The 72,089-nt window shown below is 40.4% G+C and overlaps 3 non-coding genes across 3 annotated transcripts; 1 reads left to right on the top strand and 2 right to left on the bottom strand.

Annotated features, from left to right (window-relative positions):
• The first annotated feature begins 35,239 nt into the window (after nucleotides 1-35,239).
• On the top strand, nucleotides 35,240-35,347 carry LOC148581039 (small nucleolar RNA R71). Its single transcript, XR_015898713.1, has one exon. It is a non-coding gene; the product is annotated as a small nucleolar RNA R71 (small nucleolar RNA).
• Nucleotides 35,348-47,831: 12,484 nt separating this feature from the next.
• On the bottom strand, nucleotides 47,832-47,935 carry LOC148581038 (small nucleolar RNA R71). The gene has a single exon (XR_015899070.1). It is a non-coding gene; the product is annotated as a small nucleolar RNA R71 (small nucleolar RNA).
• Nucleotides 47,936-54,478: 6,543 nt separating this feature from the next.
• LOC148581037 (small nucleolar RNA R71) lies at nucleotides 54,479-54,586 on the bottom strand. Its single transcript, XR_015895977.1, has one exon. It is a non-coding gene; the product is annotated as a small nucleolar RNA R71 (small nucleolar RNA).
• Between the last annotated feature and the right edge of the window lie 17,503 nt (nucleotides 54,587-72,089).

Below are 72,089 nucleotides of genomic sequence, written 5' to 3'. Positions count from 1 at the left end.
CTTATGTCCATGATGGATATATGGATATAACTTGGACTGATTTATCTTTTTATTTATTTTATTTTATAAGAAGTAAATACTTAAATAAAATAAAATAACTAAAAAGAATTTGAATTTTGAAATAATAAATTTTTTTTTCGTAAAAAACAATTAAAAATAATTAGTAAAAAAAACTGAAATTTTTGAAAAAGAGGGGAGATATTTTCGAAAATTTGAGAGAGAGAGTTAGTTAGGTAGTTTTGAAAAAGTTAAGAAACAAACAAAAAGTTGGTTAGTTAGTTGAAACAAATTTTGAAAAGATAGGAAGTTAGAAAAGATATTTTGAAAAGATATTTTTGAATTTAGTGAGGAGAGAGAAAAACAATAAGATAGTACAAGATTTAAAATTTTTTTAGATCTAATGCTCCTAGTTTTTGAAAATTTTGGAGGGAAAACACCAAGGAACACCAAACTTAAAAATTTTAAGATCAAGACACAAGGAAACTCAAGAACACTTTGAAGACTCACAAGAACACAAGAACATGAAGGAAGAACACCAAACTTAAAATTTTTAGAAAACCAAACCAAAATTTTCGAAAATCAAAGGGGAATCAACAAGAAAACACCAAACATAAAGTTTGGCACAAGATTTAAAAAAAAAAAATATTTTTGAAAAAGAAGGTTTTGAAAAGAGTATAAACGAGTCTAACCCAATCAAATTAATGTTCTAGCCAAATGAGTTATGGGACCTTCAAAAATTTTAAGAAAGATTATTTTTGAAAACACCAAACTTAAAGTTTGGCACAGGATTTAATAGAAAAATTATTTTTGAAAAAGGTTTTTTTTTTTTTTAAAAATATGATAGCCAATTATCATGAACATAAACACCACGTTCTAAATAACTGAGCTATAAGTTTAAAGTATTTTAACAAGGGATAAATAATAAAAGACTCTAAACCAAAAAAAGAAAGATTTTTCCTAATCTAAGCAACAAAATAATCCGTCAGTTGTTCAAACACGAACAATCCCCGGCAACGGCGCCAAAAACTTGGTAGCACGAATTGCGAATCACACTTTTCACAACGCGTACCACTAACCAGCAAGTGCACTGGGTCGTCCAAGTAATACCTTACGTGAGTAAGGGTCGAATCCCACGGAGATTGTTGGTTTGAAGCAATCTATGGTTATCTTGTAAATCTTAGTCAGGAAGTCAATTATGTTTATCAATTGAATTGTGAGTAACCAGTAGAGCATAAATTAAAAGTTACTTGTTGTGCAGTAATGGAGAATATGTTGGAGTTTTGGAGATGCTTTGTCTTCTGAATCTCTGCTTTCCTCTGTCTTCTTGTTCACGCACGCACGTCCCCCTATGGCAAGCTGTGTGTTGGTGGATCACCATTGTCAATGGCTACCTTCCATCCTTCCAGTGAAAACTACGCTCACGTGCTCTGTCACAGCACGGCTAATGACCGGTTGGTTCTCGATCCGGTTGGAATAGGATTTACTATCCTTTTGCGTCTGTCACTAACGCCCAGCCTTCAGGAGTTTGAAGCTCGTCACAGTCATTCAATCCTTGAATCCTACTCGGAATACCACAGACAAGGTTTAGACTTTCCAGATTCTCATGAATGCCGCCATCAGTCCTAGCTTATACCACGGAGATTCTGATTAAGGAATCTAAGAGATACTCATTCAATCGGATATAGAACGGAGGTGGTTGTCAGGCACACGTTCATGGTTTGAGGAAGGTGATGAATGTCACGGATCATCACCTTCATCATAGTTAAGCGCGAATGAACATCTTAGATAGGAACAAGCGTGTTTGAATGGAAAACAGAAATACTTGCATTAATTCATCGAGACACAGCAGAGCTCCTCACCCCCAACAATGGGGTTTAGAGACTCATGCCGTCAGAGAATACAAAGTTTAGATCTGAAATGTCATGAGATACAAAATAAGTCTCTAAAAGTTGTTTAAATACTAAACCAGTAGCCTAGGGTTACAAAATATGAGTGGACTATGATGGATGATGCAGAGATCCACTTCTGGGGCCCACTTGGTGTGCTGGGGCCCACTTGGTGTGTGCTGGGGCTGAGACTTTAAGCAATTCACGTGCAGAGGCCATTTGTGGAGTTGAACGCCAGTTTTTGTGCCAGTTTGGGCGTTCAACTCCAGTTTTTGATCCTTTTCTGGCGTTGGACGCCAGAATTGGGCAGAGGACTGGCGTTGAACGCCAGTTTACGTCATTTATTCTTGTGCAAAGTATGGACTATTATATATTGCTGGAAATCCCTGGATGTCTACTTTCCAACGCAATTGGAAGAACGCCATTTCGAGTTCTGTAGCTCCAGAAAATCCACTTTGAGTGCAGGGAGGTCAGAATCCAACAGCATCAGCAGTCCTTTTTCAGCCTGAATCAGATTTTTGCTCAGCTCCTTCAATTTCAGCCAGAAAAATACCTGAAATTACAAAAAAACACACAACTCATAGTAAAGTCCAGAAATATGAATTTTTCCTAAAAACTACTGGAAATAGACTAAAAACTAACTAAAACATACTCAAAACTATATGAAATTATCCCCAAAAAGCGTATAAAATATCCGCTCATCAGCCATCTGGCAAAACTAATTGTTTATTTTTAAGCAACACATCGAAAATTTGATCAGATTTCAAAATATCAAAACTATATCTCTTTCCGCTTTTCAATTTTGAATCATTCGACTTTTCATTGTTAGGGATTTTCTTAAGTAAAGAACAAGCATAAGGAGGGCCTTTCTTAAGTTCAGCCAAATCAACTTCTGCCCCTAAATCGGACTCCTCGTCAGAGGATTCCATGGCTATATAAGCGACTTTCTCTCTTCGAGAAAAGGATTTACTCTTTAACCTCCTTTCATTCTTATATTTCTCCTTTTCTTTTTTCAGAATTTCTACCTGACAAACTCTTTCAGCCAAATGGGCTAAATCAGGAATATGCACATTAAGTAGTTTTTGACGCATATAAAATCCTAACCCCATAACTGCTATCTTTACTGCTTCACTTTCAGGGAGTGAAACATAACAACGACTTCGAGTGTTTTTGAAACGAATCATATAATCACCAATGGTTTCACCATCTTCACGTTTCAAAGCCACTAAGTCAGTAACTGCCACATTCAATTCTTCCCGATAAAATTGAGCATGAAAAGCAGTTTCTAACTGAGCCCATGTTGTTATCGAATTTGGTCTAAGATTCGAAAAGCAAGTAAATGCATTCTTCATTAATGAAGAAGAAAAAACTTCATTTTCAAACTTTCATCATTAGCTAAATTTCCAATCTTGACCAAATATCAAGCAACATGTTCAATAGTTGACTCTCCAACTTCTCCTGCAAACTTCGTAATTATTTTAGGATTTTTCACTCCTCTTGACACTTCAACCATTTGAACATTATGAGGAAAAGCTGACACAAAGTGGGGCCAATTCATGAATCCTATATTGAGTCTAACCCTATTTAGAACATCTTCCACAATTCTAGTAGCCTGATAACATTCACCGACTTGATTAGCACATAATCGAGCCAGGACATCATCTACATTTTGACCACGAGGAATTAACTGAGGGTTTTCTATGTTTCTAAAAACATCATTCTCATTTTGAAATAAATTCTCAAAACCCTCATTATTTCCTCTAGCATTCTGCCTTTCTCCTTTATCATAATCAACGATTCAAGCAATTCGCTCGATTTGCCTTGCAAGATGATCAAATTTCAATTCATGATCAGTCATCATAGGATTCAGAATTGTGGTCATTTGTTGGGTCAGTAGATTGACCAGATCATGATGACTTTCTTCTACATGTTGCCGAAATGCTGCTATTGAATTAGAAGCATTCCATGTAGAACCCACATTATAATCTCGAGAAAACTCGGATTGCTATTGTGGATTTTGAACATTATTTACTCCATTTACGCCCCCAAATCAGATCAGAGGAACAAAACCACTCACTGGCAGAGTATAACCAGGAGGAAGGCCATAAGGAGGCCAACCAGCAGTTACTTGGGGCTGAATTGGTGGTGGATTACCACGTAGATGAGTATTACGTCCGTTATTTCCAGCCTGCACATTTGTAACCGCCACACTTTCACTGATAACCACCCCTACCGAACGTGAAGTAACGTCCGAAGGTTGTACAATTACTGGTGCACTGTCATTAGTGGACGAACCACCGTTCACATTCGATACTTAATCAGCCATTTGAACAATTCTTTCACTTCTTAATTGCATACACTAAGTGATACCAAAATCATTTGACACACTTCAAATTAAAAAACTGTCCCATTGGGCGTGCCAATTTGTTTTGTCAATTTTTAGCAAATCGATGGTGGTTCGATTCTAATGGTCTGGGAGCGAAACCTACTCCTCTTTTGCGAGTACCAGTTTTCTAAAAGTGCATCAAAGATCCTCGAATTAGACGAGATTAGAGGAAAAGACTGAAAAGACAACAAATAAATAAAAGGTTTTGAAAATAAAAATGACTGGAATCGAAATGGTTTGCATTGAATTTAAATAAAGTAATAAAATGCCTTCGATTAGATCAAAGGACTTTGAATGTCAAAAATAACAATACGGAAATGTAAAATTGAACAAGAAAATTAAATGTTGCTTGAAAGATAAATCTGTGAGAAAAGTAAAGTTTGCAGAAAATGTAAATAGAAAGTAAAACGAGTGGAAGAAACCCTACAAAATTTGACTCGAATTAGACTCAGAAAGTCGCTGGGATGTGAGTGTGCGTGAGTAATTTCTGAAACGAAGTTCCAACCCTTGTGACTTCAAGCGTTCTAGTATTTATAGCCATTTTCTTAACTGATTAATTTGAAATGAAACTCCCACGTGTGCGAAAACATGGGTAACCATTCCCGCTCTTTTGCTTGATCATGTGATGGTTTCAGAATGACTTTCGATTTCAAAGTCTTCGATCTTCTTTATCGAATACCTCCTCGATTTGCTAAGTCAATCGGACTCTTACTTAATGTTCCAGAACACATGTCCCCTTCGATGCCGACTTTTTTTCGAAGACTCACCTAGTTACTCAAATAACGTCCTCTTCGAATTCAATTACTTTTCACCAACACTTTCTTATAACTAAGCTTTTCAAATTAAATTAATTACTATAATCTCTTTTTTAATTAAGAGTAAGTGATTATCGTCAAATATAAGTAAAAATCAATTGCCAATTAATTAATTATATATATAATTAAGAGAATAGATATTATTACATTAATTTCTAATTGAAATATTATTTTTTAGGTTTAATTATTCTATTGATTTTTATAGTTTTACTAAATTTTTAATTAAATCCTTATATTTTTTAATTAGATTCTTACACTGCTTTTAATTTTGTAATTAAGAATTTTCATATAAAAAAATAAAATTAAGAGAATATTTCTTTGCAAATTGAAGATTTTCATAATTAAAAACCCAATTAGATCTTTCATAGCATAGATTTTGAAAAAAATATTCTGTTAATTTTAATACATTTGACATAAAAATGACCTAATTATAAAATTAAAAGTAGTATAAGGACCCAATTGAAAAGAAAAAAAGGTATAAGGACCTACACAAGACAAACGCTGAATACCGTCGGATTTAGCATCGCACATTAACGTCAGCTTTACGGACGAATTTATTGATGGTTTTGGTGTGGAATTTGTCAGGTCAAATCATTACCGACGGATTTCTGTTTCCGACAATAAATTCTCTGGTAATAATTGGAGGAAAAATGAAATAAAATAGGTGCAAATTGTAGCGTGGAATTTACCGGAGGATTTTTCCACCGGTAAACCCAATTAGTGGAATGCTGCGTTTTGGTGACCCGCAATGCGTTATGTAACACCCTACCATACAAAATCTTATGCTTAAGTCATAATTCAGAGATGGCAAGGTATTACGACCTCTAAAATAAAAATTTAGTACATATAGTAGTATGAATGATTGATTATAACTAGGAGCCTTTGTAGAAAAAGGGGTAAACAAAAACCGTAACTCGAAAGCGCAACACTCCGATCGATAACGTAACGAACAGGGATAAGCTACCGCGAGATTATATATATACAAAGGAGTGTCAAAAACAGGAATATCAAGACTCAAAATCTGGTTGCGAAGATAATCGGTCCGAGCATAGCAATATATACATATAATAAAATGAGGAAACCCTAAAGGAAACCCAAAAGGACACAAATACAGAAACCTATTCTCCAAAATCTTCTATGAGAGGAGTCATCATAGTTTGTATTATGTAATGGAGATAAAAGTATCTAAGCAAAACATATAAACCAAAACAGAGTCCCGAGAACAAAGGATCTTCGCTAATCCAGAAGTCTCCAGTATGCCTCAGCGAGAAACCTCACGTCCTGCATCTGAAAACCACAAAATCCGCATGGGTGAGAACCAGAGGTCCCCAGCATGGTAACAGCTTCCACATATATAATACATAATAATAGAGGAAAGCCGAAGGCAATCCTGGAACTTCCTCCAGATAATATCAAAGCTTATAAACAAGCTAAACCGTAAGTGGCAACTGACTAAAGATCCTTCAGTCTAACTAATACTCCCCTTTTCAATTCCTTCAGACCTCCCAACCACCAGCAGGAGTATAATATAGCAAACACAGTTATATCAGACAAGAGATATACAAATAGAAACAATTAAGGCATTTAGACAAATAGCAAGTAATATGCAGTCAAATAGGCAATCCCAATCAATTCACATAGTATGCATATGATGAATGCCTGTCCCTAATGGCTGATGATATCATCTGTCGGTTATAGAGCCAACCCGACAAGTCCTGGTAGGTAACCGTTGGACTGTCCCTCTGTCGTGTCTCCCCAACTCGAGTTATACTCATTATAAACTTGATCATAATCATGATCCATATCCATCACCCTCACTGGTGAATATTTATGGGGGTGAGCTCATCCAGGGCTTTCACAGTGCCCGGCCACCCTAACGACATAGGGTTAACAGAGCTTCGAGTCTCAACCTGGAGCACGTGGTGGCTAGCCACTGCTTTCTCCCAGGGAAACTCTCATCTCCGATAGTGGAAGTGCAAACATTCACAATTCATTCAACAGCATATATGCATTTATTCTTAGCCATAATCATGGCTCCGCCGTAACACGGCAATAATCTAGCCATCCAGCTCACGGTTAAATCCATAACCAGCCAATTCATTAACAATCACGGCCCTTCGGCCCATGGCATAACAAGCACTTCCACCGCCATCCTCTGCATCTCACATAATCATCTTTGATCCTCATTTATCATTCATTTTTCCCTTGCTTCACTTGCAAGTTACCACATCCCCTAGCTCCTTTCTCTCATTTCTAGGTATACCATAATGATCTAAGACACAAATGGTGAGATCGGAGGCTTAGAAATGTAAAATTCGGCTTTTAAAACTCAAAAATCAACTTTGGGATGAAAACAGGGCAACGCGTACGCGCACTCCACGCGCACGCGTGGATGGCCACAAAACTCATCGACGCGCAAGCGTCATACGCGCGGACGCGTGGGTTGAAAAATAGCCAAACGACGCGCAAGCGTCAGCCACGGGTACGCGTGGGTGCTCTTGCGCCCCAGGCACAAAACTGGCACAACTCTCTGGAAAATAGTTGGGCATTTGGTGCAGCGCATCGACGCGCTCGCGCACACCACGCGCACACGTGGATGGTGCTTTCTTGAAGAACGGCGCGTACGCGCCAAGTGTGCCTACGCGCGGGGGGTCATTCTGCTAAAAATTTTCTAAGTTAAAAGCTGCAGAATTCACAGATTCAACCCCCAATCTTCCGACGGACATAACTTTCTCATTTTAAGTTGTTTTCCGCCTATTCTTTCAACGGCATGGACATCCCAGATCCAATTTCATTTCTAAATAAGTTTGGAACAAAACGGGGATCCGTAGTCCAAGTTATGTCTCATCGAAATATGCCCAAAAATAATATTTTCATACAAAACCACAAGGTGCCATTTTCAAAACAAGCCATCTTCAACTCTTTTTAAAATCAACCAAAACATGCTAATTTCAACCCTTTTTGAAATCAATCAAAATGTACCAAAATCAACATCAAGCCATCCTCAACTCACACATTGACACTTTACCAAAATTCCCAAAGTCACCATCTAACCATTTTACCACTTCTCAATCAAATGGCTAAAGGACAAACACAATATCATGTCATACATCCTTCCTCATCCCAATTTCCAATAATACCATTTCCAATTAACCATCATTATACATAATCAACATCATACTCACCATCAACATGGTACCACCCATCAATTCAACCTCAATCATCCATCAAGCATATGTCACAACATGCATTTCTCATATATCACACAATCAAGGCATCAATATTCATAATCACATATATGAACACATCATATATCTCAACCATTCAATAACATCAATAATTCAAAGCCTATCTTAGGGCCTCTAGCCTAAGTATTTCCTACCACATTACATATTAGATACGGGAAACCGAGACCATACCTTAGCCGATTTTCCAAGCTCAATCGGAGCACTTCCAAACCACTTGTCCACAAGCCCTCTAGGTCTCAACACCTCCAAGAATAGATTTTTACCACCAAAAATCCCTTCAAGCTTTTCAAAGTCTCAAATATTCATATATACACAACCTAAGCTACAATCATCATACCCATACACAACATCTCAATACCCAAACATCATAAAAAAACAAATTACACTAGGGTTGAGAATCTTACCACACCCAAGGTCCAAGAAGACAAGATTAACCTTCTCCTTCAAGAGAGTTGGGTCCTATAACATCAAAGAGCCCAAAATCTCAATATTTTTGCTCATGAAACTCGAAAACAAGGGCTGGAATTTCGAAGAGCAAAATGTAGCTTACCTCAAGATTGATTGTATGGGTTTTGTAGAGATCTCCGCGGTGAACGCGTGGCCACAAACGGTGCGACGATCGAAGCTCTAGATCAAAAGTTATGGTGGTTTGAAGATCAACCAAGGGAGAGAACTTGAGAGAGTGTTCTTCCCTCCATGGCCTCCATTTCAGCGTGTTTCTTGGGTGTAGTGAGGAGAGAGAGTGCTGAAATGAGTGTATTAGGTTTAGTTTAGTTGGGCCAAGGGCCCACTTTGGGTCCGATTGGCCCGGTTTGACCCGTTCGGTCCAATCTTGGTCCGATTTCTATAAAATTGGTACCGAAATTCTCGTCTCAATCTCCTCTATCATATTAAGCCATAAAAATCACATTTTTGGCTTTCTAGAATAAATTCTCATTTATGGGTTAATTAGCCATTAATTAACCGGGTCTTACATTCTACCCACCTAATTGGGAATTTTGCCCACAAAATTCAAATTCAATTACCTGAGAATAAGTGCGGATAATCCCTTCGCATCTCTGACTCAAGTTCCCAAGTGTGTGTTTCTCAACACCGCCTCGACTCCATGCCACTTTGACTAATGAAACCTCTTTTCCATGCAACCGTTTAATACTAGTATTATCAATTCTGACTGGAGCCACTGGGAGCGTCAAATCTTCTCTTAACTGAACCGATCCAGGTCCTAACACAAGGCTAGCATCAGGAGTGTACTTCCGAAGCTGCGACATGTGAAATACGTCGTGCAGGTTCGAAAGATGAGGTGGTAGAGCCATCCGATATACCACCGGTCCAATCCTTTTCCTGGATCTGAAATGGACTAATGTATCGAGGATTCAACTTCTTCGCTTTAATCGCCTTACCTACTCCTGTGGTCGGAGTAACCTTCAGGAAAACATGATCTCCTTCCTCAAATTCCAAGGGCTTCCGCCTCTGATCGGCGTAACTATTTTGGCGACTCCGCGCCGTAAGCATCCTATCTCAGATTTTCTTGACTTGTTTAGTGGTCTCAGCTATCATCTCCGGCCCCAACAAGCCTTTCTCTCCAGCTTCATACTAACATAGCGAAGATTGATATTTCCTCCCATACAATGCCTCATACGGAGCCATTCCGATGCTCGCATGGTAACTATTATTGTATGCAAACTCCACTAACGGCATATACCGATCCCAACTCGCCGGTTGGTCCAAAACACAAGCTCTCAACATATCCTCTAGTGTTTGGATCGTCCTCTCGGATTGACCATCTGTTTGAGGATGGTAAGCTGTACTCAAGCTTAATCGGGTTCCAAAAGCTTTCTGAAATGCACTCCAAAACCTCGATGTGAAATGAGGATCTCAATAAGAGATTATAGTGGCAGGTACGCCATGAAGTCTCACAATTTCCTTTATGTATAACCATGCTAGCTCCTCAAGGGTGTAAGTCATCCGAATGGGTAAAAAGTGAGCTGACTTCGTCAGTCGGTCCACAATCACCCAGATAGCATCAAAACCAGCCCTAGTCCTTGGCAATCCCGACACAAAGTCCGTTGCAATACTTTCCCACTTCCATTGTGGAACCTCTAAAGGTTGCAACATCCCGGAAGGTCTTTGATGTTCAATCTTTACCTTTTGACAAGTTAAGCACTTTGAAACATATTCCGCCACATCATTCTTCATACCCGGCCACCAAAACATCGCCTTTAAATCATGATACATCTTAGTACTTCCCGAGTGAATGGAGAATCTGCTTTTGTGTGCCTCCTTTAAGATATCTTGCCTCAAAGTGCCAACTTCTGGCACAATGATCCTACCCTTGAATCTCCATAACCCATCTTTTTCTTCTGACACTCTCCACTATTTTCCTTGCTCGATAGCCGGTAACACCTTCCATAACGCTTCATCATTTTCATGAGCCTTTAGGAGTTCGGACTTAAAGTCACTCGAGATTTCTAATTGGCTCAAACACAAGGTTCCAGATACTTCTCGAGCACCAATTTTTAGACTCTCGAATCCCTTGAGCAACTTCTCCTCTTGAAGCATCATCCAAGCCGCATATAACGACTTCCGACTTAACGCATCCGCCACTACATTCACCTTTCCCGGATGGTAATTCAACTCAAAGTCGTAGTCCTTCAATAATTCCATCCACCTTCTCTACCTCATATTAAGCTCTTTCTGATCAAATAGATATTTCAAGCTCTTGTGATCGGAGAAGACTTGGAACTTAACCCCATAGAGATAATGCCTCCATACCTTCAAGGCAAATACAACCGCAGCGAGTTCCAAATCGTGCGTAGGGTAACTAACTTCGTGAGGTCTCAATTGTCGTGAGGCATACGCCACCACATTATGATGCTACATCAGCACGCACCCTAGACCCTTTAATGAGGCATCACAGTACACCTCAAAAGGCTCGTTCGGCTCAGGTATGTAACACTAACACAGGTGCAGTGGTCAACTTTTTCTTCAATGTCTGAAAGCTCTCCTCGCACTCAGGAGTCCAAACAAACAAAGTGTCTTTGCGGGTTAACTTTGTAAACGGCAAGGCTAATTGCGAAAAGCCTTTGATGAACCTTCAGTAATAGCCAGCTGATGCAGGCAGAAATTAGCGAATTAAAAATTATTAAAATATATACGTTGCAAGTATAGTTCTTAATTCGCCAGAAATCCGCCTATCAATTTAGAAAGGTGTCACAGAAAATTGAATTTAAAATACTGGGAGTATGAATCCTAGGTCGTCTCCCAACGAGTTGCAGAAAAGTGTGCTATTCTATTAATCAGAGGTTTTCAAAAAGATTTGAATTGGGCAACAGGAAATTAAATTGATGAATTTGAATAATGTAAATAAAAGCCTTGACTGGGAATTGATTAGTTGGAATCCCTATTATTGTTGGAATGCTCTCAGGATTAATCGACAATTAAAGGCTAACCTGTTTAGTTATCCTTCACTGGGTGAAGGAAAGTCAAACAAGTTGGAATGCTACGTCCGTTCACAAGTCGCAATCCACTTAATTAAAAGGGATTAGTGTTAGTGATTAGGAGGCAATCCAACCATAAACCCAATTACAATTTTTCTTTTAAGCCTTCCAACTCAAAGGTTCCTTTAAATCAATTCCCCATCAAGTTAGGGAACTACTCACTCATTGTAAAGGTAAAATTCATAGCATATGAAAAGAAATTAAAGAAAGACATTGGAAATAAAAATCAAAATAGTCAATTAAAAATAAAGGTGATCCTTGTATTAAATAATCCTAAAAATATTCCAATGGTAAAATTAACAAAGCAAAGAACATGGAAGAGTAAACCAAGTAAAGAAAACGAACTAGAATGACGAAGTCTTGATGAGGTAATAACTCTTCTCAGTATTCCAATACCAAAAAAAAGTAAGAGAAACTAAAATCCTAAGAACTATGAATGTGTAGAGAGAAAACCTAGAGGAGGAGTAAAACTAGATCTCAAAAACTAAAACTGTGTAGAATGTCTCTTGTCTTTGGTTTCTACATGTTCTTTGGCTCTAGTCTGCTGTTCTGGGCCGAAAACTAGGTCAAAATAGGGCCCGAAATTACTCCCAGCAAATCTGCAAATTATGCAGATCGCGCACGTCACGCGATCGCATCGCTCATGCGGACGCGTCATTCGCGTTTCTGCTTTGCCACGCGGACACGTCACCCATGCGGCCGCGTCACTCGTGCTATTCCATGCCGCGTGGTCGCGTCATCCATGCGACCGCGTCGCTTCAAATTGCTCTCTTCCGCGCAGTCGCGTCATCCATGCGGCCGCGTCGCTTTTCGCTAGTCATCTCCTCAATTTCTTCTGTTCCTTCCATTTTTGCAGGCTTCCCTTCCAATCTCCAACTCATTCATGCCCTATAAAGCCTGAAACACTTAGCACACAGATCACGGCATCGAATAGAATATGGGAGAAATAAAATACATAATTAAAAGTCTCTAGGAAGCAAGTTTTCAACCATAAAACATCTTTAGGAAGGAAATATAAATGCATGCTTATTTAATGAATAAGTGGGAAAAGATCATGATAAAACCACACAATTAAACACAATATAAACCATGAAATAGTGGTTTATCAACCTCCCCACACTTAAACATTAGCATGTCCTCATGCTTAATTGAAGGAGATAAAATAAATGAGGAAGAACATGTAAAACCTATGAAATGCAATGCAACCTATATATATGAATGCAACTATATGATTCTTGCCCACTTGATCAAAAGTAAATAAGCTCTTCAAAACAATTACAAATCAAATTCCACTAATTCTATCATTATACAGTAAGACAGATAAAGTGCAAGAAGATATCTCATGAAAGCAGGGAACATGGAAATTCAAGCATTGAACCCTCACTGATGATGTATGTACGCTCTAATCTCTCTAGTGTATAGGGTAATTGGTATGTGAAATTATTACTCAGGTTGTGAATTATTGTTCGAAATTGATTCCCTGGCGATGGCACCAAAAACGGATGCACAGAACCATGGTCTAAACATATCTTCACAACTTCGCATAACTAACCAGCAAGTGCACTGGGTCGTCCAAGTAATAAACCTTACGTGAGTAAGGGTCGATCCCACAGAGATTGTTGGTATGAAGCAAGCTATGGTCACCTTGTAAATCTCAGTCAGGCGGATATAAAATAGTTATGGAGTTTTCGAAATTAATACTAAAATAAGGATAGAAATACTTATGTAAATCATTGGTGAGAATTTCAGATAAGCGTATGGAGATACATTCATTCCTCTGAACCTCTGCTTTCCTGCTGTCTTCATCCAATCCGTCTTACTCCTTTCTATGGCTGGCTTTATGTAAGGATGTCACCAGTGCCAATGGCTACTTTCAATCCTCTCGGGAAAATGGTCCAAATGCTCTGTCACAGCACGGCTAATCGTCTGGAGGCATCACCCTTGTCGTTGGTTGTATCCTATTCCTCTCTGTGAAAATGGTCCGATGCACTGTCACTGCATGGCTAATCATCTTGGAGGTTCTCGATCATACTGGAATAGAATTTACTATCCTTTTGCGTCTGTCACTACGCCCAGCACTCGCGAGTTTGGAGTTCGTCACAGTCATTCAATCCCAGAGTCCTACTCAGAATACCACGGACAAGGTTTAGACTTTCCGAACTCTCATGAATGCCACCATCAATCTAGCTTATACCACGAAGATTCTGATTAAGAGATCTAAGAGACACTCATTCAATCTAATGTAGAACGGAAGTGGTTGTCAGGCACGCGTTCATAGGGAATGATGATGATTGTCACGTTCATCACATTCAGGTTGAAGTGCGAATGAATATCTTAGAAGCGAAATAAGATGAATTGAATAGAAAACAGTAGTACTTTGCATTAATCTTTGAGGAACAGCAGAGCTCCACACCTTAATCTATGGAGTACAGAAACTCTACCGTTGAAAATACATAAGTAATGAAGGTCCAGGCATGGCCGAATGGCCAGCCCCCAAACGTGATCAATAGATCAAAAGATAATCCAAAGATGATTCTAAAGATGTCTAATACAATAGTAAAATGTCCTATTTATAATAAACTAGCTACTAGGGTTTACAAAAGTAAGTAATTGATGCATAAATCCACTTCCGGGGCCCACTTGGTGTGTGCTTGGGCTGAGCTTGAAGTCTACACGTGGAGAGGTCATTCTTGGAGTTGAACGCCAGCTTTTGTGCCAGTTTGGGCGTTGAACTCCACTTTGCAACTTGTTTCTGGCGCTGGACGCCAGAATTGGGCAGAGAGCTGGTGTTGAACGCCAGTTTGCGTCGTCTAAACTTGGGCAAAGTATAGACTATTATATATTTCTGGAAAGCCCTGGATGTCTACTTTCCAACGCAATTGGAAGCGCACCATTTTGAGTTCTGTAGCTCCAGAAAATCCATTTTGAGTGCAGGGAGGTCAAAATCCAACAGCATCAGCAATCCTTCTTCAACCTCTGAATCTGATTTTTGCTCAAATCCCTCAATTTCAGCCAGAAAATACCTGAAATCATAGAAAAACACACAAACTCATAGTAAAGTCCAGAAATATGAATTTAACATAAAAACTAATGAAAACATCCCTAAAAGTAACTAGATTCTACTAAAAACATACTAAAAACAATGCCAAAAAGCGTATAAATTATCCGCTCATCACAACACCAAACTTAAATTGTTGCTTGTCCCCAAGCAACTAAAAATCAAATAGGATAAAAAGAAGATAATATACTATAAATTCCAAACTATCAATGAAACATAGCTCCAATCAGATGAGCGGGACTTGTAGCTTTTTGCCTCTTGAATAGTTTTGGCATCTCACTTTATCCATGGAGGTTCAGAATGATTGGCATCTATAGGAACTCAGAGTTCAGATAGTGTTATTGACTCTCCTAGTTCAGTATGATGATTCTTGAACACAGCTTCTTTATGAGTCTTGGTCGTGGCCCTAAGCACTTTGTTTTCCAGTATTACCACCGGATACATAAATGCCACAGACATATAATTGGGTGAACCTTTTCAGATTGTGACTCAGCTTTGCTAAAGTCCCCAATTAGAGGTGTTCAGGGTTCTTAAGAACACTCTTTTTTTTTTGCTTTGGACCTTGACTTTAACCACTCAGTCTCAAGTTTTCACTTGACACCTACACGCCACAAGCACATGGTTAGGGACAGCTTGGTTTAGCCGCTTAGGCTAGGATTTTATTCCTTTAGGCCCTCCTATCCACTGATGCTCAAAGCCTTGGGATCCTTTTTATTTGCCCTTGCCTTTTGGTTTTAAGGGTTATTGGCTTTTTGCTCTTGCCTCTTGGTTTTAAGAGCTTTTGGCTTTTTCCGCTTGCTTTTTCTCTTTCTTTCTATTTTTTTTCGCCCTTTTTTTTTTCTGCAAGCTTTGTTCTTTGCTGCTTTTTCTTGCTTCAAGAATCATTTTTATGATTTTTCAGATTATCAAATAAGATGTTTCCTAGTCATCATTCTTTCAAGAGCCAACATATTTAACATTCTTAAACAACAACTTCAAAAGACATATGCACTGTTCAAGCATACATTCAGAAAACAAGAAGCATTGTCACCACATCAATATAATTAAACTAAGTTCAAGGATAAATTCAAAACTCATGTACTTCTTGTTCTTTTGAATTAAAACATTTTTCATTTAAGAGAGGTGATGGATTCATAGGACATTTATAACTTTAAGACAAAGTTACTAACTACTAATGATCATGTAATGAAGACACAAACATAGATAAGCACTTAACATAGAGAAAACGAAAAACAGAGAAAGTAAGAACAAGGAATGAGTCCACCTTAGTGATGGTGGCGTTTCCTTCTTGAGGAACCAATGATGTCCTTGAGCTCTTCTATGTCTTTTCCTTGTCTTTGTTGCTCCTCCCTCATTGCTTTTTGATCTTCTCTAATTTCATGAAGGATGATGGAGTGCTCTTGATGTTCCACCCTTAATTGTCCCATGTTGGAACTTAACTCTTCTAGGGAGGTGTTGAATTGCTCCCAATAGTTTTGTGGAGGAAAATGCATTTGAGGCATCTTCGGGATCTCATGGTGATGAGCTTCCTGCGCCTCTTGAGCTCCATGAATGGGCTCTCTTGCTTGCTCCATCTTTTTTTTAGTGATGGGCTTTTCTTCCTCAATGGGAATGTCTCCTTCTATGGAAGCTCCAGCTGAGTAACATTGATGGCAGATAAGATGAGGAAAAGCTAGCCTTGCCCCAGGAGAGGGCTTTTCGGCTATTTTGTAGAGTTCAAGGGAGATGACTTCATGAACCTCTACTTCTTCTCCAATCATGATGCTATGGATCATGATGGCCCGATCCACAGTAACTTCAGATCGGTTGCTAGTGGGGATGATGGAGCGTTGGATGAACTCCAACCATCCTCTAGCCACAGGCTTGAGGTCCAATCTTCTTAGTTGAACCGGCTTGCCTTTGGAGTCAATCTTCCATTGAGCTCCTTCCACAAATATGTCCATGAGGACTTGGTCCAACCTTTGATTAAAGTTGACCCTTCTAGTGTAGGGGCGTTCATCTCCTTGCATCATAGGCAAGTTAAACGCCAACCTCACATTTTCCGGACTAAAATCCAAGTATTTCCCCCGAACCATTGTAACATAGTTCTTTGGATCTGGGTTCTTACTTTGATCACGGTTCTTGGTGACCCATGCATTGGCATAGAACTCTTGAACCATTAGGATACCGACTTGTTGGATGGAATTTGTTAGAACTTCCCAACCTCTTCTTTGAATTTCATGTCGGATCTCCGGATACTCATTTCTTTTGAGTTTGAAAGGGACCTCGGGGATCACCTTCTTCTTGGCCACAACATCATAGAAGTGGTCTTGATGAGCTTTGGAGATGAATCTTTCCATCTCCCATAACTTGGAGGTGGAAGTTTTTGTCTTTCCTTTCCCTTTTCTAGAGGATTCTCCGGTCTTGGGTGCCATCAATGGTAATGGAAAAACAAAAAGCTTATGCTTTTATCACACCAAACTTAGAATATTGCTCGCCCTCGAGCAAGAGAAGAAAGAATAATATGAAGAAGAAGAAGAAAATATGGAGAAGAGGGGGAAGGTGTGTTTCGGCCAAGAAGAGAAGAGAGGGTTGTGTTGTGTGAAAATGAGGAAGAATGGAGGGCTATATATAGGGAAGGTGATTCACGGAAAACTTGTCTCTCAACAAATCTCCCTTCGGCAAGTGTACCGAAGTTGTCGTCAAGTAAAAACTCACAATAGAGTGAGGTCGAATCCCACAGGGATTGATTGATCAAGCAACTTTAATTAGAAGAATGTTCTAGTTGAGCGAATCCAGAATTTGGGTTGAGAGTTGCAGAAAATAAAATGGTGGGAATGTAAATAACAGAAAAGTAAATGCTAGAATTAAAAGACTGGAAGTAAATGACTGAAAATAAATTGCAGAATTGTAAATGGGAATGGGGGATTTGCTCATAAAAGTAAATGGCAGAAATTAAAGAGAATGGGTGAGATTAGAGATGGGGAGTTCATTGGGCTTAAGAGATGTTGCAATTCTCTGGATCAACTTTATTTTCATCTCTTCCTCAATCAATGCACTCATTGATCTCCTTGGCAATCTTAAGTGATTGAATTACAATTCCTTGCAATTCAATCTCTCAAATCTTGATCAATAGCCAATTCCTTGGTCAATTGCTCATGAGAAGAGATGAAGTATGGTCACTGATTATACCACATGCATTTCCCAAACCAAGTATTGAGAGGGTTACAGTCACATACCCATCCAAACCCAATTTGGTCCAGCATGAGAAAGCATTTCTAGCTTGATCTCTTCATTCCTCTTCCAAGGTTCAAAAGAGATCCAAGTTTGAATAGCTTCTCTTCCAAGATAACTACTCAATTGGATGAAGATCGAAAGCTTTCAAGTAAAATCAAGAGGAAAGATAGAAGAAGAACAATGAAAATTAGTATTGATCCATCAAATTACAATAGAGCTCCCTAACCCAATGAAAGGAGTTTAGTTGTTCATAGCTCTTGAAAATGAAAACAAAGATGGAGAATACATCATAAAACTAGAAATTGCAAAGAAAGTAAATACAGAGAGTGGTTCCTCAGCCTCCAGAACTCCTTTACAATTCAAAGTTACTCCTATATATACTACTCTTCTCAGCTTCTAGTTTACTCTTCAAGTCTTGGGCCTTTGGATCTTAAGTTTAAAGCAGTTCTTTTCTTCATTTGGGCTTGGCTTTACTTGCAGAGAGAAAGTGCTAAGTGGGCAGAGACTTCAGCTCAGGACGTTAGGGGTGTTAATATTTAGTGAGAATATAAGTTCGAGAACGTTAGTGACACTTAACATTGTCACTAACGTTCCAATGCACCCCTTTGCCTTACGTTAAAACCCACGTTAACTAGGTTAACGTGGCTTTTAACGTTGCCTTGTTAGTCCTTCGAGAACGTTAGTGACACTCAACATTGTCACTAACGTTCCAGTGTGCCCCTTCTTGTTTCACGTTAAAGCCCACGTTAACTAGGTTAACGTGGCTTCTAACGTGGTCCTTGCCAACCTTCGAGAACGTTAGTGACACTCAACATTGTCACTAACGTTCCAATGTGTCCCTAGGTCTCACGTTAGAGTCCACGTTAACTGGGTTAACGTGGCTTCTAACGTGGCCATCTTTTAGCCATCCCAACGTTAGTGACAATGTTGAGTGTGACTAACGTTGGCTCATCTTTCATTTCTCATCGTTAGCTTCCACGTTAACCAAGTTAACGTGGAGGTTAACGTGACTCTTGGGGGTTGTGTGGTTGCTTCAACGTTAGTGACAATGTTGAGTGTCACTAACGTTGTCGACAACTCTTCATCCTCTACGTTAATTCCCACGTTAACCAAGTTAACGTGGGAGTTAACGTGGTACTTAGCACCATAGGCTAACGTTAGTGACAATGTTGAGTGTCACTAACGTTGGCTTCTCTCCCTCCCCCTTAACGTTAGAGGCCACGTTAACTAGGTTAACGTGGCTTCTAACGTGGCCACTTATGAGTGATTGCCAACATTAGTGACAATGTTGAGTGTCACTAACGTTGGCTCAACTTCTCTTCTCCACGTTAGAGTTCACGTTAACTTGGTTAACGTGACTCTCTAACATGGGCATTGATGGCTTTCTTTGAGAGTGTTATTGGCAATCACTTTTCTCATTAATCCTTGCAAGTTACCTCCCCTTTCTTGCTCCTTTTTGGTCCTGAAATCAAGCAACAAAGTGCATCAAAGCTCCAGTCCAAGTCATGAGTAATGCAACATAATATTTGTCACTAAACTTATGCAAAATCCTCATGAAATCATGTAAACTGCATAATGTGTGCTTGAGTCAAGGCATAAGTGGATATTTACCCAAAACTAGCTTATTTCCTAAAGAAATGCATGAAACTAACCTAAAAACAGTAAAGAAAAGGTCAGTGAAACTAGCCAAGATGCCCTGTTATCAGAAGGGAGGGGGTTTAAGTTTCGGCCATATGGGTGGATTTGGGTGGAAAATTGATTTGAATTTTGAAGGTAGGTGGAGTTTATTGGGTAGGTTTATGGGGAAGAGTGGGTGGATGTGAGTGGTGAAGGATTAATAGGGAAGAGAGATGGAGGTGATAGGTGAAGGGTTTTGGGGAAGAGTGTTTATTGGGAATAGAGGATGATTGAGAAGAGAGAAGAGAGTGAGTGGAGGTAAGTGGGGATCCTGTGGGGTCCACAGATCCTGAGATGATCCTGTGGGGTCCACAGATCCTGAGGTGTTCAAGGATTTACAACCTTGCACCAAATTAGGCATGTAAAATGCCCTTGCACACAACTCTGGGCGTTCAGCGCCAGGTTGGTGCCCATTTTGGGCGTTCAACGCCTATTTGTTGCCCATTTCTGGCGTTGAACGCTAGAACCATGCTTGTTCTGGGCATTCAGCGCCAGCTCTTCTCCAGGGTGCAATTCTGGCGTTCAGCGCCCAGATGCTGCCCATTTTGGGTGTTCAGCGCCCAGATACTGCCCATTTTGGGCGTTCAGCGCCAGAACCATGCTCTGTTCTGGCGTTGAACGCCAGACAGGTGCTTCCTCTAGGGTGTGATTTTTCTTCCGCTGTTTTTGATTCTGTTTCTAAATTTTTCGTTTATTTTGTGACTCCACATGATCATGAACCTAAGAAAACATGAAAAACAAAAATAAAATTAGATAAATAAACATTGGGTTGCCTCCCAACAAGCGCTTCTTTAATGTCAATAGCTTGACAGTGGGTTCTCATGGAGCCTCACAGATGTGCAGAGCTTTGTTGAGACCTCCCAATACCAAACTTAGAGTTTGGATATGGGGGTTTGACACCAAACTTAGAGTTTGGTTGTGGCCTTCCAACACCAAACTTAGAGTTTGACTATGGGGGCTTTGGTTGACTCTGCTTTGAGAGAAGCTTTTTCTGCTTCCTCTCCATGGATGCAGAGAGAGATCCTTGAGTTGTAAACACAAGGTTGTCCTCATTTATTTGAAGGATCAATTCTCCTCTGTCCACATCAATCACAGCTCTTGCTGTGGCTAGGAAAGGTCTTCCTAGGATGATGGATTCATCCTCTTCCTTTCCAGTATCCAAGACTATGAAATCAGTAGGGATGTAAAGGCCTTCAACCTTCACTAACACGTCCTCTACTTGTCTATAAGCCTGTTTTCTTTAATTGTCTGCCATCTCTAATGAGATTTTAGCATATTGCACCCCATAGATTCCCAGTTTCTCTATTACAGAGAGGGGCATGAGGTTTATTCCTGAACCAAGGTCACACAGAGCCTTAAAGATCATGGTGCCTATGGTACAAGGTATTATGAACTTTCCAAGATTCTGTCTCTTCTGAGGCAATGTCAGTTGATCCAGATCACTTAGTTCATTGGTGAACAAGGGAGGTTCATCTTCCCAAGTTTCAATACCAAATAATTTGGCATTTAGCTTCATGATTGCACCAAGGAACTTGGCAGCTTGCTTTTCAGTAACATCCTCATTCTCTTCAGAAGAGGAATATTCATCAGAGCTCATGAATGGCATAAGGAGGTTCAATGGAATCTCTATGGTCTCTAGATGAGTCTCAGATTCCTTAGGTTCCTCAGAGGGAAGCTCCTTATTGATCACTGGACGTCCCAGGAGGTCTTCCTCCTTGGGATTCACGTCCTTCTCCTCTCTTGTGGGTTCGGCCATGGTAATTAATTCAATGGCCTTGCACTCTCCTTTTGGATTCTCTTCTATATTGCTTGGGAGAGTACTAGGAGGGATTTCAGTGATCCTTTTACTCAACTGGCCCACTTGTTCTTCCAAATTTCTAATGGAAGACCTTGTTTCATTCATAAAACTCACAGTGGCCTTAGATAGATCAGAGACTAAATTTGCTAAGCTAGATGGATTCTGCTCAGAACTCTCTGTCTGTTGCTGAGTGGATGATGGAAAAGGCTTGCTATTGCTAAACCTGTTTCTTCCACCATTATTAAAGCCTTGTTGAGGCTTTTGATCCTTCCATGAGAGATTTGGGTGATTTCTCCATGATGGATTGTAGGTGTTTCCATATGGTTCACCCATGTATTTTAACTCTACTATTGCAGGGTTCTCAGGATCATAAGCTTCTTCCTCAGAAGATGCCTCTTGAGTACTGTTGGATGCAGCTTGCATTCCATTCAGACTCTGAGAAATCATATTGAATTGCTGAGTCAATATTTTATTCTGAGCTAATATGGCATTCAGAGTATCAATTTTTCAAGAACTCCCTTCTTCATAGGCGTCCCATTACTCACAGGATTCCTCTCAGAAGTGTACATAAACTGGTTATTAGCAACCATGTCAATGAGTTCTTGAGCTTCTGCAGGCATTTTCTTTAGGTGAATGGATCCACCTGCAGAAGTATCCAATGACGTCTTTGATAGCTCAGCTAAACCATCATAGAATATATCCAGGATGGTCCATTCTGAAAGCATGTCAGAAGGACACTTTTTGGTCAGCTGCTTGTATCTTTCCCACGCTTCATAGAGGGATTCACCTTCTTTCTGCCTGAAGGTTTGAACATAAGCTCTAAGCTTGCTCAGCTTTTGAGGAGGAAAGAACTTGGCTAAGAAAGCTGTGACCAGCTTATCCCAAGAGTTCAGGCTGTCTTTGGGTTGAGAGTCCAACCATATTCTAGCTCTGTCTCTTACAGAAAAAGGGAAAAGCATGAGCCTGTAGACTTCAGGATCTACTCCATTAGTCTTAACAGTATCACAGATCTGCAAGAATTCAGTTAAGAACTGAAAAGGATCTTCAGATGGAAGTCCATGAAACTTGCAGTTCTGCTGCATCAGAGAAACTAGCTGAGGTTTCAGCTCAAAATTGTTTGCTCCAATGGTAGGAATGGAGATGCTTCTTCCATGTAAATTGGAATTAGGTGCAGTAAAGTCACCAAGCATTCTCCTTGCATTATTGTTGTTGGGTTCGGCTGCCATCTCCTTTACTTGTTCGAAATTTTCAATAAGGTTGTCTCTGGATTGTTGTAATTTAGCTTCTCTTAGTTTTCTCTTCAGAGTCCTTTCAGGTTCTGGATCAGCTTCAACAAGAATGCCTTTTTCTTTGTCCCTGCTCATAAGAAAGAGAAGAGAAAAAGAAAAGAAGAGGAATCCTCTATGTCACAGTAAAGAGGTTCCTTATTGTTAGTAGAAGAAGAAAAGGAATAGGGGTGAAGAAGAATGAAGAATCCAAACACAAAGGTGATGATAGGAGCAGAGATGTGAGATGAAGAGAAGTGTTAGTAGATGAATAAATAAATAGAAGGGGATGAGAGGAGAAGAGAATTTTCGAAAATAATTTTTTGAAAAAGAGTTAGTGATTTTCGAAAATAGTTTTTGAAAAAGGTTAGTAGTTTTTCGAAAATTCAAATGAAAAATAAAATAATTAGTCTAATTAAAAAGAAATTTTGAAAAAGAGGGAAGATTTTTTTTTCGAAAATTAGAGAGAGAGAGTTAGTTAGGTAGTTTTGAAAAAGGTAAGAAACAAACAAAAAGTTAGTTAGTTAGTTGAAACAAATTTTGAAAAGAGAAGAAGTTAGGAAGTTAGAAAAGATATTTTGCAATCACTTTTTTTGAAAAAGGTAAGATAAGAAGATATTTTTGAAAAGATATGATAGAAATTAGTTTTTTGAAAAAGATTTGATTTTTAAAATCTCAATTAATGACTTGATTCACAAGAAATCACAAGATATGATTCTAGAACTTAAAGTTTGAATCTTTCTTAACAAGTAAGTAACAAACTTGAAATTTTTGAATCAAAACATTAATTGATGATGTTATTTTCGAAAATATGATGTAAAATTAAGAAAAAGATTTTTGAAAAAGATTTTGAAAAAGATAAGATTTTTTTTTTAAATTGAAAATTTGATTTGACTCATAAAAACAACTAGATTTTAAAATTTTTTGAAAAAGTCAAATCTAATTTTCGAAATTTTAAGAGAGAAAAAGGGAAAGATATTTTTTTGATTTTTGAATTTTTATGATGAGAGAGAAAAACAAGAAAAATGATGCAATGCATGAAAGTTATGGATCAAAACAATGAATGCATGTAAGAATGCTATGAATATCAAGATGAACACCAAGAACACTATGAAGATCATGATGAACATCAAGAACACATTTTTGAAAAATTTTTAATGCAAAGAAAACATGCAAGACACCAAACTTAGAATTCTTTAATGCTTAGACTTAAAGAATTCAGGAATGCATATGAAAAACAAGAAAAGACACAAAACATGCAAATGCAAAGATCAAACAAGAAGACTTACCAAGAACAACTTGAAGATCATGAAGAACACTATGAATGCATGAATTTTTTCGAAAAATGCAAGATGAACATGCAATTGACACCAAACTTATAACATGACTCAGGACTCAAACAAGAAACACAAAAAATATTTTTGATTTTTATGATTTTCTAATTTTTTTGTATTTTTTCGAAAATTATTTGAAAAACAAAAATAAGGATTCCAAAATTTTTAATATGAATTCCAGGAATCTTATGCTCTTTAGTCTAAAGCTCCAATCAAAGGGTCAGGCATGGCTTAATAGCCAGCCAAGCTTTAGTAAAAATATGAGTGTAATTCATTCAATTTTAAGCCAAAACCTCTGTCCAAAAGAATTTAGACATGGTTTTATAGCCAGCATGCTTCAACATGCTTCATGAAACTCTAGAATTCATTCTTAAAAATTCTGAAGAAAAATATATTTTTGAAAACATTTTTATTTTAAAAAGTTTTTTTTTTTGAAAACAAAGGAGAAATTTTTGAAAGATTTTTTTGAAAAATTTTTGAAAATTTTTTGAAAAGAAAACGAAAAGAAAGTTACCCAATCTGAGCAACAAGATGAACCGTCAGTTGTCCAAACTCGAACAATCCCCAGCAACGGCGCCAAAAACTTGGTATGCGAAATTGTTACTCAGGTTGTGAATTATTGTTCGAAATTGATTCCCTGGCGATGGCACCAAAAACGGATGCACAGAACCATGGTCTAAACATATCTTCACAACTTCGCATAACTAACCAGCAAGTGCACTGGGTCGTCCAAGTAATAAACCTTACGTGAGTAAGGGTCGATCCCACGGAGATTGTTGGTATGAAGCAAGCTATGGTCACCTTGTAAATCTCAGTCAGGCGGATATAAAATAGTTATGGAGTTTTCGAAATTAATACTAAAATAAGGATAGAAATACTTATGTAAATCATTGGTGAGAATTTCAGATAAGCGTATGGAGATGCATTCATTCCTCTGAACCTCTGCTTTCCTGCTATCTTCATCCAATCCGTCTTACTCCTTTTTATGGCTGGCTTTATGTAAGGATGTCACAGGTGCCAATGGCTACTTTCAATCCTCTCGGGAAAATGGTCCAAATGCTCTGTCACAGCACGGCTAATCGTCTGGAGGCATCACCCTTGTCGTTGGTTGCATCCTATTCCTCTCTATGAAAATGGTCCGATGCGCTGTCACTGCATGGCTAATCATCTTGGAGGTTCTCGATCATACTGGAATAGAATTTACTATCCTTTTGCGTTTGTCACTACGCCCAGCACTCGCGAGTTTGGAGTTCGTCACAGTCATTCAATCCCAGAGTCCTACTCGGAATACCACGGACAAGGTTTAGACTTTCCGGACTCTCATGAATGCCGCCATCAATCTAGCTTATACCACGAAGATTCTGATTAAGAGATCTAAGAGACACTCATTCAATCTAATGTAGAACGGAAGTGGTTGTCAGGCACGCGTTCATAGGGAATGATGATGATTGTCACGTTCATCACATTCAGGTTGAAGTGCGAATGAATATCTTAGAAGCGAAATAAGATGAATTGAATAGAAAATAGTAGTACTTTGCATTAATCTTTGAGGAACAGCAGAGCTCCACACCTTAATCTATGGAATGCAGAAACTCTACCGTTGAAAATACATAAGTAATGAAGGTCCAGGCATGGCCGAATGGCCAGCCCCCAAACGTGATCAATATATCAAAAGATAATCCAAAGATGATTCCAAAGATGTCTAATACAATAGTAAAAGGTCCTATTTATAATAAACTAGCTACTAGGGTTTACAGAAGTAAGTAATTGATGCATAAATCCACTTCCGGGGCCCACTTGGTGTGTGCTTGGGCTGAGCTTGAAGTCTACACGTGGAGAGGTCATTCTTGGAGTTGAACGCCAGCTTTTGTGCCAGTTTAGGCGTTGAACTCCACTTTGCAACTTGTTTCTAGCGCTGGACGCCAGAATTGGGCAGAGAGCTGGCGTTGAATGCCAGTTTGCGTCATCTAAACTTGGGCAAAATATAGACATTTATGTATTGCTGGAAAGCCCTGGATGTATAATTTCCAATGCAATTGGAAGCGCGCCATTTTGAGTTCTGTAGCTCCAGAAAATCTATTTTGAGTGCAGGGAGGTCAGAATCCAACAGCATCAGCAGTCCTTCTTCAACCTCTGAATCTGATTTTTGCTCAAGTCCCTCAATTTCAGCCAGAAAATACCTGAAATCACAGAAAAACACACAAACTCATAGTAAAGTCCAGAAATGTGAATTTAACATAAAAACTAATGAAAACATCCCTAAAAGTAACTAGATTCTACTAAAAACATACTAAAAACAATGCCAAAAAGCGTATAAATTATCCGCTCATCAGTAATCACTCTATCCTTCTCTAATCATGCTCTCTAACTTTTGTTCGTCTCTTAACCAATCAACAATAGTTAGTATACCAATGCAAACATCATGAGATCTTTTCAAGGTTGTAATGGGGCCAAGGTAGGTAGGGATACATGTATGGTCAAGTGAGCTTATAAATTGAATCTTTAATTAACCCAAGCTTCAACCCAACCTATATAACTTGCATAGCCTTAGAATTCATACCTAGCTACCCAGAACTCCCTTTTACGTTCCATACTCATGTATCAAATTTTTATTTTAATTTTATCATATGTGCATTGATTTTTGAATTCTTAATTTAGCATTGGGGTAATTTTGTCCCCTTATTTATTGATTGATTTTTTTTCAATTAAAAGTAAACATAGCTTATCAATGCACATAGATTTTTAATTCTTATAGTTTCACATGAGTAGGTATCCAAATTCCCATTGTATTATCATGACACATTCCCTTAATAACTTTTGTTCCCACAATTTCCCATACTTAACTAGCACACACAATTCTATCTTAAGCTAACCAAAGATTCAATTTGGGATATACAATTGTTTTTCCACTTAAGGCTAGTAATGTGGTGAAATATAGAACAAATGTGATTTAAAGGCTCAAAGTGGTTAACAAAGGTAAATTAAAAGGGTAGGCTTAATTTGGATAAGTAAGCTAAACAAATAATGGCCTCAATCATATGCAAGCATATAAATATAATAAATATTGGACATATAGGATGAAACAAAATACATATTACAATCATAGAGAAGTAAACACACAGGAATAAAATAACTATGGTTAAATAATGTAACCATGCATAAAGGCTCAAATCTTCACAGGTTGTGTGTTCTTTAGCTCAAACATCATGTTCCAAATATAACTTCAAGTAAATTTACCATAAAAATTTTTAAAAATTAGTGAAATTTTATTCCAAAGATAGAGTCTTAGAAGAAACTTATTATCTTTTTAATCAAGTAGAACATGCATGCGACTAACCTATTACTATGCAATTTATCCTATTCTATAAAAGAAAGAAAATCTAACTAAATATCCTAATTTATTGGTGCTAGGGAAGAGAAATTACCTCCGGAAGTTAGGTACTGACCGTCCTCCCCACACTTAGGGCTTTGCACCGTCCTCGGTGCCATCTGTCAGGAACAGGGGTGGGCTGGTAGTAGTATCTCCATAGTTGGGGCCATCATGGCTCCCTGTGCTGGTAAAAGAAGTGGAGTCCGGGGTGTCTGAGTCCTTGAAGTGTCCCTTGAGTAGCTCCTTGAGGTGTTTGAATCGGCGCTCGTTACGGCGCTCTCTTAACTTCGCTTTCTGTTCTTGCCGATCCAATCTTTTGATTATCTGCTGGAGCAGTTCATTTGCTGTAGGTGCTTGTGGTGTTGAAAAAGGAATATCTTCAAACAGAGCAGTGGGAAAGCTCGTAGTGGCTGCTGGAAGTTTGAGGTACTTCCCATTGGGGACATACTGATCATCTCGTGGAAGCATGGCTTTGGTGTCTCCAGCTCTGTAAGAAACTCTGGGTGCTAAGACAAGATCTGAGACCAAGGCGGGAAAAGGTAGGTTACCCGCAATTTGTACGTGTCCCATGGCATTCCGGATATGTCTTGGTATATTCAGAGGCTGGTCTGTCAGGATGCACTATAGTAGAACGGCCATGTCCGCTGTGAAGGAGGACTCGTGAGTGCTTGGAAAGACGTAATGGGACATGATCTATGCCCATACGCGAGCCTCCAAGGTAAGTGCTGAAGCCAATATACCCTTAGGGCGGGTACGATGGTATCCGTAGATCCAACGGCTGCCAGGTAGTGCGATAACTCTGAGAACAGCTTCCCAGTCAAATTGGTACATCTGGCGCTTGAGTGCAGCTTCTTGGAAGGCATCCATTCCTTCTGGAATAGGGGGAAGACTCAAAGCTTGTTGAATAGCCTCTTCTGTAATGGGGACTTGCTTCTGACGGACAAAGACAGACTGCAGGGTAGGCAGGTAGAAGTTAGAGTAGAACTCGACTACCCAAGAAAGATTGACCTGCTTCTGTTGTCTCTGTAGGAAACCCTATTGTCTTCGTTCAATTTGCGGCTCAACAAAAGTAGCAATATTGGGCGGGAGGATAAGAAGGTGTTCGTTGTTATAACTCCTTTCAGCCAGAATAGGGAACATCTGCTCACAGTAGCGATTTGGAAATCGCGCAGTGTCCTTTGTTGGAAAGGCTTTCTCCTTTTCATCAACATTGATAATCCTCTTAACTCTTTTTGTTGAGGGCTTGACTGCAGTTGAGGAAGGCTCTGCCACTAGTGCTCTTTTAGTTCCTCTTCTTGCTGGTGGTTTGGGAGTAGCTTTCTCTTTTTCTTTCTTGGTGGCCATCCTGAAAAGGGAAGAGAAAGTAAATCAAATTTAAAGAGATATATAGCAACGAAGAGAACAAAAAAGGATGGTTGTAAATGCACATTAAAAGGTAAATGATGTCAACACACGCTCATGAGTACATGTGAAAGATCATTAACGAAAAATAGTTAGTGCATATAATGACAAGTGAATGCAAGGTGTTTATTGGCATGCCGGCAAAGGGCATGAGTAGCATAGATCAAGCATTACTTTGTAACAACCCATCATGTTTGTATTGACAATTAAATTCAATTCATATAATAGTAAATGGAATTTGTGAAAAGCAAGCATTGAATATTAGAATAACATAGAGAAGTGCATAATGCCATATGGGCTTTTTCACAAACACATAGCATGCAAGGTAAATACAGTATAGAAAGTATTAAAGTGAACATGCAAGCAACCCTTTAAAGAAAAGAATATATAATTGTCAAACAATTTGCAACAATCCACAAGCATATAAGGAAGAATAATGACTCAAATAAAATTCTAACACCATGTAAAAAAGGAAAGAAGAAGAAAGAAAATATGAATAATGAAAAGAAAAAGAAAAGAAAAGAAAATAACATATAAAATAAGAAGAATGATAGAAAAGAAAAGGGTGAAGAAGAAAATAAAACCTTGTTAATGGAGGTGAGGGAGAGAGAGTGAAAGGTGAGATAGAAGGAAGAGGGGAGGAGGAAGAAATAAGGAGGGAAAAGAAAAATTAGGATTTGGAGAAGAAAAAGATATGATAATTGGCAAAATTAGGTTGAGCTGTGCGGCGCAAGCGACGCGATCGCATGGGGCACGCAGTCGCGCGACTTGCGCTTAAGGTGAGGGACGCGGTCGCGTCGGTCACGCGGTCACGTGACCCAGTTTGTGCCAGTGGCGCGAGGGTTGCCTCGCACTCGCATAACTCTCTGTTCAAAATCATTAAATGCCAAATTTTAGGTGACGCGATCGCATGGGGCATGCGATCGCGTGAGTGGGCAGTTTATGGGGCATGACGCGGCCGCGTGGGGCACGCGGTCGCGTGAGAGGAATTGCGCGTCCAGCGCCAGTCTAGCACCACTCTAGCACAACTTTCAGCTGTGCACTCGTTTTACGTCGAAAATCAGGACACGCGGCTGCGTGGGGCACGCGGTCGCATGGGAGGCCATTATGCCCATACGACGTGGACGCGTCGGCGACGCGGTCACGTGGGCTGATTTGTGCCACTGGCACTCCTCCAGCCACGCTCCAGCATGACTCTATGTTCATTTTTTTATTTTTCTCCCTTCTCCTTGCGACGCGAACGCGTCGCTGATGCGGTCGCGTCGTGTGGCATTTTTTTTTATATATATACAGATGCAGATGCACGAAAGTACTGATAAAGAGAAGAGTTATTGAATATGGAAAACTAAAAATAAAGAAAAGAACGATCATACCATGGTGGGTTGTCTCCCACCTAGCACTTTGCTTTAACGTCCGTAAGTTGGACGCTCCACTAGCTCAATCTTCTGCTATGTGGGGATCCTCCAAGAGGAAGATCTCAAGCTCCTTGTTTTTCTACATCTTCTCACCATGGTATAGCTTTAGGCGTTGTCCATTAACTTTGAAAAGTTCAGAACTTGAAGGATGACTTAGGTGATAAACTCCGTACGGTTCGGCCTTCTCTACTCTATATGGACCTTCCCATCTGGAACTCAACTTGCCTGGCATGAGCCTCAGACGAGATTTGTAAAGGAGGACTAAATCCCCAGGTTAGAACTCTTTCCTCTTGATGTGCTGATCATGTGCAGCCTTCATCTTTTTCTTGTATAGTCTTGAGTTCTCATAAGCTTCTAGGCGAAGGCTTTCCAGTTCTTGCAGTTGCAACTTCCTTTTAGCTCCGGCGTTCTCCATCCCCATGTTGCACTCCTTGACTGCCCAAAAGGCTTTGTGCTCTATCTCAACAGGGAGATGACAAGATTTTCCATAAACTAAGCGGAACGGACTCATCCCAATGGGTGTTTTGTATGCTGTTCTGTATGCCCAGAGTGCATCTTGTAGCCTGGTGCTCCAGTCTTTTCTATGAGGTTTGACTATCTTCTGCAAGATACGCTTTATCTCTCTGTTCGACACCTCGGCTTGCCCATTGGTCTGAGGATGGTATGCTGTTGCAACCTTATGAACTATCCCATGCTTCTTCATTAATTCTGTTAATCTCCTGTTACAAAAATGGGTGCCTTGATCGCTCACGATTGCTCGTGGTGATCCAAAGCGACAAATAATATGGTTTCTCACAAAGGAAACAACAGTGTTAGCATCATCAGTGCGGGTAGGAATTGCTTCCACCCATTTTGAAACATAATCTACAGCTAACAATATATAAAAATGTCCATTAGAATTTGGAAATGGACCCATGAAGTCAATGCCCCAAACATTAAAAATTTCACAGAAAAGCATAATTTGTTGGGGCATCTCATCCCTCATGGATATATTACCAAATTTTGGCATGGGGGGGGGGCAAGATTTACAAAATTTAGTAGCGTCTCTAAAAAGAGTAGGCCACCAGAATCCACAGTCCAAGATTTTTCTAGCAGTTCTTTGAGGGCCAAAATGTCCTCCACTCTCAGATGAGTGACAGGCCTCTAAGATGGACTGGAATTCTGATTGAGGCACACACCGTCTAATTACTTGATCAACGCCACATCTCCATAAATATGGGTCATCCCATATATAATATTTAGACTTGCTTTTCAGCTTGTCTCTTTGATGCTTAGAAAAGTTAGGAGGAAATGTGCGGCTAACTAGATAATTAGCTACAAGTGCATACCAGGGAGATACCTCAGATACTGCTTGCAGGTTATCAAATGGAAAATTATCATCTATAGGAGTAGAATCATCCTTAATGTGCTCAAGGCGACTCAAGTTGTCTGCCACTAAATTCTGGTTACCACTCCTATCATTTATTTCTAAATCAAATTCTTGTAATAGTAGTATCCAACGTATAAGCCTTGGTTTGGACTCCTTTTTAGATAATAAATACTTTAAAGCTTCATGGTCCAAATACACTACTACTCTAGTACCAAGTAAATAAGCTCGGAATTTATCCAGAGCGAAAACAATAGCAAGAAGCTCTTTCTCAGTAGTAGTATAATTGGACTGGGCAGCGTCTAAAGTCTTAGACGCGTAAGTAATAATAAAAGGATCCTTACCTTCGCGCTGAGCCAGCGCTGCTCCTACTGCATGGTTGGAAGCATCGCACATGATTTCAAATGGCTGGCTCTAGTCTGGTCCTCTCACAATTGGAGCTTGAGTCAGGGCGGCCTTCAGCTTATCAAACGCTTGCTTGCAATCTTCACCGAACTCGAACTCAATATCCTTCTGTAGTAATCTGGATAAGGGAAGTGCTACCTTACTAAAGTCCTTAATAAATCTCCTGTAAAAACCTGCATGGCCAAGGAACGAACGGACTTCCCTCACAAAAGAGGGGTAAGGTAAACTAGAAATAACATTCACCTTTGCAGGGTCTACAGAAATGCCAGTATTAGATACCACATGTCCTAATACAATCCCTTGTTTCACCATAAAATGACATTTTTCAAAATTCAATACAAGGTTTGTATTAACACATCTATCTAATACTCTAGATAATCCATCTAAGCAAAGGCTAAAAGAATCACTATAAACGCTAAAATCATCCATAAAAACCTCCATACAGTCCTCAATAAGATCAGAGAAAAGACTCATCATACACCTTTAGAAAGTATCTGGTGCATTGCACAAGTCAAAGGGCATTCTCTTGTAAGCATAAGTCCCAAAAGGACATGTAAAAGTGGTCTTTTCCTGATCCTCAGGAGCTATATGAATCTGGAAATAACCTGTGTAACCATCTAAAAAGCAATAATGTGATTTACCTGATAGGCGATCTAGCATTTGATCAATGAATGGAAGTGGGTAGTGATCCTTATGGGTGGCTTGGTTGAGACGCCTGTAATCAATGCAGACTCTCCAAGCATTCTGAACTCTAGTTGCTATGAGCTCTCCATGCTCATTCTTCACTGTAGTGACTCCAGACTTCTTGGACACCACTTGTACTGGGCTAACCCATTCACTGTCTGAAATGGGATAGATGATACCTGCTTCCAATAGTCTGGTCACTTCCTTTTTGACAACTTCCAAGATAGTGGGATTCAATCTTCTTTGGGGTTGACGGACAGGTCTTGCTCCCTCTTCTAAAAATATTCTGTTCTCACATACTTGAGGGTTGATGCCTACTATGTCTGCCAAACTCCACCCAATCGCCTTCTTGTGCCTCCTCAGTACATCAAGTAACTGCTCTTCTTGTTGAGAAGTAAGTTCCCTTGCAATGATAACCGGAAACTTCTGCTCATCTTCAAGATAAGCATATTTGAGATGTGGAGGAAGGGGTTTCAACTCTAACTTCTGATCATGGGCAGGGTCTGGATTATCTGGAGCTTGTGAAAATGGCGAAGTGCCCTCATTGTCAGTTAAGAGGGTCCCCACACTTGGACCTTGTCCAGTGTGCCTCTCTTCGAACTCTTCCTTGTGAACTTCAGCTACAGTTTCATCTATGACATCACACTGGAAGATAGAATGATCTTCTGGAGGGTTGTTTATGACTCCATTCAGATTGAAGATTACTATGCGGCCATCTATTTCAAAGGAGTATGTTCCTGAAAAAGCATCCAACTTGAATTTTGATGTCTTCAGGAATGGTCTTCCAAGTAGGATTGATGATGGCTTATCTGAGTCATTATGGGGCATCTCCAAGATATAAAAATCAGTGGAAAATGTAAGCCCTTTAATGTTCACTAAAACATCTTCAGCAACTCCAGCCACTGTTATAATGCTTTTATCTGCTAACACAAAACGAGTTGCCGACCTTTTTAAGGGAGGGAGCCTCAAAATATCATATATAGACAAAGGCATTATACTAACACAGGCTCCTAAATCACACATGCAATCATAAATTACTACCCCACCAATAGTACAACTAACTATACAAGGACCTGGGTCACTACACTTCTCAGGTAATCCTCCCATTAGAGCAGATATGGAACTACCTAAAGGAATAGTTTCTAATTCATGAATTTTGTCCTTATGTATACATAAATCTTTTAGAAACTTTGCATATTTAGGTACTTGTTGAATAACATCAAAAAGAGGAACGGTTACCTCAACCTTTTTGAATATTTCTACCATTTTGGGATCGGGTTCCAGTTGCTTCCTGGGCTTCCTTGCAAGTTGTGGAAAGGGAATGGGAGTAGTGTTTTCTGCAGTGTCTGTGCCTTTTGGTGCTTCCTCTTGTGGTTACACTTCTTCTTCTTCAGCTATGTCCTGTATGTCCTCTTCTTCTTCGACATCTTCTATTTCTACTACCTCTTCAGCTGAGGCGTGTTCTGGTGAGCTTGGCTCCTCTTGATTTCTCTCCTACAGTGTGGTTCCGGACCTCAGGGTGATGGCATTAATGCCTCCCTTTGGATTGGGTAATGGTTGAGAGGGGATTCTTGTGGAGCTTGAAGGTTGGTTATTGGAATTTTGCATTGATCCCATCTGTGAAACAAGAGCTTGCAAAGTAGAGGTCAGACCATTCAGACTGGCATTAATGTTATTCATAATGTTATTTTCCATGGTCTGTTGTCTCTGCTCAAAAGATTGTAGTAACTCTTCATTAGGAGATAAAGAAGAATGAGTAAATTGAGAGGTCTGCTGTTGGGTATTCTGTGGTCCTTGGGATTGCCTCAGGTGAGGTGCTCTGTAAGGTTGGTTCTGCTACCTGTTGTTGTTATTATTCCACCTCTGATTTCTCTGATTATCTTTGCCTCCTCTATTATTGTTGTCCCTCCATTTCTGGTTAGAATTGTCCTGCCATCCATGGTTATTATTTCCACCTTGATTGTACCCTTGGTTGGGGCGATCATAGAAGTTATGAGTGGATGCCACCATGTTGTCTTCCTGTTGGAGTTGCGGGCATTCATCAGTATAATGGCTATAATCAGCACAAATTCTGCAAAATCTCTGTGGGACTAACTGTTGGCTTTGCTGTGCTGGAGAAGGTTAAGCTTGCTGAACATGTTGTTGATTCAGTTGCATCTGCTTCAGCAAGTTGGTCATCTCACAGATACTCTGAGTTAGAGCAGTAGTCTCTCTGCTAGAGGATACTTCTGCAATGGCTTTTGAACGGCCTTGCTTCTGTCTGTGGTTCCTAGTGGATTCAGCTAAGTCGCTGATCAATTGCCATGCCTCATCAGTGGTCTTGTAATTTTTCATAGACCCATTGCTAGCACTTTCCAATGTGGTTTTATCTTGGGGCCTCATGCCCTGTGTGACATAACTGAGTAACACTATCTTGTCAATCATGTGGTGGGGGCATGCTTCCAGAAGATTATTGAAGCGCTCCCAATATTCAAAGAGAGTCTCGTTGTCATCTTGAACAATAGTGGAAATATTTTTCCTTAGTTTATCAGTAACTTCAGATGGAAAGAATTTCTTCAAAAAGTCTTTTCTGAGCGTATCCCAGTTGGATACATTTGCTAGGGGTTGAGTGTAGTACCACTCTCTTGCTTTTCCCTCAAGAGAAAACAGGAAAGCTTTCAGCAGAATTGAAGTTTCATCTGTACCATCTCGCCTGACAGTAGAACAGGCTGCCTGGAAATCTCGCAGGTGCTTGATAGGCTCTTGAGCAGGTAAGCCATGAAACTTGGGCATCAAATTGAGCAGTGCGGTCTTTATTTCGAAATCTGTAGCCACCGCTGGGTGATGCGCTTGAAACGGTTGCATTGTAAAATTAGGGGCTCCTTCCTCCTGGATGGTAACTCTCCTAGGTTCTGCCATGTCATCTGCACGTGAATCAACCGAATCAGTAGAACGGGAGCTGGTTTCTTCCTCAAGTTCACTTTCAGATCCGCCCTCGGAGTGGGCTAACCGACGCCGAGCTCGCCTTATTCGTGAAATAGTCCTTTCAATTTTAGGATCGAATATTAGCAAGCGCGGATCAGGAAGTGAACGCGTCATTTGACGAAAGAAACAGGCAGCTCATAGTAGCAAAATAAAATAAAATGCAAATAAATAAATTCTAATTAATAACTTTAGCACTCTATTGCAACTCCCCGGCAACGGCGTCAAAAATTGATGCGGGCAGAAATTAGCGAATTAAAAATTATTAAAATATATACGTTGCAAGTATAGTTCTTAATTCGCCAGAATTCCGCCTATCAATTTAGAAAGGTGTCACAGAAAATTGAATTTAAAATACTGGGAGTATGAATCCCAGGTCGTCTCCCAACGAGTTGCAGAAAAGTGTGCTATTCTATTAATCAGAGATTTTCAAAAAGATTTGAATTGGGCAACAGGATATTAAATTGATGAATTTGAATAATGTAAATAAAAGCCTTGACTGGGAATTGATTAGTTGGAATCCCTATTATTGTTGGAATGCTCTCAGGATTAATCGACAATTAAAGGCTATCCTGTTTAGTTATCCTTCACTGGGTGAAGGAAAGTCAAACAAGTTGGAATGCTACGTCCGTTCACAAGTCGCAATCCACTTAATTAAAAGGGATTGGTGTTAGTGATTAGGAGGCAATCCAACCGTAAACCCAATTACAATTTTTCTTTCAAGCCTTCCAACTCAAGGGTTCCTTTCAATCAATTCCCCATCAAGTTAGGGAACTACTCACTCATTGTAAAGGTAAAATTCATAGCATATGAAAAGGAATTAAAGAAAGACATTGGAAATAAAAATCGACATAGTCAATTAAAAATAAAGGTGATCCTTGTATTAAATAATCCTAAAAATATTCCAATGGTAAAATTAAGAAAGCAAAGAACATGGAAGAGTAAACCAAGTAAAGAAAACGAACTAGAATGATGAAGTCTTGATGAGGTAATAACTCTTCTCAGTGTTCCAATGCCAAAAAAAAGTAAGAAAAACTAAAATCCTAAGAACTATGAATGTGTAGAGAGAAAACCTAGAGGAGGAGTAAAACTAGATCTCAAAAACTAAAACTGTGTAGAATGTCTCTTGTCTTTGGTTTCTACATGTTCTTTGGCTCTAGTCTGCTGTTCCAGGCCAAAAACTGGGTCAAAATAGGCCCCGAAATCGCCCTCAGCAAATCTACAAATCATGCAGATCGCGCACGTCACGCGATCGCGTCGCTCATGCGGACGCGTCATTCGCGTTTCTGCTTTGCCACGCAGATGCGTCGCCCATGCGGCCGCGTCACTCGTGCTATTCCATGCCGCGCGGTCGCGTCATCCATGCGGCCGCGTCGCTTCTCGCTGGTCATCTCCTCAATTTCTTCTATTTTTGCAGGCTTCCCTTCCAATCTCCAACTCATTCATGCCCTATAAAGCTTGAAACACTTAACACACAGATCACGGCATCGAATGGAATAAGGGAGAAATAAAATACATAATTAAAAGTCTCTAGGAAGCAAGTTTTCAACCATAAAACATCTTTAGGAAGGAAATATAAATGCATGCTTATTTAATGAATAAGTGGGCAAAGATCATGATAAAACCACACAATTAAACACAATATAAACCATGAAATAGTGGTTTATCACCAGCTAAGCCCAGAAAACTCCTTATCTCAGTTACTGTGGTTGGTTGCCTCCAATCCATCACAGCTTCCACCTTAGTTGGATCTACGGCTATTCCCTTCTTACTCACCACGTGACCCAAAAACTTCATCTCACTCTTCCAGAACTCACACTTAGACAGTTTCGCATAGAGTTTTTTCTCCTTTAAAATCTGCAACACGGTCCGCAAGTGTTCCGCATGCTCTTCTTCAGTTTTGGAGTAAATCAGTATGTCGTCAATGAAGACAACAACGAATTTATCCGGACGGAATACAATATTCATGTAATCCATAAACACTGCAGGAGCATTCGTCAACCCAAAAGACATTACAGTATACTCGTAATGACCATAACGAGTCCTGAAAGAGGTCTTAGGGATATCCTCACCCCTCACCCTTATCTGGTGATAACCGGATCGTAAATCGATCTTGGAGAAAATCCCAGCTCCTTGTAACTGATCCATGAGATCATCAATCCTCGGAAATGGGTACTTATTCTTTATGGTGACATTGTTCAGCTGCCTGTAGTCCACACAGAGCCGCATACTTCCATCTTTCTTCTTTACCAGTAACACTGGAGAACCCCACGGGGAAACACTTGGTCGGATAAAGTTCTTACCCAACAAATCCTCTAACTAAGACTTTAGCTTGGCCATCTCTAACGGTGACATCCTATAAGGAGCACTCGAGATTGGTCCAGCCCCAAGCACCAATTCAATAGCAAACTCGACCTCTCGGTTAGGTGGAAATTCATTAATGTCATCGGGAAACACCTCTGGAAACTCGCACACCACCGAAATCTGTTCCAACCTTTGATCATCACCCGAAACACCCGCGGTTAACAACTGGATACCCTGACATTCGATTCCGGAACAGTTCACCATCATCGAAGTAATAACTATTCACCACGACCGGCCCGTCTGTATCTTCCGGCATAAAGTACACCGACTTTGTAGAACAATCAAGCAGAACATGATTCTCAGATAACCAGTCTAATCCCAAGATAAGATCAAGACCGATCATCGGTAAGCAGATTAAATTATGGACAAAATCACGCTACTTGAACCTAAACGAAACTTTCGGGCATCCTAGCCTAGTTACCATGGCCTCATGGGTAGTATTATATACTTTTAGGTCATAACCTAAGGTTACGATCTTCAATCCTAACTCATGGGTTTTTCTCAAATGCAATAAATGAATGCAATGCTCCCGAATCAAATAAAGTATTTAAAGTTTGACCAGCCATTTCACAGTTACCTCGAATAAGCACCTTAGATCCCTCAGCACCTATAGCTGAAGTGGTGAACACCCGACCAGTCTGCTGTGCTTTCTCTACACCTTGTTTTTTCTTCTCCGGACACCTTGGGAGCTTATGTCCTGCCTTACCACAGAAATAGCACAAACCCCATCCAGCCATACACGGGACTCCCGGATGGTGACTTCCACACCTAGCGCAAGCTTGCTCATTCTGTGGCTGCTTCCCAAACCTTTTTCCTTGGGAGTTGTTATTGTTGAGCCTCCTGAAAGAGCCTCCCCGCTTGAAAGGCAGACCTCTAGGTGCAAAGCTTTTCCCTTGGTTCTGTGGGAATGATCCCTTGTGACTCCCTCTCTCAGCAGCTGCCTTCTTCACACACTCTTCAGCAACCCCACACTTGTTCACCAACACAACGAAAGTTCTGATCTCCATTGGTCCCTGAGCTCCATTTCTGTCGTTGCCATGGTTGTTCATCTGTTGACCAAGAGCCTCAGCAGTGGCTTGCATAGCAGCAGCCATGTTCTCCAACGCAGTTATAAAGTTCACCGGGTCATTAGGGTTAATCTCTGGCTCACGAGCGTTCGTATGACCTCTCCCACGGCCTCTACCGCATCCATGAGGCGCCATCTGGTTCCTATACACACCAAACAATCGATATTAAGTTGATCAGTCTCAATATTGGAAGTTTAGTGCTTCAAGTCCCAAATGCATGCTCATGAACGTTTATGCCAATTATATCAAGTAGATATACTAATAGCACATAACAAACATACAGAGAATGCACAGAAGCATAGTCAATCCGTCCCTCAGGCTCTACAGGAACGAACTGCTCTGATACCATAATGTAACACCCTACCATACAAAGTCTTATGCTTAAGTCATAATTCAGAGATGGCAAGGTATTACGACCTCTAAAATAAAAATTTAGTACATATAGTAGTATGAATGATTGATTATAACTAGGAGCCTTTGTAGAAAAAGGGGTAAACAAAAACCGTAACTCGAAAGCGCAACACTCCGATCGATAACGTAACAAACAGGGATAAGCTACCGCGAGATTATATATATACAAAGGAGTGTCAAAAACAGGAATATCAAGACTCAAAATCCGGTTGCAAAGATAACCGGTCCGAGCATAGCAATATATACATATAATAAAATGAGGAAACCCCAAATGAAACCCAAAAGGACACAAATACAGAAACCTATTCTCCAAAATCTCCTATGAGAGGAGTCATCACAGTTTGTATTATGTAATGGAGATAAAAGTATCTAAGAAAAACATATAAACCAAAACAGAGTCCCGAGAATAAAGGATCTTCGCTAATCCAGAAGTCTCCAGCATGCCTCAGCGAGAAACCTCACGTCCTACATCTGAAAACCACAAAATCTGCATGGGTGAGAACCAGAGGACCCCAGCATGGTAACATCTTCCACATATATAATACATAATAATAGAGGAAAGCCGAAGGCAATCCTGGAACTTCCTCCAGATAATATCAAAGCTTATAAACAAGCTAAACCGTAAGTGGCAACTGACTAAAGATCCTTCAGTCTAACTAATACTCCCCTTTCCAATTCCTTCAGACCTCCCAACCACCAGCAGGAGTATAATATAGCAAACACAGTTATATCAGACAAGAGATATACAAATAGAAACAATTAAGGCATTTAGACAAATAGCAAGTAATATGCAATCAAATAGGCAATCTCAATCAATTCACATAGTATGCATATGATGAATGCCTGTCCCTAATGGCTGATGATATCATCTGTCAGTTACAGAGCCAACCCGACAAGTCCTGGTAGCTAACCGTTGGACTGTCCCTCTGTCGTGTCTCCCCAACTCGAGTTATACTCATTATAAACTTGATCATAATCATGATCCATATCCATCACCCTCACTGGTGAATATTTATGGGGGTGAGCTCATCCGGGGCTTTCACAGTGCCCGGCTACCCTGACGATATAGGGTTAACAGAGCTTCGAGTCTCAACCTGGAGCACGTGGTGGCTAGCCACTGCTTTCTCCCAGGGAAACTCTCATCTCCGATAGTGGAAGTGCAAACATTCACAATTCATTCAAAAGCATATATGCATTTATTCTTAGCCATAATGCTCCGCCGTAACACGGTAATAATCTAGCCATCCGGCTCACGGTTAAATCCATAACCAGCCAATTCATTAACAATCACGGCCCTTCGGCCCATGGCATAACAAGCACTTCCACCGCCATCCTCCGCATCTCACATAATCATCTTTGATCCTCATTTATCATTCATTTTTCCCTTGCTTCACTTGCAATTTACCACATCCCCTAGCTCCTTTCTCTCATTGCTAGGCATACCATAATGATCTAAGACACAAATGGTGAGATCGGAGGCTTAGAAGTGTGAAATTTGGCTTTTAAAACTCAAAAATCAACTTTGGGATGAAAACAGGGCCACGCGTACGCGCACTCCACGCGCACGTGTGGATGGCCACAAAACTCATCGACGCGCAAGCGTCATACACGCAGACGCGCGGGTTGAAAAATAGCCAAACAACGCGCAAACGTCAGCCACGCGTACGCGTGGGTGCTCTTGCGCCCTAGGCACAAAACTGGCACAACTCTCTGAAAAATAACTGGGCATTTGGTGCAGCGCATCGACGCACTCGCGCACACCACGCGCACGCGTGGATGGTGTTTTCTTGAAGAACGGCGCGTACGCGCCAAGTGCGCCTACGCGCGGGGGGTCATTCTGCTAAAAATTTTCTAAGTTAAAAGCTGCAGAATTCACAGATTCAACCCCCAATCTTTCGACGGACATAACTTTCTCATTTTAAGTCGTTTTCCACCCGTTCTTTCAAAGGCATGGACATCCCGGATCCATTTTCATTTCTAAACAAGTTTGGTACAAAACGGGCATCCGTAGTCCAAGTTATGTCTCATCAAAATATGCCCAAAAATCATGTTTTCATACAAAACCACAAGGTGCCATTTTCAAAACAAGCCATCTTCAACTCTTTTCAAAATCAACCAAAACATGCCAATTTCAACCCTTTTTGAAATCAATCAAAATGTACCAAAATCAACGTCAAGCCATCCTCAACTCACACATTGACACTTTACCAAAATTCCCAAAGTCACCATCTAACCATTTTACCACTTCTCAATCAAATGGCTAAAGGACAAACACAATATCATGTCATACATCCTTCCTCATCCCAATTTCCAATAATACCATTTTCAATTAACCATCATTATACATAATCAACATCATACTCACCATCAACATGGTACCACCCATCAATTCAACCTCAATCATCCATCAAGCATATGTCACAACATGCATTTCTCATATATCACAAAATCAAGGCATCAATATTCATAATCACATATATGAACACATTATATATCTCAACCATTCAACAACATCAACAATTCAAAGCCTATCTTAGGGCCTCTAGCCTAAGTATTTCCTACCACATTACATATTAGATACGGAAAACCGAGACCATACCTTAGCCGATTTCTCAAGCTCAACCGGAGCACTTCAAAACCACTTGTCCACAAGCCCTCTAGGTCTCAAAACCTCCAAGAATAGATTTTTACCACCAAAAATCCCTTCAAGCTTTTCAAAGTCTCAAATATTCATATATACACAACCTAAGCTACAATCATCATACCCATACACAACATCACAATACCCAAACATCATAGAACAACAAATTACACTAGGGTTGAGAATCTTACCACACCCAAGATCCAAGGAGACAAGATTAACCTTCTCCTTCAAGAGAGTTGGGTCCTATAACATCAAAGAGCCCAAAATCTCAATATTTTTGCTCATGAAACTCGAAAACAAGGGCTGGAATTTCGAAGAGCAAAACGTGGCTTACCTCAAAATTGATTGTATGGGTTTTGTAGAGCTCTCCGCGGTGAATGCGTGGCTGCAAACGGTGCGGCAATCGGAGCTCTAGATCAAAAGTTATGGTGGTTTGAAGATCAACCAAGGGAAAGAACTTGAGAGAGTGTTCTTCCCTCCATGGCCTCCATTTCAGCGTGTTTCTTGAGTGTAGTGAGGAGAGAGAGTGCTGAAATGAGTGTATTAGGTTTAGTTTAGTTGGGCCAAGAGCCCACTTTGGGTCCGGTTGGCCCGGTTTGACCCGTTCGGTCCAATCTTGGTCCGATTTCTATAAAATTGGTATCGAAATTTTCGTCTCAATCTCCTCTATCATATTAAGCCATAAAAATAACATTTTTGGCTTTCTAGAATAAATTCTCATTTATGGGTTAATTAGCCATTAATTAACCGGGTCTTACACGTTATCGTCGGATGTATCTGCTGGTAAATTCGACGGTAACGAGCCTTAAAATTTGAAGTGCGAACCTTCTCCCCCTTTATTTCGAAATCCCTCTCTCTTTCTCTCTAACCTCTCTACTCCCACTCTCTCTAACCCTCTCCTCTCTCCGCAGCTCCGTCAGCCCTGCCGCCGCCACCTCCTCCTGTCGCCACCTCTTTTCTCCATCACCGAAACCAGCCCGTTCCTCCTCTCCTCTCCATCAGCCACAACTCATTCTCTCCCTCTCTGTTCGTGTCTCGCCGTCACCGCCATGGCGCTCCACCAGTAGCGTCTGTCGTTGCCATTGCGTCTCCCTCTCATGAGTTTTTCTTCCTCTATTCAAAGCTCAGGTCCCTTGGTCACTCTTTTTGTTTGTTTAAGTTAATTTATGATTTAGTTATATGTTAGTTTATAATTAGTAAGTGAATTTGGTTATCATATGCTAATTGCATGCCTTAGAAGAATGTAATGTTAATTAGAGTGGAGACTTCATGATTAACATTAGGTGGGTTTAGGCCATTGAAGATAAATTTTCTTGTTAAAGCCTAAATAATTAATAATTAGTTTTTTCTATGTGACTATGTGAAATATTATTTCAACTATTAAGTTTAATTTACTTGCTTATGATATTTAAAGAAATAAGATTAATATTATATAAATTGTATTAATTATACATTGTACCTAAATTATCATATGTTGCCTGTGCTAGTATTTGTGCCTGGCAATTTATGCATGTAATAACTTCTATGAATTAATGAGAACGTAAAGTATTAGTTCTAATTGAGTATTCATTATGTTAATATATATGAATGTATAGAAATTATGAAACTATTATAAATAAATATAAAGTAATACATTATGAAATTATTACTGCAAAATAAATCTCATGATTATTTAATGAACATGTATAACAATTATTTGCTAAAATTTCTGAGCATAAATCAAACAAAAATGTTGTCTTTTCAATGTATAAACAAGTTAATATATTCTGCTAGAAATGTCATGAATTTAATTGAGTTTTGACTGATGCTGTGGATTGAGGTTGGTTGGATTTGTGGGAACTGTAAACGTAGATATATGTCTAATTTTAGGGGAGGTTATGTCAATTGAAATAATATAAATATTGAAGGATTTGTGTTGTATATATGCTGATTACTATTAATAATATATTCTCTTTGCAGACATGACGACAGGTAGCAGAGGTAGAACGAGTGGGTCTCAGCCTAATCACAACGTGTGTTACACAGGAGGACTACATGCAAAAATTTGAGGCCACAACCTAGCAATCTCAATCGCCTAGTGGGGACGATACCGGTTCCAATGCCTAATGAGCGGATATTTTATACGCTTTTTGTCATCATTTTCATATAGTTTTCATTATGTTTTATTTAAGTTTTATTATGTTTTCATAGGTTTTAGTGCAAAATTCATATTTTTGGATTCTACTTTGAGTTGGTATGTTTTATGGTGATTTCAGGTATTTTCTGGCTGAAATTGAGGAGCTTGAGCAAAAGTCTGATTCAGAGACAGAGAAAGGACTACAGATGCTGTCAGGATCTGATCTCTGTGCACTCGAAGGAGCTTTTCTGGAGCTACAGAGTTCAAATGGAGTGATCTCAACGGATATAAAAAGCTAACATCCAGGAATTTCCAGAAATATATAATAGTTTATACTTTGATTTGGAAATGAAGGCCCAAAACTGGCGTTCAACGCCAGCCACCAGCCCCATTCCTGGCGTCCAGCGCCCACAGGGGAGCAGCTGACATCCAACGCCCAAAAGGGAGTCCCAAGCCAGCATTCAACGCCCCTAAGGAGTACTAGCACGTGGAGACACCCTTAACTCAGCCCAAACACTCACCAAGTGGGCCCCAGAAGCGGATTTTTGCACTATCAACCTAGTTTATCTTATTTCTGTAATTCTTAGTTAGCAGATTAGTATATATAGGAGGAGATCACCTTTGTTTAGGGGTTCAGCCATTCTTCTCCCTCCCCCATTTTGTATTTTCGAATATTATGAGTCACTAACCTCCTATGGTTAAGGTTAGGAGCTCTGTTGAGTTTCATGGACCAATAATATTACTGTTCTAGTTCAATATGTCTGATTCTATTCTCTTATGGATTCTCGTTCTTCATCTTATGAATTGAGGGTGACCCGTGACAATCACCCTTATTCTACATGGGTTCCATGCGAGCCCTAAACCGGATAGCATTGAACCAAAGCTAGAGATTGCATTCGGATTCCAATAGAGTACCTGGGCAACTTTGGATACGTGACATGAAATCCCGTTGACCGTGGGTAAGTGAGGTCTCTGTGGCGCTAAGGCTAGAGTCTGAGAAGCAGTGTTCCCTGATTCAGAAGATTTGCCTTGTCTATGGCACCTTGGGTAGGATCATGAAGGGGAGTGGATTGCTTAGAGCTTCATCTTCTACTACAGTGAGAAACCTAGCGGTGACTTGATGAGAGGACATGAGTCACTTGCAACATGGTGGATTGCTACAGTGGAGGAGGTTAACTTGATGAGAGGACATGAGTTAATCACTTACGGCTGCCATTGAAGGAATTAGAAGGTTATTGAAGTGGACAGTAAGAAAAGTAAATCCGGAAAGACAAAGCATCTCCGAAACCGTTCTCATATCATTGATTTCCCACCTATCCAGTAACGTGTTATTTATTTATTCTATTTTATGCATTTTTCGTGACAAACTATAATTTCTATCCGCCTAACTAAGATTTATAAGGTAACCACTGTTTGCTCAAACCAACAATCTCCATGGGACCGACCCTCACTCACCTGAGGTATTACGTGGACGACCTGGTATACTTGTCGGTCTATTTGTGCGAAACGTGCGGAGTCAGTTTTGCGCACCAAGTTTTTGGCGCCGTTGCTGGGGATTGTTCGGATTTGACAAACAACCGGATTATCTTGTTGCTTAGATTAGGTACTTTTTACTATTTTGTTTGATTCTTTTGTTTTCTTTTCAAAAATGTTTCAAAACCTTTTGTTTTCTTTATTGATCTTTATCTTTTGTTTGAGTCTTTTGTTCTTGTTCTTGTTAAAGTTTCGAACTTTCTTGCTTTCTTTTCAAAAAAATTTTCAAAAATAGTGTCTTTTGTTTGAGTCTAGTGTCAATTCTTAAGTTTGATGTCCCTTGTGTGTTTATCTTTTCTTTAAAATTTTCGAATTGTTCTTAGTGTTCTTTCTTAGTATTCAAGTTGTTCTTATTTCTTTTCTTGTTTTGATCTTAAAATTTTTAAGTTTGGTGTCTTTTGGTATTTTTCTTTTCTATTTTTGAAAAGCAAGTGCCTTTTGATTTAAAAATTTTAAGTTTGGTGTCTTTTGGTTATTTTTCTCTTTCTTCATTAATTCAAAAAAAAATTTATTCAAATTTTTTTTTTCAAAAATTCCAAAAGAAATTTCAATTTTTAATTTCTAATCATTATCTTATCTTATCTTAATTTTAAATATTTTCAAAAATCATATCTTTTTCAAATCTTTATCTTATCTTTTTATATCTTATCTTATCTTATTTCAAATTCAATTTTAAAACTCAATTTCAAAATTTAAAATTTAAAATTTAAAATTTCAAAATTCAAAATCAAATCTTTTTTAAAAATCAAATTTCAAATCTTATCTTTCCAAATCTTTTTCAAATCTTCATCATATCTTATCTTTTTTAACTTATTTTCAAATCTTTATCTTATCTTGTTTCAATTTCAAAATTCAAAATCAAATCCTTTTCAAATCTTTTTAAATTTCTTATTTTATCTTTTCTAATTTTTTTAAATTTCAAAACTTTTTAAAATCAAATCTTTTTCAAATCTTCTATCTTATCTTATTTTCAAATCTTTCTTATTTAGTTACTTATTTTCCTTTCTTCTTTTTCAAAACTTCCTAACTAATTCCTTTCTCTTCTATTTTCAAAAACTTCTCACTTCTTTCTCGCTTTTCTTTTTTGAAAACTACCTTCTACTCTTCAATTCTTTTTAGTTAATTAGCTTTTAATTTCTTTCCTATTTTCAAATTAAATAAATAAATAAAATAAAAACAAAAATATTTTAATTCTAGTTTCTCTTTTTGATTCTTAATTTTTGAATTCTTTACCCCCTTTACTCGAATTCTTCATCTCATTCTTCTACCCTCATTCTTCTTTCGTCTTCACATTTCACAGGGAGTTTTCTATCCTTTGACATAGAGCTCCCATTTTCTTTCTTTCTTGTTTTCTTTTTCTTGTTTATGAGCAAGAACAGAGATAAAGAACCTCTCTTTGATCCTAATTCTGAACCTGAGAGGACCCTAAGGAGGCTTTTGCAACAAGCTAAAGCACAACACTCCGGAAGAGATCTCATATAACTTTTTGAACAAGAAACAGAAAATACAAGCATGGCAACCGAACAGAATAATAGAGGAGATGTAAGAAAGGTTCTTGGTGACTTCACTGTATCCACTTCTGACTTCTATAGAAGAAGTATCTCCATACCTGCCATTAGAGCAAATAACTTTGAGTTTTAGCCTCAGTTAGTCTCTCTAATGCAATAGAATTGAAAATTTTATGGACTTCCACTGGAAGATCCACATCAGTTCCTATCTGAATTCTTGCAAATCTGTGACACTGTTAAGACCAATGGAGTGGATCCTGAGGTCTACAGACTTATGCTTTTCCCTTTTGCTTTTAGAGACAGAGCTAGGATGTGGTTGGATTCTCAACCTAAGGAAAGCCTAGACTCTTGAGAAAAGTTGGTCAATGCTTTATTAGCCAAATTCTTTCCACCTCAGAAAATGAGCAAGCTCAGGGTGGAAGTTCAAACCTTCAGACAAAAAGATGGTGAATCCCTCTATGAAGCTTGGGAAAGATACAAGCAACTGATCAGGAGGTATCCTCCTGACATGCTCTCAGAATGGTTTATCCTAGGAATTTTCAATGATGGTCTATCTGAGATGTCCAAGATGTCCTTGGATCATTCTGCTGGTGGATCACTCCACTTGAAGAAAATGCTTGAAGAGGCACAGGAACTCATTGAAATGGTTGTAAACAATCAGTTCATGTACACTTATGAGAGAAACCCTGTGAACAATGGGTTAGCTCAGAAGAAAGGAGTCCTGGAAGTTGACACTCTAAATGCCATACTGGCTCAAAATAAGATATTGACCCAACAGGTCAATATGAACTCTCAGCATCTGACTGGAGTGCAAACTGCAACTAGCAGCACTCAAGATACCTCCTATGATGGAGATGCCTATGATCCAGATCAACCCATGATGGAAGAGGTGAATTATATGGGAGAACCTTATGAAAATACCTACAACTAATCATGGAGAAATCATCCTAACATCTCATGGAAGGATCAACAGAAGCTTCAGCAAGACTTCAACAATAATCAAGGTGGAAGAACCCAGAATAGGTTCAACAATAGACCACCATTCCCATCTTCTCAACAGCAGATGGAGACTTCTAACAGAGCCTTTCTGACTTAGCAACCATAGTCTCTGAACTCTCTATGACCACTCACAGTTTCATAACAGAAACTGGGTCCTCGATCAGAAATCTGGAACAAGAGAATCCCTGAGACCCCTCCTAACACTCTTCCTAGTAACACTAAAGTGAACCCAAGAGAAGAGTGCAAGGCTATCACTGTAGAAGTGGAGGCCGAATTTGAAGGGGATAACCTGGCATTGAACGCCAGTAAGGAAGACCTTACTGGGTGTTCAACGCCCAAAAAGCCACCATAACAAACATTGAATGCCAGTAAGGAGGTCCTTACTGGGCGTTCAACGCCCAAAGAGACACAAGTCCTGGCATTGAACGCCACAATAGGGATAGTTGGCAACCCTAAGCCCACTGAGAACTTCCCTATTGAAGAACTGATAGAACCCAAGGTTCATGAGGAGCCCATTGAAGTTTCCTTGAATGCTTGGTTGAAAGTTTTACAATCTGAAGAGTACTACTCCTCTTATGAAGAAGAGGATACTAGGGAAGAGCAACTTGCTCGATACCTAGGAATTTTGATGAAGCTAAATGCCAAGCTATTTGGCACAGAGACATTGGAGGAAGAACCTCCAGTACTCACTAAGGAACTCAATGCCTTGGTTCAGCAGAAGTTACCTCAGAAGAAACCGAATCCTGGACACTTAATTCCTTGCACCATAGGTACCATGACCTTTGATAAGGCTCTGTGTGACCTAGAGTCAAGCATAAACCTCATGCATCTCTCTGTAATGGAGAGGCTGGGAATCTTTGAAGTACAAGCTGCAAGAATCTCACTAGAGATGGCAGACAAGTCCATGAAAAAGGCTTATGGACTGGTAGAGGATGTCTTGGTGAAGGTTGAAGACCTTTACATCCCTGCTAACTTTATAATCCTAGATACTGGGGAGGAAGAGGATGAATCCATCATCCTTGAAAGACCCTTCCTAGCTACAGCCAAGGCTGTGATTGATGTAGATAGAGGAGAACTAGTCCTGCAATTAGAGGAGGACTATCTTGTGTTCAAGGTTCATAAACCTCAGTGTACCTCAACTGAAGGAAGCACCATTCATAAACATGAAGTGCTTCAACCACTCCTCTTAGTATAGAGCCTAACAGAGCCCCCAGACGCCAATCTTAAGTTTGGTGTGGGGCAACCATCATCAAGCTCTAAGAGGAATGGCAGTAAGAAAGTGTCCAAGGGCTGGAGGGATAAGAAAATCCCCACTGAAGGCCTCTCACGTGGCATGAGAGTTATCTTCACTAACAATCCAGTCATTCCACACACGGTGAATAGGATCCTGTCTCTAGAACATGTGGAACTTATCCATGAGAGCACAGGTAAGAAGTTCACTGTAACGGGCGAAATTCTGAGCCCCTATCCATATCCGTAAGGAGCTAACCGTCAAGCTAGTGACGTTAAAGAAGCACTTGTTGGGAGGCAACCCAACCATAATTAAAGTTATTTCTATTTTTCATTAAGTTTATTTCAGTTATATTAGTTTAATTTTTATGTTTGTTTAAGTTTGTGATCATGTGCAGTAGTTAGAACATAAACAGAAATAGTCAAAGCTAGAAAACAGAACACCCTGGAGCAAGTACCTTGCTGGCGTTGAACACCAGACAAGAGGGCCAGAGTGGGCGTTCAACGCTCATGAGAAGCAGCATTGCTGGCGTTGAATGCCAGCCAGAGAGCACATTGCTGGTGTTGAACGCCAGCCAGGACGCACATTGCTGGCATTGAATGCCAGCCATGGAGCACATTGCTGGCGTTGAACGCCAGCCAGGGAGCACATTGCTGGCGCTGAATGCTAGCCTGGAGTAGAAGCTGGGCGTTCAACTCCCATAAGGGGCAGAAAACTTGAATTTCCTAACCCCTCAAGATCAATGGGTTCCACAGAATCTCTACCTATGACCTACCCCACCTTCTTCTCTCTCTTACTTTCACTCTTCCCCACATACTCTTTCCTATAAACCCTAATCCAATCACATCCATATCACTTCCCAAAACCATCATAACTCCCACCAACCCCCACCCACTTCATATTCAAAATTTTCCACCCAATTCCCACCTATTTATTCGAACCCAAACTATCCCACTCCTATAAATACCCCTTCTTCCTACCCTTCATACACACACCATTCATTCACTAAAGTTCCGCTTGGCCGAATTCTCCTCTCTCCCTCTATCTCCTCTATTCTCTTCTTTTTCTACTCTTTTCTTCATATTTTTCTTAAGGATGGGCAAAGATTTTAAGTTTGGTGTTGGAAAAGCCTTGCTTTTTGCTTTCCATTCATACTTATGGCACCCAAAGTCGGAGAATCCTCTAGAAAGAGGAAAAGAAAAGTAGTTGCTTCCACTTCTGAATCTTGGGAGATGGAAGGATTCATCACCAAAACTCATCAAGATCACTTCTATGAAGTAGTGGCAAAGAAGAGGATGATTTCTGAAGTTCCCTTTAGGCTCAAAAAGAATGAGTACCCGGAGATTCGAAGAGAAATTCGGAGGAGAGGTTGGGAAGTCCTAACCAATCCTATCCCGTAAGTTGGGATCTTGATGGTGCAAGAGTTTTATGCTAATGCATGGGTCACTAAAAATCATGACACTAGTGTAAACCCACATCCCAAAAGTTGGAGTATCATGGTTCGAGGGCGACCCTTGGTTCAGCCCGGAAAGTGTAAGGTTGGCGCTCCACTTTCCAGTAATTCAAGGAGACCCACATCCTTACACTAGGAGAGTCAATTTTGATCAAAGGTTGGACCAAGTCCTTTCAGACATCTGTGTGGAAGGAGCTCAATGGAAGAGGGATGCTCAAGGCAAGCCTATCCAACTGAGAAGGCTTGACCTCACGCTTATAGCTAGAGGATGGTTGGAGTTTATCCAAAGCTCTATCATCCCTACTAGCAATCGGTCAGAAGTGACTATTTACAGAGCCATCATGATTCATTGTATCATGATTCGAAGTGAGGTGGAGGTACATGAGGTCATACCTCAAGAGTTGTACAAGAAAGTTGAAAAGCCTTCCACCTTAGCAAGGTTGGCATTCCCCCACCTTATCTGTCATCTATGCGATTCAGCTGGAATTGTCATAGAAGGAGACATCCTCATTGAAGAGGACAAACCCATCACTAAAAGAAGGATGTAGCAAACTAGAGAGCCAGCACATGGGCCACAGTAAGAGCATATAGAGCTGCCTCAACAAGAAATCCCTGAGATGCCTCAAGGGATGCATTCTCCTCCCCAAGGCTATTGGGACCAGTTGCACACTTCTCTAGGAAAATTAAGCTCCAGCATGGATCAACTAAGGATGGGACATCAAAGAGCCATGAGGGAAGAACAAAGAACCATAAGGGAAGAACAACAGAGGCAGGGGCGTGACATAGAGGAAATCAAGCACTCCATTGGATCCTCCAGAAGGAGTAGTAGCCGCCATCACTAAGGTGAATTCGTTCCCTTTACTCCCATGTTGCCTATGTTATTTTTTTGTTTTCCATATATTTTGTTTTATTGTCTGTTTCTAGTGCATGATCACCTGTCTTTATGTCTTAAAGCTATGAAATATTCCATGCATCGCTCACCTTATTTAAAAGAAAAATTATTTTATTAAAAAAGAAAAGTAAGATGCATGAATTTCGAGTCATATATTAAGAATAGTTCAATTATTTACTATGGTGGCATTGCTTTTGTTTTCTGAATTTATGAATAAATAGTGAATATTTGATGTTGGAGTTAAAGAATGTTTGCTCTTGAAAGAATGATGATAAAAAAGAAGTATTATTGGTGATCTGAAAAATCCTAATGTTGATTCTTGAAGTAAGAAAAAGCAGCAAAAAGCAAAAAAAAAAAACAGAAAAAAAGAGAGAAAAAGAAAGAAGAAAAAGCCAATAGCTCTTTAAACCAAAAGGCAAGAGCAAGGATCCAAGGCTTTGAGTATCAATGGTTAGGAGGGCCTAAAAGAAATATCTTAGCCTAAACAGTTCAAATGAGTTGCTTCCCTAACTATATGCTTGTGGTGTGAAGGTGTCAAGTGAAAGGCTTGAGACTGAGCAGTTAAAGTCGTGATCCAAAGCAAAGAGTGTGCTTAAGAGCTCTGGACACCACTGGCTGGGGATTCCAGCAAAGCTGAATCACAATCCGAAAGGGTTCACCCAGTTAAGTGTCTGTGGCATTTATGTATCCGGTGGTAATACTGGAAAACAAAGTGCTTAGGGTCACGACCAAGACTCTAAAGAAGATGTGTTCAAGAATAAAAAAGAACTAAACTAGGAGAATTAATAGTATCATCTGAAATCTGAGTTCTTAAAGATGCCAATCATTCTAAACTTCAATGGAAAGTGAGATGCCAAGACTATTCAGAAGCAAAAAGCTACTAGTCCCGCTCATCTAGTTGAAACCGAGCTTCATTGAAAAATCTGAGATTTATTGTATTCTTCTACTTATATTTATCCTACTTTGTTTTTGGTTGCTTGGGGACAAGCAACAGTTTAAGTTTGGTGTTCTGATGAGCAGATATTTCATACACTTTTTGGCATCATTTTCATATAATTTTTATTATGTTTTGTTTAAGTTTTATTATGTTTTCATAGGTTTCAGTGAAAAATTCAAAATTTTGGATTCTACTTTGAGTTGGTATGTTTTATGGTAATTTCAGGTATTTTCTGGCTAAAATTGAGGAGCTTGAGTAAAAGTCTAATTCAGAGACAGAGAAAGGACTGTAGATGGTGTCAGGATCTGACCTCCATTCACTCGAAGGAGCTTTTCTGGAGCTACAGAGGTCCAAATGGAGCTCTCTTAACGGCTATAGAAAGCTAACATCCAGGGCTTTCTAGAAATATATAATAGTCTATGCTTTGCTTTGGAAATAAAGGTCCAAGACTGGCATTCAATGCCAGCCACCAGTCTCATTCCTGGCGTCCAGTGCCCACAGGGGAGTAGCTGGCGTCCAACGCCCAAAAGGAAGTCCCAAGCCAGCGTTCAATGCCCCAAAGGAGTACTAGCACATGGAGACACCCTTAACTCAGCCCAAGGACTCACCAAGTGGGCCCCAAGAGTGGATTTTTGCACTATCAACCTAGTTTATCTTATTTCTGTAATTCTTAGTTAGCAGATTAGTATATATAGGAGGAGATCATCCTTGTTTAGGGGTTCAGCCATTCTTCTTCCTCCCCCATTTGTATTTTCGAACATTATGAGTAACTAACCTCCTAAGGTTAAGGTTAGGAGCTCTGCTGAGTTTCATGGATCAATAATATTACTGTTCTAGTTTAATATGTCTGATTCTATTCTCTTATGAATTCTCGTTCTTTATCTTATGTCTGATTCTATTCCCATTTGTATTTTCTTCTTCTATTCTTCTCTTCTTATACTCATATAAGGAATCTCTATACTGTGACATAGAGGATTCCATATTTTCTTTTCTGTTCTCTTCTTTTTCATATGAGCAGGAACAAGGATAAGAACATTCTTGTTGAAGCTGATCCTAAACCTGAAAGGACTCTGAAGAGGAAGCTAAGGGAAGCTAAAGCACAACTCTCTGGAGAAAATCTGACAGAAATTTTTGAAAAAGAAGGAGACATGGCCGAACTCAACAACAATGCAAGGAAGATGCTTGGTGACTTCACTACACCAAATTCCAACTTACATGGAAGAAGCATCTCAATCCCTGCCATTGGAGCAAACAATTTTGAGCTAAAGCCTCAATTAGTTTCTCTGATGCAACAGAATTGCAAGTTTCATGGACTTCCATCAGAAGATCCTTTTCAGTTCTTAACTGAATTCTTGCAGATCTGTGATACTGTTAAGACCAATGAGGTTGATCCTGAGGTCTACAGGCTTATGCTTTTCCCGTTTGCTGTAAGAGACAGAGCTAGAATATGGTTGGACTCTCAACCTAAAGATAGTCTGAACTCTTGGGATAAGATGGTCACGACTTTCTTAGCCAAGTTCTTTCCTCCTCAAAAGCTTAGCAAACTTAGAGTGGATGTTCAAACCTTCAAACAGAAAGAAGGTGAATCCCTCTATGAAGCTTGGGAGAGATATAAGCAACTGACCAAAAAGTGTCCTTCTGACATGCTTTTAGAATGGACCATCCTGGATATATTCTATGATGGTCTGTTTGAATTATCAAAGATGTCATTGGACCATTCTGCAGGTGGATCCATTCACCTAAAGAAAACGCCTGCAGAAACTCAGGAACTCATTGACATGGTTACAAATAACCAGTTCATGTACACTTTTGAAAGGAATCCTGTGAGTAATGGGACGCCTCAGAGGAAGGGAGTTCTTGAAATTGATACTCTGAATGCCATATTGGCTCAGAACAAAATATTGACTCAGCAAGTCAATATGATTTCTCAGAGTCTGAATGGATTGCAAGCTGCTCCAACAGTACTAAAGAAGCATCTTCTGAAGAAGAAGCTTATGATCCTGAGAACCCTACAATCGCAGAGGTGAATTACATGGGAGAACCCTATGGAAACACCTATAATCCCTCATAGAGAAATCATCCAAATTTCTCATGGAAGGATCAACAAAAGCCTCAACAAGGCTTTAATAATGGTGGAAGAAATAGGTTTAGCAATAGCAAGCCTTTTCCATCATCCTTTCAGTAACAGACAGAGAATTCTGAGCAGAATCTATCTAGCTTAGCAAATATAGTCTCTGATCTATCTAAGGCCACTCTAAGTTTCATGAATGAAACAAGGTCCTCCATTAGAAATTTGGAGGCACAAGTGGGCCAGCTGAGTAAAAAAGTCACTGAAACTCCTCCTAGTACTCTCCCAAGCAATACAGAAGAGAATCCAAAAAGAGAGTGCAAGGCCATAACCTTACTTGGTGTGGCCGAACCCAGAGAGGAGGAGAAGGACGTGAATCCTAGTGAGGAAGACCTCTTGGGACGTTCACTGACCAATAAGGAGTTTCCCTTTGAGGAACCAAAGGAATCTGAGGCTCATACAGAGACCTTAGATATTCCATTGGACCTCTTTCTGCCATTCATGAGCTCTGATGAATACTCTTCCTCTGAAGAGGATGAAGACACCATTGCAGAGCAAGTTGCTAAGTATCTAGGAGAAATCAAGAAGTTGAATGCCAGTTAATTTGGTAATGAGACTTGGGAGGATGAACCCCCCTTACTCACCAATGAACTGAGTGCACTAATGAGGCAGACATTGCCTCAGAAGAAACCGGATCCCGGAAAGTTCTTCATACCTTGTACCATAGGCACCATGACCTTTGAGAAAGCTCTATGTAACCTTGGGTCAGGGATAAACCTCATGCCACTCTCTGTAATGGAGACACTGAAAATCTTTGAGGTACAAGCTGCAAGAATCTCATTAGAGATGGCAGACAAATCAATGAAACAGGCTTATGGACTAGAAGAGGACGTGTTAGTAAAGGTTGAAGGCCTTTACATCTCTGCTGATTTCATAATCCTAGACACTGGGAAGGATGAGGATGAATCCATCATCCTTGGAAGACCCTTCCTGGCCATAACAAAAGCTGTGATTGATGTTGACAGAGGAGAGTTGGTCCTTCAGTTGAATGAGGACTACCTTGTATTTAAGACTCAAGGTTCTCCTTCTGTAACCATGGAGAGGAAGCATGAAAAGCTTCTCTCAATACAGAGTCAAACAAAACCCCCACATTCAAACTCTAAGTTTGGTGTTGGGAGGCCACAACCAAACTACAAGTTTGGTGTTAAGAGGCCCCAACATTGCTCTGATTTTCTGTGAGGCTCCATGAGAGCTCACTGTCAAGCATTGACATTAAAGAAGCGCTTGTTGGGAGGCAACCCAATGTTATTTAATTATATCTATTTATTTTCCATTGCTATTTTATGTTTTCTTTAGGTTGATGATCATGTGAAGTCACAAAAACTACTAAAAAAAATCAAAAACAGAATGAAAAACAGCATTAAAAACAGCTCACCCTGGAGGAAGAGCTTACTGGCATTTAAACGCCAGTAAGAAGCATCAAACTGGCGTTTAACGCCAGAAAGAAGCATCAAACTGGCGTTAAACGCCAGAAACAAGCACCAGACTGGCGTTTAACGCTAGAACAGAGCATGGAGTTGGCGTTTAACGCCAGAAACAAGCAACAAGCTTGCGTTTAACGCCAGACATGCATTCTAAGGGCGTTTGCACGCCTAAATGGAGCAGGGATGCTAAGTCCTTGACCCCTCTAGATCTGTGGACCCTACAAGATCCCCACCTACCCCACCTCTTCTTCTCTCCTCTTTAAACCTTTTCATAACTCTCTTCCCCAAATACCCTTCACCAATCACTTCCATACCTCTTCCCCAAATACGCTTAACCACTTACATCCATCCATTCTTCCCTATATTCCCCACCTACCTCCAAAATTCAAATTCTTTTCCCTCCCAAACCCAACCCTAATGGCCAAAACCTACCCTTCCCCCCACCCCTATATAAACCCCTCAACATTACTCTATTTTCACACATTACAACCACCATTTCTCCCCCTTGGCCGAATACACTCTCTCACTCCATCTCTTCCATTTTCTTCTTCTTCTACTACTTTCTTTCTTCTTTTGCTCGAGGACGAGCAAACCTTTTAAGTTTGGTGTGGTAAAAGCATTGCTTTTTATTTTTCCATAACCATCAATGGCACCTAAGGCCAGAGAAATCTCAAGAAAGAGGAAAGGGAAGGCAATTGCTTCCACCTCTGAGTCATGGGAGATGGAGAGATTCATCTCAAAGGTCCATCAAGACTACTTCTATGAAGTTGTGGCCAAGAAAATGGTGATTCCTGAGGTCCCTTTTAAGCTAAAAAAGAGCAAGTATCCAGAGATCCGACAAGACATTAGAAGAAGAGGATGGGAAGTTCTCTCTAATCCTATTCAACAAGTCGGAATCTTAATGGTTCAAGAGTTCTATGCAAACGCATGGATCACTAGGAACCATGATCAAAGTATGAACCCAAACCCAAAGAACTGGCTTACAATGGTTCGGGGGAAATACTTAGATTTCAGTTCGGAAAATGTAAGGTTGGTGTTCAACTTGCCAATGATGCAAGAAAACACATGCCCCTACACTAGAAGGGTCAACTTTGATCAAAGGTTGGACCAAGTCCTCATGGACATATGTGTGGAAGGAGCTCAATGGAAAGTTGACTCAAGAGGCAAGCCGGTTCAATTGAGAAGACCGGACCTTAAGCCTGTGGCTAGAGGATGGTTGGAGTTCATCCAACGCTCTATCATTCTTACTAGCAACCGATCCGAAGTAAATGTGGATCGGGCCATCATGATCCATAGTATCATGATTGGGGAGGAAGTGGAAGTTCATGAGATTATACCTCAAGAACTCTACAAAGTGGCTGACAAGTCCTCCACTTTGGCAAGGTTAGCCTTTCCTCACCTTATTTGCCACCTCTGCAATTTGGCTGGGATTGACATAGAGGGAGATATCCTCATTGATGAGGACAAGCCCATCACTAAGAAAAGGATGGAGCAAACAAGAGATCATGGACCTCAACAAGAGCATGAGGAAATTCCTCACTATGAAATCCCTGAGATGCCTCAAGGGATGCACTTCCCACCACAAAACTATTGGGAGCAAATTAACACCTCCCTAGGAGAATTAAGTTCCAACATGGGACAACTAAGGATGGAACACCAAGAGCACTCCATCATTCTCCATGAGATTAGAGAAGATCAAAGAGCTATGAGGGAGGAGCGACAAAGACAAGGAAGAGACATAGAGGAGCTCAAGAACACCATTGGTTCTTCAAGAGGAAGAAGATGCCACCCTCACTAAGGTGGACCCGTTCCTTAATCTCCTTGTTCTTATTTTTCTGTTTTTCGTTTACTATGCTCTATGTTTATTTATGTTTGTGTCTTTACGATATGATCATTAATGTTTAAGTGTCTATGTCTTAAAGCTATGAATATCCTATGAATCCATCACCTTTCTTAAATGAAAAATGTTTTAATTACAAAAGAACAAGAAGTACATGATTTTGAATTCATCCTTGAAATTAGTTTAATTATTTTGATGTGGTGACAATACTTTTTTTTTTCTGAATGAATGCTTGAACAGTGCATATATCTTTTGAATTTGTTGTTTATGAATGTTAGAATTGTTGGCTCTTGAAGAATAATGAAAAAGGAGAAATGTTATTTGATAATTTGAAAAATCATATAATTGATTCTTGAAGCAAGAAAAAGCAGTGAAGAACAAAGCTTGCAGAAAAAAAAAAGAAAGAAAAAATTGGCAAAAAAAAAATAAAGAAAAAGAAAAAGCAAGCAGAAAAAGTCAATAACCCTTAAAACCAAAAGTCAAGGGTAATAAAAAGGATCCAAGGCTTCGAGCATCAGTGGATAAGAGGGCCCAAAGGAATAAAATCATGGCCTAAGCGGCTAAACCAAGCTGTCCCTAACCATGTGCTTGTGGCGTGAAGGTGTCAAGCCAAAAGCTTGAGACTGAGCGGTTAAAGTCGAGGTCCAAAGCAAAAAAAGAGTGTGCTTAAGAACCCTGGACACCTCTAATTGGAGACTCTAGCAAAGCTGAGTCACAATCTGAAAAGGTTCACCCAGTTATGTGTCTGTGGCATTTATGTATCTGGTGGTAATACTGGAAAACAAAGTGCTTAGGGCCACGGCCAAGACTCATAAAGTAGCTGTGTTCAAGAATCAACATACTGAACTAGGAGAATCAATAACACTATCTGAATTCTGAGTTCCTATAGATGCCAATCATTCTGAACTTCAAAGGATAAAGTGAGATGCCAAAACTGTTCAGAGGCAAAAAGCTACTAGTCCCGCTCATCTGATTGGAGCTAAGTTTCATTGATATTTTGGAATTTATAGTATATTCTCTTCTTTTTATCCTATTTGATTTTCAGTTGCTTGGGGACAAGCAACAATTTAAGTTTGGTGTTGTGATGAGCGGATAATTTATACGCTTTTTGCCATTATTTTTACATAGTTTTTTGTATGATTTAGTTAGTTTTTAATATATTTTTATTCGTTTTTAAATAAAAATCACATTTTTGGACTTTACTATGAGTTTGTGTTTTTCTATGATTTCAGGTAATTTCTGGCTGAAATTGAGGGACTTGAGCAAAAATCTGATTCAGAGGCTGAAGAAGGACTGCAGATGCTGTTGGATTCTGACCTCCCTTCACTCGAAATGGAATTTTTGGAGCTACAGGAGTCCAAATGGCACGCTCTCAACTACGTTGGAAAGTAGACATCTAGGGCTTTCCATCAATATATAATAGTTTATACTTTTCCTGAGTTTAGATGACGCAAACTAGCGTTTAACACCAGCTTTCTATGCTATTCTGGCGTTAAACGCTAGAAACAAGTTGCAAAGCAGAGTTAAACACCAGAAACAAGTTACAAACTGGCGTTCAACTCCAAGGAAGACATCTACATGTGAAAGCTTCAATGCTCAGCCCAAGCACATACCAAGTGGGACCCGGAAGTGGATTTCTGCATCATTTACTTAATTTTGTAACCCTAGTAACTAATTTAGTATAAATAGAACTTTTTACTATTGTACTAGGAGTCTTTTTTCCCTAATTTTGAATTCATATGCCATTTGGGGAGGCTGGCCATTCAGCCATGCCTAGACCTTGTTCTTATGTATTTTCAACGGTAGAGTTTCTACACCCCATAGATTAAGGTGTGGAGCTCTGCTGTTCCTCATGAATTAATGCAAAGTACTATTATTTTTCTATTCAACTCAAGCCTATTTCTTCTCTAAGATATTCATTCGCACACAAGAACATGATGAATGTGATGATTATGTGACGCTCATCACCATTCTCACCTATGAATGCGTGCCTGACAAACACTTCCGTTCTACATGAAAACAAGCTTGAATGCATATCTCTTAGCCTCCTGATCTACGATCAGAGTCTTCGTGGTATAGGCTAGAATTATTGGCGGCCATTCTTGAGATCCGGAAAGTCTAAACCTTGTCTGTGGTATTCCGAGTAGGATCTGGGAAGGGATGGCTGTGACGAGCTTCAAACTCGTGAGTGCTGGGCGTAGTGACAGACGCAAAAGGATTACTGAATCCTATTCTAGCATGATCGAGAACCGACAGATGATTAGCCGTGCGGTGACAGCGCATTTGGACCATTTTCACTAAGAGGACGGGATGTAGCCATTGACAACGGTGATGCCCAACATACAGCTTGCCATGGAAAGGAGTATGAAGGATTGGATGAAGGCAGTAGGAAAGCAGAGATTCAGAAGGAACAAAGCATCTCCATACGCTTATCTGAAATTCTCACCAATGAATTACATAAGTATCTCTATCTTTATTTTACGTTTTATTTATCTCTTAATTATTAAAACTCTATAACCATTTGAATCTGCCTGACTGAGATTTACAAGGTGACCATAGCTTGCTTCAAGCCGACAATCTCCGTGGGATCGACCTTTACTCATGTAAGGTTTATTACTTGGATGACCCAGTGCACTTGCTGGTTAGTTGTGCGAAGTTGTGACAAAGAACTAAGATTATGAACGTGTGTATTAAGTTTTTGGCGCCGTTATCAAGGAATGAATGATCACGATTTCGTGCACCATTGACTTTCTCAATCAGTTTGTTACATCTTCCTTTTATGTATTTACGTTTCTATTAAGATTATTTGTTTCCTACAAGAATTTTCATTGTAGCATTGAAGAATCTATTTTCTTTTTTTAGATATAATATTACGAAGTACCACTTTCCAACCTTGACTTCCGCTGAAACTGGATATCTCATTTCAAAGATTGATAATGAAGAGTCTCATTGGAAATTAATTAGAAATATCTAGCTAATTCTGAGGTTTGTTGGCCTTGGTTTTTCTTTGATTGTAGTTGTAATGCCCTACCACACAGAGCTTTACGCTTAAGCCATAAAATAGAGGTGGTGTGGTATAACGACCTCTAAAATAAAACATACATACATAATATAATTGAAGGAATATAATATTCGAGGAGCCTTGAAGGTTGGTTAGAAAGTAAAATCTTAAAAATAAAAGAGCAACGCTCAAGGTAACGTTTACTTGTATACGAAGGAAGCATATATATATATATATAATAAGAGTGGAGAGTTAAGGATACAAAATATTTAAGCTCCGAACTCAACCTGTGTAAATCCCGCGAAATTAATAAATAATTAGTCAATAAATTAATTATTAATAAAAAATTAAAAACTTAAATTTTATAGTTTAAGGAAATAGAAATAATTAAAATAAGAATTTTGACATTGTTCCGAGGGTTACCTGAAACTGGAGGTCGATCTCGGATGAGATCCTTGGTACTGGTTGGGGATGACGTGTCCGGCTGGCTGGTGGCGGCCGGAGCTGTTGTGTCCGAGTTGTTGGACTTGCTGCACTGCTGATCCTTGGCCACCAGAGGGTGGGGGGTACCTGCAAGAGACTCCGATGCTTAAGTTAGCACGGGTATTAAGCAGGTTTTTATGTAGAATCAGAGTATGAGTTATACCTGGGTGCTCCAGTGTATTTATAGTAGTGTGGGCTGACCTTTCTAATAAGATAAGTTAGTTATCTTATCTTATCTTATCCTGTTTTGGATGAAGTCAGCTTATCTTCAAGGGAACTGCCTTTATCTCTGTAGGCTGGGATTGCCTTTGGATTTGGGTCGTGTTCCTCTATTTGGGCCCTTTATTGGGCTTTCCTGTCGATATGGCCGAGCACTTTTAGAAGAGGTCGGGTAGTCTGACTTGAAGAGGTCGGTCGCTGTGTCGCCGATCATCCCGGGTCGGATAGCTCGACCCAGGGTATGAACAGTGCCCCTGCTTGTGCTCGGTCTTCTTTTGAGGTTGAGTTCTTTGACTTCAGTCTAGTGAGGCCGAACTCAAGCATTTTGTCGATTCCTTTGAAACAGCTTTTGAATGTAGAACGTTTCCTCTAAAAGCGCACGCTTTTATATCGGCGCTTTGGGAACGTGCAAGGGTTTAATGCTTTCATTAATTTTGTCATTAATTGACCCATTTCCCTTTGGCTCTTTCATTTTGATTTTGAAAACCCCTAAAACGGTTTCTCTCCTTCGCCCTTTTTGTAACTTCTTTCTCTGCTCTCTTCGTTCTCTGTTTTTTCATTTTGTTCTTCTGCTTCCTTGTGTTGCGGCGTTGCTTGGTGATTTTCTTGGGCAGCTTTTATTTCTGCACTTCCGTCTTTCTCCTCGAAGTTTCTCATCGTCTCCAGGTTAGTCCCGTTTCATATATTCTCCTTGTTTTGCTTTGATTTTGACCCTTTCTTTAGAGAAAGTTTGGATCTTTTGTTTTGTTATGCCCTATTGTTCTGGGAGTTTCTTCATTTTCTGCATGGTCCTTTTTTGCCTTTGCTTAATGCTTTTAGGGTTTTGCATGTTCTTTGTTGTTTCCATTCTGATGCCGTTTATCCAGAAAAAACCCGTATTTATTTCTTGCTTTATTTGACGGTTGCCTTGCCTGATTTGTTGAAAAAGTTCGTACCTTTGATGGTTTCTTCTTGGCGTACTTGATTTTGGGAATGCTTTTGCTGATAGATTGTGATGACTTTTTCTTTTGACACTACTTGCTGTTTAAAGTCCTTTTCTTTTTTGAAAAATGCTGGGGTGGAAGCTGTAGATTTTCCTGGAAACCTTTCTTTATTACTGCCTCCAAAGGATGCCCCAAGATTTTGGTTTGAGTCTTGGGGTTTTCCTTTTCTGTGTGTTCGCCTGTATCGTATTGAGTTGTTTTCTCCCTTGTCCGAGATGTTTTTAGTAATCCCATCTTCTTTTCTTACTTGTAGGATTAGTTGGCCTCATGTCTTCTCGCAATAACATTGTAGAGATGTCTTCCAGAGTTCCCGAGGAGATGTCCGATTAGCTGGACTCCCTTGTTTTGTTGTGTGTTTCTATTGTGGATGTTGAATTTTGCACAGAGCTGAGGAAGCGCCATAGGATTTGTGGTAACAGTGCCCGCGAGGGTGATTATGAGCTTGTTGCTCTTGATTCCGATGAGAGTGTTTGTTTTCCGACTTCTGTCGAGGGGGAGCGTCCCTCCTTCTATGCTTATGAATACTTCTTCAGCCAGTTAAACGTTACTTTCCCTTTTACTGCTTTTGAAACTGACTTGTTGTGGTCCTGTAACATTGCTCCGTCCCAGCTTCATCCGAACTCCTGGGGTTTTATCAAAATATTTCAACTTCTTTGCCAGGAGTTGGACATAACACCTTCTGAAACTTTTTTCCTTTATCTTTTTGTCTCGGCCAAACCTGGAGGTTCCTCCAGAAAGAAAGCTTCCTGGGTTTCTTTCAGGTCGGCCCAGGGGCATAAAGTTTTTGCCATGTATGACGAGTCGTTTAAAGATTTTAAGAACTATTTCTTCCGAGTCCGTGCCATTGAGGGGGTTCGCCCCTTTTTTCTTGATGAAAATGATGAGCCTGCCTTTCCTCTAGAGTGGCAAAAGAATGTAAGAGTGCCACGTTACACATGGGAAATGCTTTGTGAGGTTGAGCGGGCCTTTGTAGTTGTTCTCGAAGATTTGTGGGGGAAGCCTCCCCATCTGGACACGAAGAGATTTTTGAGTGATCCATCTTTGGTTCGGGCTGCTTTGGGTACTGTCTGATTTGTTTTTAAACTTGCTCCTGAGATTTGTTTCTCCTGTGTTGTAACTTGTCTTTGTTTTTTATGTTTTTCAAAGATGTCGAAGAATAATGATTCTATGAGAGCCTATAAGAAGGCGAAGAAGGCGACCGCTGCTTTAAACATCTCGGCCAAGGCGGCCGGAGAGGGATCTTCTCAGCCTCTAGTTAAACCTCCTGTACCGAGTTCTCCCGGGCCGAGGAGAGAAATTCCTACTCCCCGGGTCCGTCTGGTCGATCCTCCACAATCTTCTGTTGCAGCTTCCGGTGCCCCTCCTAGTAAAAAGTAAAGAACAACTGAGCTTTTCAACCTTGATGCTCCTGACTTTGATGCGGTTGAGTTTGTAGATCAACAAATCGGCCCTTATGGTGTTCTTCCTATGGACGACATGTCGCTTCTTCATCATTTTGATTATATCACCCAGAGTGGTATTAAGTTGGCACACATGGGGGCGGCCCTATATCGAACTGCTCAAAGTCTTCCTCTCCATGCTACTAAAGCTTTTATGGAGGAGGCCAAACAGGAGTTTGATCGGATGAAGGACTTGAAGGAGGAGCTTGAAGTAAGGGTGGCCAAGTTGGAGAAAGAGTTGGAGAATGAAAAGGCTAGTTCTACTTCTCTGGTTGGTTCTCTGAGACTGGCCGAGGACACCGCTATGCGGCATAAGGATAGTTATTTGACGTCTTACCGGGAGGTGTTGCGTTTGAGAGAGGAGTTGGAGAATGCCCGGGCTAATTATTTCGAACTCCAAGGTCATCTTGTTGGCAGTGTAACTGCTGCCTATGAGAACTTGAGGGAACAAGTTCGGGTTATTGCTCCCGAGGCCAACCTGACCCTCTTTAGCTTGGAGAACGTTGTCAGAGATGGCAAGGTTGTCCCTGATGACGAGGATGAGGATGATGTCGATCCTCCCCCTGTAGCCTCTACCAAGGTGTCGACTTCTGCTGTCCCTACCGAGGTTGGTCCTCCCGCTTCTGACCCCGACTGCCAGATCTTGAACCGGGATGACGGTACTGTAGATGCCGTTCCTCTCCAGACTCGGCCTCCGTCTCCTCGGCCTGATGCTGCTAAAAAATCTTCTGACCCTTAGTTTTAACTTTATTCTGGATATGTAGTTGGCCCGACTTGTGGGCTTTTTTAAACTCTTTATGTTTTGTTAATTGCTGACACTTTCCCATTGCTTGCCTAGCAACTTTTGTTTTTTATGAAAAACAAATGGTAGCATGCTTTAGCTTTTTTGAGATAGGTTTTGGTGGCCTCCGAGGCTTTTATAACCTTGTGGATGATATCGCGCTTTTTGTGCTTGACTTGGTATCTCTTTTTGGATTGCTTTGTACTTTGTATCTTGAATCCTTTGTGGTTGTGACTAGGTAGGTCTAACTTGATTTTTGGTTCGTTCTCGCTCCGGCTTGTATTTCTGACGATTTGTAACCGATTTCTTCAAGTTAGTCCTCCGAGTTATTTTCGCAGTCCTTTTCTAAGTTATTTTTGTAATCCCTTTCCTGGATCTTTGTCGGATATCTTCCCGGGATTACTTTCATAACTTTCCAGTTGTAGGAGTCCGACTTGGTTATATCGGTCTCCTTTAAGTTATTTGTAGTCCTCTTTCTTGGATCTTTGTCAGATCTCTTTCAGGGACTACTTTGATAACTTTTAAGTAGTAGGTGTCCGACTTGGTTATATCAGTCTCCTTTAAGTTATTTGTAGTCCTCTTTCTTGGATCTTTGTCAGATCTCTTTCAGGGACTACTTTGATAACTTTTAAGTGGTAGGAGTCCGACTTGGTTATATCGGTCTCCTTTAAGTTATTTGTAGTCCTCTTTCTTGGATCTTTGTCAGATCTCTTTCAGGGACTACTTTGATAACTTTTAAGTAGTAGGAGTCCGACTTGGTTATATCGGTCTCCTTTAAGTTATTTGTAGTCCTCTTTCTTGGATCTTTGTCAGATCTCTTTCAGGGACTACTTTGATAACTTCTCATTTTGGGCTGACTTTGTCATGTCGAGCCCTTCTAAGTTAAAGTAATCCTCTTTAATAGGGTTGGCCAGACCTCTTTCCAGGGTTTACTTATAACTTGGTTTGACTTGGTCCGACTTCTCAATGTCGGCCAGTCTTTAAGTTATTATTTTAGCAATCCGTAAGACCTCGTCAGGTTCTTTTTTGGATCACTTTCAATAACTTCTTACATTATTATGTGTTCATCTTTGCCGATTTGTAGAAAGTGGTTGTCATCTCTAGATCGTCCTTTGGGTGAATCGCGTTTTCACCTTTATCGAACGGTTGTCTTTATCGTGATCGTGCAGTGAAATTGTTTTTCACTTTCTGCCGATCTGTTGCTTTATAATCGGACGATGAATGCTTCAGATTAATGCGTCTTAAAATCTTTGTAGAATATCTAAAATATATTTTATTTAAAGGAAAAGTGCAAATATATACATATGGGGTTGTCTGAGTCTCAACTTGGTGCCTCATTAAAAAACCTTTTCAGGAAAAAGAGTGCGTCCAATGATGAGATCTTTTATCTTTTCTAACTGTAGTACCTTTTGAGGTTGCAGGCGTGCCATGACCTGGGAAGCTCTCGTCCATCGAGTTTAGACAGCCTGTAATAGCCCTTTCCAAGTACTTCTACAATTCGGTAGGGTCCTTTCCAGTTTGCTGCCAACTTTTCCTCTCCTGGTCGAGTTGTTCCGATATCATTTCGGATTAGGATGAGATCATTTTCTGTGAAATTTCTCGGCACTACCCTTTGATTATATCTGGAAGCCATTCGGCGTTTTAGAGCTTCTTCCCTGATCCGAGCTCTTTCTTGGATTTCGGGCAACAAGTCGAGCTCTTCTCTCTGAAGTTGGAAGTTTGATTCCTCATTGTAGTGAACTACTCTGGGCGACCCTTCCTCGAGCTCTATTGGAATCATCGCCTCTGTTCCGTATGCTAATCGGAAGGGGGATTCCTTCGTGGTGGAATGTGGCGTTGTTCGATATGCCCACAGGACCTGTAGGAGCTCTTCCGCCCAGGCTCCCTTTGCATCTTGTAATCTCCGTTTTAATCCAGCCAATATGACTTTGTTAGCAGCTTCGGCCTGCCCATTGGCTTGTGGATGTTCGACGGAGGTGTACTGGTGCTTTATATTCAAGTTGGCTACTAGTTTTCTGAAGCCCGCATCTGTGAATTGGGTGCCATTGTCTGTGATTATTGAATATGGAACCCCGAACCTTGTGATAATGTTTCAATATAAGAATTTCTGGCTTCTTTGAGCGGTGGCATTGGCTAAGGGCTCTGCCTCGATCCACTTTGTAAAGTAATCTACTCCCACTATGAGAAATTTAACTTGTCCTGATCCCTGTGGGAAAGGGCCGAGAAGATTGAGTCCCCATTTTGCAAACGGCCAAGGCGAAGTCACGCTGATGAGCTCCTCTGGTGGGGCGATGTGAAAGTTGGCATGTTTTTGACATGGTGGACATGTCTTTACAAATTCTGTGGCTTCTTTCTGTAGAGTTGGCCAATAAAATCCTGCCCGGAGTACTTTTTTGGCGAGAGCTCGTGCTTCGAGATGATTGCCACAAATGCCACCGTGTATTTCTTCTAGCACTTCCTTTGTGTTGGAGGTCGGCACGTATTTTAGTAAAGGTATTGAGATTCCTCTTTTGTACAGAATGTTGTTTATGATGGTGTAGTACTGTGCCTCCCTTTTTAACTTCTTTGCCTCCTTTTCTTCTGCGGGGAGTGTTCCTTCTTTGAGGTAGTTAATTATAGGGGTCATCCATCCTTGGTCCTGACTTGTTATGGCCAGGACTTTTTCCTCTTCCGAGATTGACGGGTTTTGCAACATTTCCTGGATGAGGCTTCTATTGTTGTCCCCTGGTTTGGTGCTGGCTAGTTTTGAGAGTGCATCAGCTCGGGTATTTTGTTCGCGGGGTATGTGGCAGATCTTATATTCCCCGATTTGTCCGAGTAGTTCCTTGGTTTTATCCAAATATTTTTTCATGGTGGGGTCTTTGGCTTGGTAGCTCCCTGTTATTTGTGATGTGACCACTTGTGAATCGCTGTAAATGTTGAGTTTTTGAGCTCCGATCTCTTTAGCCAGCTTCAAACCAGCTAATAATGCTTCATATTCCGCTTGGTTATTGGAGGCCGGGAACCCAAACTTGAGGGAGAGCTCAACTTGGGTTCCTTGGTTGCTTTCTATTATCACGCCTGCGCCGCTTCCAGTTTTATTTGAGGAACCGTCCACGTAGAGATTCCATTCTGTGGGAGTTTCCAGGATATCTGTGAATTCTGCGATGAAGTCGGCCAGATATTGTGATTTGATGGCCGTCCGAGCTTCATATTGGAGGTCAAATTCTGACAACTCGACTGCCCATTGTAGAATTCTGCCTGCTAAATCTGTTTTCTGCAATATTTCTTTTATGGGCTGGTTAGTTCTAACCTTAATGGTGTGAGCCTGGAAGTACGGGCGGAGTCGTCGAGATGTTAGGATGAGAGTATAGGCAAATTTTTCTATTTTCTGGTAGTTCAGCTCGGATCCTTGTAGTGCTTTGCTAATGAAGTAGACGGGTTGTTGCCCATTTTCGTCTTCTCTGACTAGTGCTGAGGCTATCGCTCGGCTTCCTACTGCGAGATATAATATGAGTGGTTCTCCTTATCGTGGTCGAGATAGGATAGGTGGCCGTCCTAAGAACTCCTTGAAGTCTCAGAAAGCTTGCTCACATTCTTTCTTGAGCCAGGTCGGACAATAATGTATCTTTGCTTTGTGTTTTTATCAACATGTCGTCCACATAGACTTTCATGATTTTTCCGATGTGATCTGAGAAGACTTTATTCATTAGCCTTTGATAAGTAGCTCCCGCGTTCTTGAGACCGAAAGGCATCACGATGTAGCAGTAGTTCGCCTTTGGTGTTAAGAACGAGGTCTTTTCTTGATCTGGTGGATACATGGGGATTTGGTTGTATCCCGAATAGGCGTCCATAAATGAGAGGTATCTATATCCGGAGGAAGCATCTACCAGAGCGTCAATACTTGGGAGTGGGTATGGATCTTTTGGGCAGGCTTTGTTGAGATCGGTATCGGTACACATGCGCCACTTCCCGTTTAATTTTTTCACCAAGATGACGTTGGCTAGCCATAGTGGGTACTTGACTTCTCTTATGAATCCTGCCTCCAGTAACGTTTGTACTTGTTCTTCCATAGCTTGGGATCGTTCTGGTCTGAGTTTTCTTCGCTTCTGCTGCACCGGCCGCGATCCTGGATAGACCGCCAACTTGTGGCACATTAGCTTAGGGTCTATGCCTGGCATGTCTGCGGCTTTCCATGCGAAGAGGTCGACATTATCTCGTAAGAATTGTATCAGTAATTCTTTTGAGTCTCCTTTTAGGACCGTGCCGATATTAGTCGTTTTGTCCGAGGTGTCTCCAATCTGAACCTTCTCTACCTCACCTTCTGGGTGCGGACGGAGTTCTTCTCGACGCTGAGCTCCGCCAAGCTCAATGGTATGAAACTCTTCTCCTCTGCCTTTGAGGTTTAAGCTCTCGTTATAACAGCGACGTGCCATCTTTTGATCTGCTTTTATCGTGGCTATCCCCTCTATAGTTGGGAATTTCATGCATAGATGCAGAGTTGAGACTATTGTACCGAGTTGATTGAGTGTTGTCCGACCTATGATAGCATTGTAGGCCGAACTTACGTCGACCACAATGTAGTCTATTTTGAGGGTCCTAGATTGGTTCCCTTTTCCAAAAGTAGTGTGTAGCGATACATATCCCAGCGGTTGTATCGGAGTGTCTCCTAGTCCAAACAGATTGTTCGGATATGCTCTAAGTTCCTTTTCGTCTAAGCCGAGCTTGTCGAAGGCTGTTTTGAATAAGATGTCGGCAGAACTCCCTTGGTCTACTAGTGTGCGGTGTAAATTGGCATTTGCCAGTATAATAGTGATGACCATGGGATCGTCGTGTCCCGAGATGATGCCGGACGTCCTCTTTAGTAAATGTTATCGCCGGGATGTCGGGTGCTTCCTCCTTTCCCTCAACATGATATACTTCTTTGAGACATCTCTTTCGGGACGATTTGGAGATCCCACCTCCTGCGAATCCGCCGTGTATCATGTGGATGTGCCTTTCTGGTGTCCGAGGTGACCGTTCAGCTCGTCCATCATCTTCGTCTCTCCGTCTTTTTCTTTGGTCATCATCCCGGGTGGCCAGAAATCGATTTAATTTTCCTTCTCTTACCAATTTTTCTATGATATTTTTCAAGTCGAAGCACTCGTTGGTAGAGTGCCCTCGAATTCGATGGTATTCACAATATTCCTTCCGGTTTCCTCCTCCCCTTTTGCCTTTGAGTAGCCGCGCTGGGGGGATTTTTTCTGTATGACAGACTTCTTTGTATACGTCGACCAGGGATGCTTTGAGAGGAGTGTAGTTGTGGTATTTTTTGATTTTCTCACCCTGTCGATCTTCTTTCCTTTTGGAGTCCTTGTCTTTGTCTCGGTAGGAGGCCCAAGATTTTGAGATTTCTCCCAGCCGAGCGTTCTCTTCCATGTTGATGTATTTTTCTGCTCGCTCCTGGACTTCGTCTAAGGAGGTAGGATACTTTTTTGATATAGATTGGCTGAAAGGTCCCTCTTGTAAGCCATTGATAAGCCCCATGATGGCGGCCTCTGTTGGTAAACTTTGTATGTCCATGCATGTTTTGTTGAATCTTTCCATGTAGTTGCGGAGGCTCTCCCGATCTCCTTGCTTGATCCCTAGTAAGCTGGGTGCGTGCTTGGCCTTATCTTTCTGGATGGAGAATCTGGCCAGGAACTTTTTGGCCAGGTCATCGAAGTTTGAGATGGACTTCGGAGGTAAGTTGTCGAACCATCTGATCGCCGTTTTCGTGAGAGTTGTTGGAAAAGCTTTGCAGCGAACGGCATCTGAGGCATTGGTAAGGTACATTCTGCTTCTGAAATTGCTGAGATGATGGTTGGGATCTGTAGTGCCATCATACAAAACCATATCCGGGAGCTTGAAATCTTTTGGGAATTTGGTCTTCATGATTTTCCTGGTGAATGGATCCTGTTCTTTGTGTGAATTTTCTTCAGGAGTGGTCCGAGGAGCTTTTGATTTGAGGTCGGCCTCTAATTGCTGTAGTTTTTCTTCTAGTTCTCGACGTCGCCGTACCTCTCTTTGTAGATCTTTTTCGATCTCCCGTTGTTGTTGGGTTTCTTTCTCAAGTTGCTTTAAGCGATCTTGAAGTGCTTCCATGGCTCCTGAATTTGGTGAGTTTTTGTCCCCGTTGGATTCCGGAGTATCCTTTAGCGTAGTGTCCGCGTTCTTGTGCAGTGTTCTGTTCTCCAGATCCGAGTCGTGGTCGTTGTCATGGCCGTCCGCCATGGTTTTGGGATGACTTTCAGGTTCCCCGGCAACGGCGCCAATGTTCCGAGGGTTACCTGAAACTGGAGGTTGATCTCGGATGAGATCCTTGGTACTGGTTGGGGATGACGTGTCCGGCTGGCTGGTGGCGGCCGGAGCTATTGTGTCTGAGTTGTTGGACTTGCTGCACTGTTGATCCTTGGCCACCGGAGGGTGGGGGTACCTGCAAGAGACTCCGATGCTTAAGTTAGCACGGGTATTAAGCAGGTTTTTATGTAGAATCAGAGTATGAGTTATACCTGGGTGCTCCAGTGTATTTATAGTAGTGTGGGCTGACCTTTCTGATAAGATAAGTTAGTTATCTTATCTTATCTTATCCTGTTTTGGATGAAGTCAGCTTATCTTCAAGGGAACCGCCTTTATCTCTGTAGGCTGGGATTGCCTTTGGATTTGGGTCGTGTTCCTCTATTTGGGCCCTTTATTGGGCTTTCCTGTTGATATGGCCGAGCTCTTTTAGAAGAGGTCGGGTAGTCTGACTTGAAGAGGTCAGTCGCTGTGTCGCCGATCATCCCGGGTCGGATAGCTCGACCTAGGGTATGAACAGACACTAATTTTAAAGAATTTGATCCAAGATTGGACTGAAC

The sequence above is a fragment of the Arachis ipaensis genome, chromosome B10 (assembly GCF_059453495.1).
Source record: "Arachis ipaensis isolate K30076 ecotype BB chromosome B10, ASM5945349v1, whole genome shotgun sequence".
Lineage (NCBI taxonomy): Eukaryota > Viridiplantae > Streptophyta > Magnoliopsida > Fabales > Fabaceae > Arachis > Arachis ipaensis.
The sequence above is the reverse complement of the archived record's forward strand: the minus strand, read 5'-3'. Positions and strand labels throughout refer to the sequence as shown.